General features: G+C 40.8%; 1 long non-coding RNA gene across 1 annotated transcript; it reads right to left on the bottom strand.

Annotated features, from left to right (window-relative positions):
* Nucleotides 1-30015: 30015 nt before the first annotated feature.
* Nucleotides 30016-38453, bottom strand: LOC127378701 (uncharacterized). The gene is made up of 3 exons (XR_007888136.1): nt 38327-38453; nt 33304-33423; nt 30016-30159 (listed from the first exon to the last, which is right to left on the bottom strand). It is a non-coding gene; the product is annotated as an uncharacterized LOC127378701 (long non-coding RNA).
* Between the last annotated feature and the right edge of the window lie 33636 nt (nt 38454-72089).

The raw sequence follows: 72089 nt of genomic DNA, 5'->3' as shown, positions 1-72089 counted from the left end.
TCATATTTGTTGTCATTTCACAAAATCCTGACAGTAGTACATGACCCAGATAATCTATGAAAAAATTTGGTTCCTCTGGCTTGTTCTAGTGCTCCTAATGGCATTTGCAAGAATCCACTGGGTATTAACAAAAACAACCAATCAGAGCCAAGGAAAATAGTTGATTGGTGAGTCTCATTCCCAGGGTATCAAACACAGATGCTTTGGGATCCTGGAAATGAGACTCAACAATCAACTATCTTCAAGCCACCAACCCAAACCATTTTTATATCTTTCTCCGCTCTGATTGGTTGTTTTGGTTCTGGCCTGGTGGATTCCTGCAAATTATGTTAGGAACACTAGGGGGAGCCAGAGGAACATCATTTTTCACAGATTATCTGTCTCAAGTAGGACTGGATATAGTGAAAGTTCCTGAAAAAAAGGCAAAAAATATATATTTCTTCTAAAATGACCTGATGCAGCTTTATGGTGGATGGGTTTGTAGCACATCTGACTTTAATGCAAGAGACTGAGGTTTGCATCCTGTCACAACCAAACCACAATCTTGCCCTAACCTTAACCATACTGTAGTTGTGCAGACATTGTAGAAACAAATTATTTAAGAATTGTTCATATTGGGCATAAAACTTGAGTTTTTTCCCAATTTAAAAAAAAAAAAAAATTAGGGCTAAGTGAGACTTTGAGTTAATTCAATATAGTTGATGACCACATTTCCATCAATAGACTAATCAGGGGTTTTATAGAATTGTCCAGAGTTGGAGTTTTCTCTAGCAATAGGGTCTTTGTACAGTGGTTCCCAACTTGGGGGTCGGGATTCACACTAGGGGTCGCCAAAGCTTCATTCTCGATTTTAAGGCGTTAAGAAAACTTTAGAAATACACACAGTAGGCCTAGATCTTAGCATTTTGGTTCACTTTTGTAAAGATCTTTCTAATAGAACAATACCTAAGCATCAGAGACAGGAAACACTGAAGTTGTCAGAAAAGAAGACAACAAGTATTTAAGGTTGAAAAGATTATTAAATAAAGACAAACTAATATATAATACAGACAGAAATGTTCCTATACATGAAAGAATCTGCTTAAAATTTATCCAAATCACTTGTTTTACTTAAGCTTCTTACAGTTACCGATTTCATTTAAATAACTTTAGCAGGGGTTGTCACTTTACTAAATGATAGAAAAGGGGTCCCTTGAGGAAAAAGGTTTGGTACCACTGTCCTACTACACAAGATTAGATTCACTTTATTGGTTCTGGATTATCCAGAAGTACCTGGGGGACTGTAATGTGCTTGATACTCACTACAGTGAGATTATTATTTCTCTTTGACTGTCTCTTGATATACTTGTTGTTTCCTTGTATTCTAAATTATTTGCAGCGCTGTTGCTTTGATAGGACGTGTTTACCTGGATAAGCAGCTTCACAGATTCCAAAGATTTTATCGAGTAAAGTAGTTCATTTACTTATCATTTATCCTTCAGAGATATGATAAGTTAACAGCCTTTTTGTGCTCCGAGAACAAAGACAAAATTGCCAATATTTTTTTTCTTTTTTTTTGTCAAGTTGATAAATATTCCTTATTCTCTTGTCGAGCTGACTCCATCCACAGAATTTCACCGCTGAAAAAGAGAATAAGATAATTAGAGACCTTCAGTCTCTGTAGAGGTCTTCTCTCTCTCCCTCCCCCCCCCACATAACCTCTAGTGACAGAACAATTTGGACTGAAACATTGAACACAGCCAAGACCAAATTAAAGCAACAGCACTAGGAGCCGATAACCAATTTTCAACTTGTAACGCAGCAGCTTTGTTCTCAAACTCATCAAATGGTAATTAAGCTTTTCCCGCTGGGGTTCACGGTTTGGTTTGAGCTGACTAGACAACAGAGCACACAAGTGCAAAAAAACTCCAGACTGCACAAAAACATACGTACAAGCAAAAGAGTGCCTTTTAAAAAAGATTTTTATATTCAAAGTACTTTTTCCATCCATACTAGTATCAGTTTTCCCCCAACCCATTGCTGTGGAATTAGTTAAACTTTCCCCTTGGAAAAGGCTCACTCAGCTGTAACATTAAGTTTCCCAAGTTTCTATTACTCCACCTTTAGAAGTAGTTCAAGTAAAGAGACGTGATGCGATCCAGTGACAGATACTGTCAGAGATTCACAAAGACCTTCAATCTTCAGATATCAGGCTCTGGCAGGGAGTGAGACTTGATAAATGAAAAGAAGTAGAACAAAAGTGCGAAAAGCACTTCAGTGAGTGGCTCCTCCTCGGAGTCCTTTTGACATGTCGACAGCTGATACTCAGGCAGTAATGGGGGTTTGACATCGGGCTGATGGGCACCCAGTCTAGCACAACCGAGGTGAAAGGCTGTCCCATATGCCTGCCGTGGACGTGGCAGGCGGCTGCCACCTCTCCTGTGAGGGTGGAAATCTTCACCCCAACAAACCACTGACAGGAACCAGGTTGGTGCATGAACTGCACTGGATGCTGACAAGTCTTGTGGGAATTTTGGGATTAAGTACAGTGTTTCCTCTAGGATTTTTTTAACAGTGGGGGCAGGCCCGTCCAAACAGTATGTGGAGTTAAACTGGACAGCCCCAATAACCTCTGAATAGTTCTACTTGTTGTTAAATTGCAATGTGAGCGGCAGCCAACGGGGGTGCATTATGTCGGCAGGATCATTTAAAAGACAACCGTTACTACATTAGCGCGCCCCATCTGATACTCTGCTCTAGACCCGGATGTGGATTCCACAACGAGGAAAATCGAGATTAGTGGTCTGTAGTTTTAAATTGAACCAGTAAAGAAGGGAAAAACATGCCTTATGGTTGTAAACTGAGGTTTGGGTGTCTTCGGCTCTGTCAAACTGAGATGGACATTTTCGACCATTTTCAAAAATTGTATTGATCAAGTGATTTATATAGAAAATAGAAAATAATCGACAGATTAAACGTTGATGAAAATAATCTGTAGTTGCAGCCCTAGTTTGGATATTTTATTTTCCTTTTATAAACAGGTTCTTCCACTGATTGAATAAAAACTGGACCGTAAAATGATGCTTCACCAATAACTGAAAGCCATGACATCATTTTTCTGCTGATGAGTATGGTATCTCAAGTAGAATTCTAACCCCTTTACCAGCAGACATTTTCTTTGTAAAAGAAAGGTTGTTTCCTGTTTGTAGGGCAAACCTCCGGGTGAAAGGATCAGTCACACTACGCCTCGTATTGCCATTGTCACACTGGTCCTTTAATAACATCAAAGCAGTCTGACGTTATCCCGAGAAAATCTGTCTGATCCTCTTGGATCAGATGTGTGAGCAGCTCTATGATGAAAAGACTAGAAACTGACAAAGGCAGGTTGTTGATGTGACACAGTTTTTAGTGTTTTGTAGGCTTTTGCACTGTACAGTAGTCAGTCTACCCTGCTGTTTTAGGACTTGACAAAGCAATGTATCTATGTTTTAACAGGCTGAATGTCCAACTTTGCTTTCAACTCACTACTTTGGCCCCCTGGGCAAGACATCTTCAGCCTTCAAACTTTGAACTATCTCTGGGATCATTTCTTTCATCTCCTCGCGTTTTGCCCACTATGCCGAGGCACAATTAGGCAGACAAGAACTAATTTATACTCAGTGGTGACAAATGGTCAGTGAATCGTAAAACGATATAATTACCTTTCAAAAAATATGGCGGCCCTCATTTAACTGACGTTAATTAGTCAAACTGTTTGAAAGTAGGGTTGAAATCCTTCCAACTGTGAATGGTCATACAAGTCCTACTCATAATTAGGCTCTCTACTTTAGCAGATATTATCTTTAGGGCCGATATGTTGATAGGAATATTATCTTGGGATTTGTCCCCTGTTTTTCAGTATGTGCACAGATCCCTGTGAACATTCAGAAGTATATTCTATTTCATGTTTGCTGCACCAGTGAGCAGGCTGGTCAACAGTGATGCCTTTTTACTGACTGACCCACGGGCTCCCCATTGTTAAAGTTATCAAGCGGAGGAGAGGTGTGCAAGAGAAGGAACTATACCCAATTTTCTCCTTTTTGTCTAGTGTTAAAAGGGTTAAGGCTAAACTTAACCCTTTTTAACACTATGTGCTAGGTTACCCTGATGTTTGAGTGTGCTAAAAACTGCACCCAGGATTCAGTGGGAACATGTCATTGTCTAAAATACCTGCCAAAAAGACCAAACCATATCTACAATTATATGATTGTTTTCAATGGTTAGCAGTGGCATTTCTTAGTCCATGTATAATACATTTTTTGCTAGTTAGCGTTAAGGCTAACACTGGAGTGCTGAATGACACAAGAAACAGCTGCCCTTATTATTTCCTACGTATAACCACCACACCGGTGGCGGCCGGTTCATTCACGCCAATGTCCTATTTCCAGCATCGTCCCACCCTAACTTATAAGCAAAAAGACATTGCTTGGCAAGTTTAAATAGTGGTTTTTTATGGACATTTTACATAGTACAATCAGTCTTTGTATGAAAACTTAAAAGTCGCCCTTCAGAGTTGAAAAGGTTCAGGTTACATCCCATTAAATGGGACAACTATGCCACCTGCTGTTGTAAATTTGTACCAGCATTAGGTCATAATAGCAAAGGATTATTTGTCATCAATGAAGATAATGACAACCCACCTCCAGCAGGTTGACGCACTGCAGCGCGGTGCCTCCTATCTGTGCTAGGAGTGCTGTGGCGGCACATTTGTGGTTGCCTTTAGCACCAAATTTGGTGGATTGGATTTTTACGGTTAAACTACTAAGTACATAATACAAAAAAATTACCAGAAATGTATAAATTACAACAACATTGCTGTATGTCTAAACATACAGGATACTTTTTTAGTTATTTTGCACCATAGATGTTAAAAAAATGTCATTGCACCTGTATGACCTTCTCACTGTAATTGGCCCGCTGTTAGAAGCAAGCCAGAGCGCAGAGGTAATTCATTTATGTTCTAAGTGGCAGCAGAGCTGTTTAAAATTGAAAGATTGTTTGAACATGGACAGTAAATTCCTTTTTTTCTCTTCCACAGCAAACACCATTAGCGGTTTCACATAGTGCCTGGCGTTCCCATATGATAATCTGTCATAGACCTACTACTTGATGTTGTTGTGCTTCGACTGTCAGCAAGAGGCCCCCACGTAATTGGCCATGCTGTATATCTCCTGCGTTTCACAGACCAGCTACAGCACAGTACAGTATGCATCCAGGGTACAGGCCTAAAAAGCACACAGAAGCTAGTCAGGGACTTCTTTTTTTTTGGTCTACATTTAACTTTTGAAGCATTAAGTCCTTCCCTGAGATTGTTAAAGCAGAAGAATTCTTGACTTATTATTCGGCAGTTTTCATATTTCATAGTCCCCCCAGTACTGATGGGACTAATTTCTGTGTCTGCTATGATTACCCCTCAGTTGGCATCCATTATGGGTGCATGACTCTCATCCCGAGCCAAGTCAGCCTTACACCTAGCGAGCCAGCCAGCCAGCCAGCCAGCCAGCCCCCACTGCCCCCCATTACAGGGCCACTGAAATCCATTCCCTGCTCACAGCTAAATCACACGCTGCAGGTTTCCAAATGCTTTGCACCCTCACGGAGGCAAACCCCAATCCATCAGCTACACCCGCAGCTGTGAGTTTCGTTCTTCAATTCTTTATTTATTTTTCGTTCTTGCTTGCTCGGTACACAAATGATGTGTGTAAATATAGGTGGAGGGAGTTAACAAATTGATGGTCCAGGATATTCAAATGAATGTGTCCCCTTAGTAGCTCCACTCTTAATGTAGAGGTCATTAAACTGTTCAAGCAGCCCCCCTCTTAAATCCATCAGCGTTGGATCTGGTCAAATTAAAGCACTGGGCTGGCACTAAAAAGCATTTGAAAGAGTTGGTCGAATTTAGCAAAAGAGAGGAGGAAAGATCGCAGAGGATTTGGGCTGGGACTGCCATGGAAGTGCACTTGAGCAAGGCAGCAAAACTGAATTCCTTCTTGGAAAACCTGAAAAACCTGGAAATCTAGAGATTCATTTTCCACTGATTGAATCGCCTGGAAATTGATTCAAATGACCAAGTATCCTGAAAATAATCTTTGTAGTCCTGGAAATATTGTATTGTATTTTAGCCCCTCAACTAAGATCGCTTACATAAACCTAGGTTCATATTTAGTTTGAAACTTGACTATTAGTAGGATAAGCTGGGGGTACATTCAAAAGCATACAGCTTATTAATGATTAAATTTACATTTGTGGTTGTGGTTGATAAAGCGATATTAATTGTACATGCATCGGATACTTTCATTGTCTAGAAGATGAATTTTCTGGAAGATAAAGTAAGTTCAGCTTGAACTGTGGCCAAATTCATGTTACGGTTAGAGGAAAAGTGTAGTAAACCGAGACCATGATCATGAACCTTGCGTTTTTGGAGTTACATTTATCACTGCTAGGCCTACCGGTAACTCATATTACTGTTTGTGAGCAAGTGCTGTCCTGTATTGTCCCTGAAAAACTCTTGGAAAATGTCCTGGAAAGCTCTCTGAAAATGATTTCTTAAAAAGAGTGGGAACCCTGCCATTTAATGCTCAACAAAACAAACGGAATGTGCGTGTATGTGTGTCACACCAGGCAAGTTGCTTCTTCAACTTTGTCCCTGTTTATGAGCACCGTGGCAATGAAATGGTCCAAATTTACTCCAATCAATGCCCCGTCACAGAAATGTCTCGCTGGAGCCGTCGTGCTGAGAATAATTTTGCTTTCTGCTTTACATAAATGTCGTGCCTTTTTAGCGAGAGCTGGCTGAGACCTTGAAGCAATTTAGACAATTTTAGATTACTTTGTTTGCTTCTCTCTCTTGCTTTTGTGTGTGTGCGCGCTCTTGTGTGTTTGTATGTGTGCAAAGCTCCAAATGGACACAAAAACCTGGAGAAAGTGAATGTTTCACACAATCGAAATTAGTCATCACTTGTGTTTTTTGTCATGTTTTGATTGTGTGTTAGGCATTTGAAAGCGATTGCAACACAAAAACAAGTGATCAGGAGCGAGTAGGTCGCCCTCGGGTGAATTCCTGATTGCAGTTAACATATTTATTTCTCAAGCTATTTGTCCATGTGTGCCGACGACTGCATACCTTACACTGATACTTACTCGTTATGACAAAGTGCACTTAACGAAGCGCATTCGGCGAAAACCTTGATGTTTGTCATATCAAAGGGAGGCACTCATGGCTCTCCGCCTCGCCATGCAGCACCTACCCCTCTCACGGATATGTAATGGTTTCAAATGTGTCATTTAGCTCCACACTGTCCGGGGAACAGACTGCGGGTCCTCCGAGGGCATCACTGAATCAATGAAGACGCCGGCGGCATCAAAGCAGAAATATTCCAACAGCCGAGCAGGGACAACACGGCTGAGAATCAAAAGACAATATGCTCCCCAGCTTGTTCATCACTCTGAGATAATTGTTCTTCTAAGGAGCACTGCTGTACAGGTTGCAGAGCAGATTTATGATATAATTACGCAAACAAAAGACCACCGAGTACTCTATCTTGGACACAAATACATCCTTTCAAAAGATCCCCTTGGTGGGTTGCAATATAAAAATCTTCAAGCGTGTCCATGGTAACAGTGGACCATCCTACAGCTTTTCTCTCGTTTCCCAAGGAAGTCTACTACTTCAGAAAATTGTCTAAATTGGTTTGCCATATTCTCGCCAAGAGGGAGTGCATTTTTTCGTGGAACTAAAGAAGACGTAAATGATGCACAAGAGCTGCAATGAAACATTAGTGGCAGTCCCAATTGAAGGAGACAAACGGGGACAAAGACAGCTGGGTCTGGACGCTCGGATCGGCCACATAGTGTATGTTTCTTCTTTGACTAGCTCTTCAGCTGCTCTCTGTCGCCTTGATTCAGTGTGTGCAGTGATTGTTTAGCGGCCCGTGAAGGGGATTAAAGGACTGTAGAGAGGTAAAGAGGAAGGATGGGAGAAAGATCTTCCTTGTTTGTGTTTATTTATTTCCTCGAGTTTCCCTTTCGTCTCACCTGCCTCTGATCTCTGAACTGTTAAGTCCAATACTACTTTACTGCCACACTTGTCAACAATGAGTATATATATATGTATTTCGTGAGCATATATGCATGTCTGCAGGCTCGCATCCTTATATTGTACTTCTGAGAAGTATGAAAACGGCATCATTGACCTTTGGCTTTTCATTCGATGGCACCCAAGTGGAAAGGCTCTACCGCGTCTTCAGGTCATGCATCAAGAGCTCAGCCTTAAAGGATGAATTGTCGCAAGGAATGTCATGCATCCTGCGGAGTTATATGTATTGGCTGGCTTTGATGTTTACTCTCTTTGTAGAGCCGCTGATGTTTGTGTGCACATTTTTAAGTTGGAGTGGCCCATCATGGACTGGAATACCAAACAAAATCAAAGTTCAGTTAGAAATTGATTCAAAGACAATCACATTTTTTGTGATTTAATAGCTAAGCTGTTTGGGGCCCAAATGCTTTATTTATGCCCTGGGGCTCCGTAGCAGGTTAATAAGACCAATGGCAGAAAGTAACATTACTTACAGCACTGTAGTACAACTTTGAGGACCAGTATGTAGGATTTAATGAAATCCCTTCAGGAAGTTTCAAATTCAACCAATCTCCTTGAATTCTGCATGACATTGCAATTTTGTCCCGTCACTGCAACTTTGGTCACAAATTGCCCAATCATTGTAGTTTCCTGAACAAAATATTGAGCATGGCGGTTCAACACGGTGGACTCCTTAGAGGAGGGGCCGCTCCCTCATAAATCATTTTGAGGTAACAAAAACACAACTATTCTTTCTTTTGGGTGATTATACTCTAATGAAAACATATCTTTTAATATTATATTCCATTTCTGCCAATAGATCCTCCTACACACTGGACATTTAACTGGAGTACTTCCATTTTCAGTTGCATTGTAATCCACTTCATTCCAGAGGGAAATATTGTACTTTCTTTTGCACTACATTAATCAAGTTTTACATAAAAAAAAGACATATGATTGATTGTAAAATACATTATCCATACATACAAGATGTCCCTGCCAAAAAAAGTTTTTTCTTCTTTTCTTTTCCATTAATTATCTCAAAACCCCTGAGATTTATTTTTCACTAAACTGCACTATTGAACAGTATAAACTAACTCCACCTTCAACATCTACAATACTAAAAATTCTGCTTACACATTGATGGCTCAGTAATAATAAATGGCTGATTTGACTAAAAGATCCAAGAGTCTATCAGTTGCTAAAACACTACACAGTAGTTTATAATACAGTTGTTGGATGACCCTGAGTTTTTTTTTTGCCAGAACTGTGCATTGGTGCCCACTCTGTGCCAACGCAGCTCTCTCATTGAAATGAATAAGCGGCTCTGCACAGCTTCACTCAGTGCTGTTGTCTTGTCTGAACATAACCTTAGTCGGTGCAAAGCTGCCAATGTGCAGAAGTGTCGTCTTAATACTTGGCAAGACTTGGAAGGAATAAAAAAAAATAATCTTTCCGATATTCAAAACACGCCTGGTTTGCAGATCCAAGTGTCCTACAGTAACATAAATCTTTGGTACAGTACATTCAATTTATTCTTGGCAGAAGCACCTTCCCGCTCTGCAGGAAATACAAAAAATAAAAACCTGCAGCACAGAACAGCTTAAAATAAGCACAAATGATAACAGCAGTCATAAATATGAGCTTAATAGAACTATACATGTTTACATTGCTCTGGGCTTGTTTAGCTTTAGCGTTTATTGGCTGGTCTTGTATCAACAAGTGAAATGCCATTGAGGGATTATAACACAATTAAGTTGTATTCAGCGTGACAAAGTTGACTAATATTTTCTAAGCAGTTAATTTCCTGTCTCTCCTGCTGCTGATAAGGCCTGTATGCAATGATTAAATTTCTTCTGATAAAGGGCCACTGGACAGACAATGGAGAGCTCTGCGTTTCTGGTAAATTAAATGCATTCTGAATTGATCCAGGCATTGATTCATCTCAAAGTCTGACCTCTGCAATCTCCAATTACACACATGCAGTGCAGGATTAGACGCTATCCAGCATTGTGTCCTCTGGAGTAAAGCAGCGTGCATTTGTATATTGTCGGCTGTAAGGCGCGCCCTTCCCGGAGCAAATTGAAATTGCCAGCTCCCCGGAGAGCGCGTGCATCTTTCTCAATATCGCCAGAAAGTGAATCTCGGGGAAAAAAGCCTTGATTACCCCTCCTCTGAAAAAATGGCAATGGATGAGCCACCCGCTTTCTCGGGGCCTGCCCAACATCAATCACGTTCACTGAAGGTACAAACGGATCTTTTTAAATCTTCTGAACTTTGCTGCAGCACACGCTGTTACCTTCTCCTCAGTGCCCTGTCACAATGAATTGGGTTGCACTTTGGTAAACATATTTCCTGCCCCGGTTTCTTCCTCTTGTGTAGGGGGCTTTTAAAGGTTTTTTTCTCCGTGTGTGTATGTTGAAGTGGGAGAGAAAGGTCTGACATACTGTAGGAGTAAAAAGAATTTATGATGATTATCTAACCTACTTGGGTCATGTACTATTAATCAAGATTTCCTCTTACTCATGCCTCAATTATCCTTGTACTGTAACTCAATAGGCTTATTTTCTGCTAAATATATATTACACTTATCCATTTACTGATACATGGCGTCAGTGTTATATACTGTGTGTGTGTGCTTCTAAATCTCAAAACAGGCTGCATCATCATGAATCCTCCTCTTGATTTCATTGGCTCCATTTAAGAAATGAGGCTATGGGCGAGCGAGATAGCCCTCGTTAGGGAGGCGGGGAGAGGAAGAGAGAGGAAGCGAGGGAGAGCGAAAGCGGGTTCTCGTGACATGGCAGAGGGCCAGGGTCGGTGACGGCTGACTAATGACTTTCACTGAGGGTGTCAGCCTCAGATTTATGTTCCCCCCCTTGCCCGAATCCACTCTCAGTATCTTAAAGCAAGAGTTATTCATGAACTATAGGGGCACGTACGCAGGCGAAAAAGGCACACGCACACCCTCGGAGATTTAGAGCCAGAGCCTGTTCGCCAAAGCGAATGCGCGCACACACACATACACACAAACGCACACACGACCAGTGATGTAGCAGTAAATAAAATGCTGGGCAAACTACAAGCTCCAGACGGCGATCATCATAAGGCATCAAGACCACAAATATCAACAAATGTCAGTTAGAGACACAGGAAAGCATTAATTTATGTCCTTTCCCCTGCTTAAAGGATTATAGCAAGTGTTGTAGAGATTGCCCTGTTGACATTGACCTTTAAATGATGAAATTAGAGACACAATATCATCCAGGGGGGCCAGGTTGTTTGGTGTGCTGTACACAAGCGCACTAGCAATACTCAAAGAAAGCTCTAACATGCTGGTAAGGTTTTAATATGCAACCGTTGTTGTTTTGACAGCAAAAATAGACCGTGGTTGCAGTCTGCATGAGCATGTTATTAGTTTTAATCAAGCAGCAACCTCCATGGCTGGAGACTGGCTACAGGGCCCTGTATTTATTTACCCACCTTTTACGGTAGAAGTAAACATGTTTACAGCCTTGGACCCTTTAGCTAAATTCCCCGTCCATGACTACTGTACAGGTGGTGATTTTTTATATTACTCACCCATTTATGTTATAGGCTTAAAGTTTTCCACTTTGAGTGACAGGTGGGTGCGCATGTTTAATGTGCTCACAAGCTCAGTTTATTGCGTTAGCATGCTAACATTTGCTAATTAGCACTAAATAGCACAGGGTTTTTCAGCCTGTGTCAAGGACTGCAGTTCAAAGGGCATATAGGTATTAAACCAAATAATTAGTAGTTCCCCACATTTTAGGTAAACTCAAGTAAAATGATTGATTTGATTGGATGATTGATTGACCGAGACAACCTGGTGACATAATTAGGTTTTAATTGACAAATTAACAAATAAACTGACCTTTAAATCACATTCTTTTTAAAATTGAATCTAAATGAAAGTGTTGAATTTGACAGCATTTGAAGCCAAGTTGGGGTAGCCAGGCATTTATTAGGGGGAGCAGCTACCACCCCATGGCCCCCTCTATATCTGCCCCTGATTGGCAAGTATAAAAAAAGGGGGGGAAGAGGTGTTTGTTCACTCCCTGCTACATCCCTGAACCTGTCAAGTATCCCTAGCTTCCTGCACGTGGAGAGAACCACATCATGAAACACAGAAATAACAGGTTTTTTGGAAGGTGAGATAATCACTTGATTTGCATACAGCGGCAGAGTCAAGCAACTCATGGCGCGTGCTAGCAAGACGCAGAGGTGCCTTTGAGCATAAATAGGGAGGGAGAGAGACGGAGAGAGAGAATTTCACACATCACACATGGCGGATGCTTTTAATCCAAATAGCTTTACTGTGCCCTCAGTGCATAACAGTGCAGAGGGTGTGAATGAGATTGGGGGGGAGGTGCGGGAGGGAGGGATGCAGAGAAAAGAAAGGGGGCGTCTGCTAAGACTTGATGAGTCAATTATCTCGACCATGTGTGTGTGTGTACGCATGTACCAAGTGTCTGGCCCACAGAGCCTTCTCCCCTCCCGCTGATGGCCCACGTTATCCGCGCAGGTTAAACGCCAAAACGGTAATCAAAGTGGAACGGTCTCATCGCGGGTCTAATCCAGACTGGCACCAAGAAGCAGGCAATCTAAATGTTTTCACTCAGTGATTATCAAATCGCACAGAGGGGTCGGTTTGGGCCTCCGAAGACGCTCACGCGCACATATTTGCACAGAGTCATTCATACTTGAAGATTAACTGTGATATGCACATACACACACAAACACACACACACACACACACACACGGACAGATTTGTGAACATTTCCACGGAGTGATTATCAAGCGCGTAAGGACATCTGAGAGTAGGGAGCTGGAGAGCCCAGCCGGTTAGTGAGTATTTGGCAAGCAAGGTAGGGGAGCCGTGATTACAGTCTGAGTGCTATTTTTCCATCGACCCCCAGATGGCTAATTGAGAAAGGTTTAATGCTACCATCATTTGCAAGAAAAGGGGCAAAATAACCCTCTAGGTATGAAACAAAACAGATATCGTGTTATTTTTGATTTGCGTCTGCCAGTGTATTTTAAAATGATTTTTAAAAAAAGCTCACATTTGGTTATTTTGCAATTTATCCACAAACTATAGTGGTTTTGCCAGGGGCGGAGCCAGACATTGTAAACCTTCAAGGATTAGCCCAAATCTAGTCCGGGGGAGATTTTTTTCCCCCATTTAAGGCACTATTTTTCAATCTATACATAATTTGGGGTAGTTCAGAAAAAATAAAAATCTATCCTTTAGTGACAATTTTGTATCAAATTGTTCTCCAACTGTCTTTATCAGTCTGAAACCATAACACAACAAATGTGGAGGATGACTAATTTTTGCTCCTGCCACCTAAAAAAAGAGAGTCAAACGTTGTCTGGTGTTATTATTACTAAGTTACATAACATAGGTATGGTAGAACTGCGTGGTAAGTAGTATTACTAATCTCGAAAGCTATTTTTGTTCAACTATCCTGGAGTGGAGTTCAGAGAATGAAAGTTTAGCTGACATAATACTGTAGTAGATAGTTCTCCAGTTGCAGAACCGTTGCTCCGTTGATGTTTCTGGTTTTTAAAAATCTAAAAGAAGACTAAAAGACGGGGCTTTCGAGAAAACATTCGGGGCTGGAGCCGTATAAGCCACGCCCTTGCTCAGCCCCTTGTTTTCACCATTTACCCAGGACTTTACGCTCACTATTTCAGCAACTTATCCATGACTTTTAGTTAACTACTTCAACCATTTCTCCAGAAATTGTAGTGTTTTCACACTTTATCCAGTACTTTTAGTGACCGGCTTCAACTTTTTTATCCTTTCAGCAAACAAGTTCAACAATTTAGCCAATACTTTGAACTATCTACTTCAGCTATTTATCCATTGCTTGTTGCTAACCATTTGAACCATTGATCTATTTGTATAGTACTAATGTATCACCCACTCTCAAGTGCAGCACAGATGTTACAGCTGTCGCAATATGTGGATATATTATATACATATTCCTTTTTTTTTTTTTGGTGAGCTATCACAATCTTTCCACATACCTTCTAGCACCTGCCGAAGTATACCCCTCCAGTCCAGCCCCTGGTTGGGAATCACTTCTCTGTAGTACTTTAGGTCAATGGCTAACAATTTTGTATTACCCAGTGGTAAATAACTTTTTGCTCCCTGCTGCTGTTCATGAACAAGTTGCCAACCACCTTAAGGAGTTTTCTCAGATCTTCCAAGGATTCCTTGATGAGAACTCCAACACAGGACCAAATGAAAAAGCATAGCAAGTCATCGAGGCCTCTGGGCCTGACGGTCAATGTCACACTCTTCTTTTTCGTTTTTTGACCAGAAGGTGTACAACCAACGCCACACAACAAGGACTCTCTCAAGAACACATTTACATTTGTAGGGGAATGACAAATAAGATAATTTTATGGGTTTCATACATTAATATTGGATGTATAAATTGAATGTAGATCCTCAGGTTCTTAGAAATAGTAGAATTTCTCCTTTGAGAGGAAATAACATCGATATTGGTAACATTGTCCACTTTGTAATTAAGCTGTTGATTCAACACATTCAAGAGACTTACAGGCTAATCTAATAATTATGTTTACTGGTGGGGAAATTATTGAATATGTGTTGTATTAAAAATCTGTGCCCCTCACACCTTTTGAGTTTGTTTATAACACCTCCAACACCCATTTCCATGGTGCAAATTAGGTGTGAATTGCAAGAACCGTCTTTTTGTAAAGTTAGCACAATGTTATGGATAGAGCAAATAACATCCCAATCATAACACATTGTACATTGGCATATTCACACATCCTCTGGACAGCAGGTGCATGTTCTTTTTGTATTCATCCAGCTTTTTGTCCCGTTCTCTTAGAATTTGGGGTTTTTGATGATTAATGCTAATGAGCACATCAGTCGGCATCTTGCTCAAGGATGCTTTACAGATGCTTGTTCTAACAAAGCTTTGAGCACAACTGCTCCGGTTCAAGGACAGTCTCAGTACTCACTGATCCTGTTGTCCTGGTAAAGAAAAGTCCTGTCAAAAAATAAGGCTAATTTCGAGCTTTACTTTTCCATTAAATAGGGTCTTACTGTGAATTGCATTGAAGGGTATGTAAAAGGCCTCATTCTAGGTAATGGAAACACGATTCCTATATTCAGGTGATTATACACTAATGAAAACATGCCTATAAATCGTATATTCCATATCTGCCAATAGATCCTCCATACATCCCATACAGTACATATAGGATCAGATGGGACGGCATTATTCAGTAGATTGCCAGTGCAATACTTTCAACAGCTTTCCCCCCCGGTTGCCGACAGACATTTGAACAGAATTGTGGGAATTGTGTCTGCTATTTCCACAGCCAGGCCTTACTTGCAAATGCGTTCTTTTTAAAAGGGGCTTCAACATTTGGCCATCAGCTGCGTGTTTAAAAATAGCCCCTCACATGATCAGTGTAAGTAGTGCACAGTGCTGGCTGCGAGCATGCAAACTGCCTCGTCAGTAGGTGTGATCATGTGTTCAAATAAGAAACATTGGCTTAATGTAGTTGAATGTAGTTGAGCCAAAATCTTTTTTTTTTTTTTTTTTTAACTCCTGTGAGAGCCGGATGCTGAAATGTTTTGATGCCCACCAATATGGCTGGAGAACAAGCGTTTTCTTCCAAACTCACTCAGCACAGATATATTCACATCGGAAAAGCCTGAATGTAACATGCAAAAGGGCAAAAAAGTGACTTTCATGGAGGGCCAAATATTTTACTATTCAAAGACATTACATAACTACAGGATATTAAATCATATCTATTGTCTATCACTCAAAGAAATTGTGATTTTATGCACACAGACGCTTGCCAATCAACTTTTTATTAGCAGCTATTGGTAGCATAGGAAGTTCACATGCTCCTGTGGCCAGAAGGTGCGTGGGCTGAGCCTACACCGCCATCATGGGCTTAATTTGAGAACTAGACATGGCAGATTGACTTGGGTCAAGGGCAGAACCAAAGTATCTTTGCTGCACCAGCTCTGCTGTAACTCCGGGCCCAAACAAACACTTAGTTACAGACACACACGCTCCCGCACTCGCACCGAAACGCAGGCCGCACACACGCCAGCAAGCGAAACACCCCGCTGTGAGCCTTCGTGGCTCGACTCTCTGTGAGTTCTGTCACTTCGGTGTGTTGAAGTGTTGCTGCGGGAGGCGTAAAAGGGGGAATCACCAGTCCTCTAGCAGTATGTATGTGTGACAGAGTCGCGCACACACGGCAAAGCTCACACTCAGCTGTAAGAGAGAGATGACACATTATTAAACCCCTCGCGGTGGTGTACCGAGCCCCACCGTCATCTACAGCTTGTATTGTTCCACTTCCTACTCTGTGGATCAGTGTACTGGTTAGCTGGGGGGGCTTACAGATGGAGAATTACTATCTGTTCTATATGTAAATTCAACAGAGCATGCAGTGTATTAAAATTTGCCATCAGAGGTTGAGAATAAAGGTGCAAAGACCCTATTTGCTGTTTTGCTTTGATAGTGAATGCTTTTTTAATATCTTAGAGTAGAATGATCACATACTGCAGGCTATGACGTGGGCTGGTGTAAACATTACCTACATTATTTGACATTGAGTGAATGAACTATACATTTTAAGCACAGCTGTAGCCAGGATGTTATAAATGCTGAGATAAAGATGCCTTTTTGTTGATTTCATTATATTTCTTGAAAGGCACAGTAGTATAATGCCCACCATGTGACTGTGGAATATAGTTAGCCCAGCACCTGTGTTTATCAAGACTTCTCACAGATGATCCAGAAATTCTTGGTCCTACTTCCAGCATTTTTCCAACTTTTCTTCACCTAGGTAACGACGCCTTGTCAAAGGATGGGCGTTCAGGCAGGGGCATTCAATGGGAGGGGAGATGTTTGGGAATGTTTAAGCTCAGGAGGAATTAGTTTAGACAAAAACCTTGCGCGGGATGCAAATGAGAGGACATGCTGTCGCTGCAGAAACCAAGGTCCTTGCAGCCTTGTGCTTCAGTTTTTTTTGAAGGAAAAGTTGCAACCGTAATGATTTGGGTCCTTCAACACCAACGGTCTTGGCAGTTCTGAATAAAATCTCAATCACTTTTACAGTGCAGCGTCATTCATTCCCCTCCAGTCAGTGTGGAATTATGGGGGGAAAAAACAAGCTGCATTCACAAAAATGTATATTTTAAAGTACAATTGCAAGTGGCTTGCACAGTGTTTTTTGAAGGGGAACTACAAAGATTTTACACATTAAAGTTTGTGCACAGGTATTGGGGAGTATTTATGCATGTGTGAAGCGGTATGTGGAGCTGCACAAAATCGGATAAATGGCCTCAAGTGACTTGTCAGCTTCGGTCGCGGTTGAAGACTACAAATTTGAAAATGAACAAAAAATAAATAAAAACTGAGCTTTGCCCGCTCGCTGCTTGAGTTGAGGCTACGATTAGCCGCTACTAGAATAACACACGTGAATCACCAGCTGAACTGTTGGTGGTTCAGTTTTGCATTGTGGGAAATGTAGGCTTTGACAAAGAGGAAGAATTTGTGGAATACATAAAAGACTAGCTCTAGTTCTACTGCACCAATTTTTGATCTTTAATTATAATTTTTTCCGATCCTGTCCGCCGTGGCTCTGGCAGTGTTGCTGCTAAATCAGTGAAGTACTCTTTTAACAGCCAACTATGCAAATGGGTGTGAGTATGAGATTTCAGATACTTAGGCATCATTTTGCATATTTGTACCTAGATTATTCTCATAAAGCCTCCACATATAATTGGTGCCATTTTCAACATTTCAAATGAATCCGCTGTCTAATACTACAAACCAGAACTGTCAGAAAAACTACAACAGATTACCATCACTTCGACTCTGTGGCTGATGGTGTTGTAACGTTTTCTCGGAGTGATCCCTCTTGTTGATGAAAGTATGTCGAGGAAGCTTCCTAAATAGCTCTCCAGTATTTTTAGTTCAAGGTTAACTTACAGCACAATTCCTCAGAGTGATTCTTCAGACGCTCTACGTCTTGAATAATGCACGACCTCAGTGCCCTCCGTGTTGATTTTAAGTTACATGACATCACGCGATCTATACCATGTTTACCGTAGTTCAGAAAAAGTGTCAGTTGAACATGTCATGCTGATGGAGTTCTGTTTACATGTCCTCCTCTGTCCTTCCACCCACAAAGTAGTTCCCAAGTGCCCCCGGGACGTGCGAGTCCTGACAGAGATTAATCTGTATTTGTGCCCGTATATGTGTGTGTGTGTGTGTGTGTGTGTGTGTGTCTAAGTGTGTCTGCTGAAGTTAACGCTGTCTGTCTCTGAAAGAACCTCTGGTCCCATGAGTAACCAAACTGACACACACACACACACACACACACACAAACATACACTCATCGCCCCCCTACGCGCACACATGCATATTCTTAAGGCATGAGTAAGCGGGGTTGGAAGCATCAGGGGGACGACCTTGTGTCTAAAACTGAATGCCCCCTCTTCGCAAATGATTTGTGTCCAAAAGCCACATTCGTCCTCCTTTACACCCTCGCTTCTTCTTCAGGCTCCGCTGAAGAGGCTCGACTTTGGCTTCGGACTTGCTTTACACTCCTCTTCTTGCAATCTCTCCACCGAGACATGTTGCATAACAGTTGGCTTTTAGTCACCAAAGTGTCTTAAGTCAGACATATTTTGCCGCGTAGGTTGTTTTGTTTTCTTGAGATGTGAGTGATAATGGATTGATGACGGCGACTAAGCTCTGCCGACTGGGACTGATGGGACTTTTATTCATTTAACTATTCACTACTCCATCAGTTGATGACAAAGACTGAGCTGAGTCACTGTTCACTCCTTGGCCAGAATTTGTAATTTAGTCAGTGTTTACTGACAGCAGTTTCATTGAGATGAAGTTGTTTATTTCACCAGAGAGGAGAAACACATTTACTTCAGCCATGACGCCACCTATGTACGCACGCATGTGGCCCACCCCCAGATTGTGTGAGGTTGGGTTTATTTTAAAACAGTGAAACACATTTTGTTATTATTTTCCAGATTTATTGTCATATCCTATTGGCCTTAATTATTTTGACCTCAGACGTTTAGCCTTAACTTTATCCGATTCTCATCTTCCAAGCTACTTGCTGGGCTTGTTTGCCATTTTTATTTGGGCCTATGCACACTTCATAACCTAAGAGAGGACGGTTATCTTGTTCGGTGCCTTAAATTTGTTATTCCACGCTTAAAATGTGTATTTTGTTCTGTTGAAGCTCTAAAACTGTTTCATACTAAAGATGTTTTGGACGACATTTGGCTGACCAATAATAATTCCGTTTGCCCACATTACCCACAATCCAACTCGACAGCCAACCATGCCATCGGAGATTCTAATGTGTTATGCTAGTAGTAGCTCATGTAGCCTCCAGCTGCTATCCTCACCTCTTTCTTCATCCTCAGATTTATTTCTTTTTTCTTTTTCAAACTTGTCGTCTTCATGCCCACCCGACACTGACTGTTGAGGCAATTTATCAGAGCTCCCTTTTAAAACCCGCATTTATGTCCTTAAGTGACCCAAATGTTGTCTGAGTACCTTTCTTTGAAGTTAATAGAATAGATGAAATCTGGAAGATGAACTGACTGTTCCGTGCCTTCATTGCTGCAGAAATGTACCTGTATTTTACAGGATAGCGTTGTTGTCGTGGTAATGAACACTGTAAGCACCAAACACGTAACTGGCAGTAATATTTCTATCACTTTTATAGTCTTTTCGTTCGTCTATCTTCTCTTTGTCTTCAAATTTATATTCTGTCTCCGCACTTGCAGTCAAATGGTTTACCCAGCTGGTGCTATGCCTCTGTGCTCTCAGCAGGCCAAATAAATCCTTGCTTTCGTGACATGCTCCAGCATTTGAGCAGAATGTGTGTAGACAACCCTCAGCAGATATCATTGATCAAGGGTTGGAGAGACACAGATCTAAATATCTTCACTGTTGGTGGTGGGTTGCAAACTCTCTACCATATCTGTTTTTTTTTCTCCCTTCCTACAGCTCAGCGCAAGGCATCAGAAATGCTGCCTTTTGGCTAATCTGTTGCTACTCCGTTGCACAACATGGTATTTTTACATCATGAGCTTCTCTAATGCAGCTTTAATGCCGTTTTAAAATACAGAAACACTCACTGTAATTCACATTTCAGTCATATCATTGGCTTAAATGACAAAACGGAGGAGTGCATGGTGTATGGCCTCTAGGGGGAAATCTGTTACAGGTGATGGACTACAAACTATTATTATCTTAAATAACTCTACTTGGTTAAAAGCACAACACAAAAACACATCAATTGAGCATTGCCGTTGACACCTCATTAAACTTCAAAATATCACCTCCAGGTTTGACAGATGAAAATTGTTCTCTTCATTAGCACTCAGAAAACAACCACAACATCTCCCTCTCAACTCCTTGGTGTCCTTTTAGTACAAAATGATCACATTTTGACGGATCAGCAGCTTTCATGTGTTGCCTGCATTTGCTGTCCTAAGATCCAAGTTGAGAAAATCTCCACTTAAAGAATAAACGATTCAAACGATATTTTAGTGGGTATTTTCCACCTAAAAAAACCCCCAGAAAAACAGTGTGTCAAGTTGGCACACAGCCAACGAAGCTGAAAATTAAACATGAATTAGCAGGTTCAGTCCACGGCGCTGACTGCAGGGTGATATCCAGCTGTGAGAAATCACACAGCGGCTGGCAAGTGTTTCATCTGTGTTGCCCACCATCAAAGTGGTAGCTGAAAAAAACCCCCTGATTAAGGCACTGAACTTTGCTAATAGTGTTGCACTGCGGGTAGCCACTGCAATAAAACATGAATATCCATTTTTGTACCAAATGTGTACATTTAGAAATGCACAGTGTTAATTTTGGCAGCTGATTTTTGAAAAAGTGTAGTAATTTTAGTCATTTGATGTTGGTCTCTGTCTGGGTTTAGCTGGGGATGAGCATTTGTTTACATTAACACAGTGATATGCCTTTAGGGAACGTCTAGGGGAAGATTTAGGTGGCTTACAGCCGACATTACCCCTCCACCAACAAATCCTCCACAGTAAATGACAAAATCCGTTCCTCGTCCATTCCCTCTAGAAGTCTAGTGTTTTTTAGATTCTACACCCCTATCAGCAGGACGGCATGTACAACTTGGTAAGGTTAGGAATAGCTCATAGTTTTGGTTGAAATAAGTAGTTTTTTAACACATTGTAGTTTTGGTTAAAGTGACTATTTCACTAATGATGTTGTCATGGTTTAAGTGAACAAAATGATTGTGATTCAAAGATTGCAGAATGAAAATGAATGTTACATCCATAACCCTGGCCCATGCTAATTGTTTTGTTAGTTTACCTTTCTATAAAAGTCAGCATAGTTTGTCCCAGCTGTTATGCTGCTGCTTCTTGTCTATTTTTCTGCAGGATTGTGGATGTGTTTCTTAGTCTATAAATCTAATCTAAACAGCACTGAAATGTGAAATGCTGCTTTTGACTTCAATAAGTCAAGCAGCTTATTCAACTTCTGAACAGGTGGAGCAGGATACTTCTTCATTCAGACGGGGGTATTTCCAAAGGGCTGGCCACCCCTGAAATCTGGCCACCAAATGGCCACCCCATTATCCTTACATCTTCCACTCCTCTGTCAGAGGCTGCAGCAGGCTCAGATACTGGTAAATAAAACGAAATAATGCTAAAGTTAGGCAATTTCTTTGCATTTTAAAAGGGATCTCTTGACCTCTGACCTTAAGATGTCTGAACGAAAATGGGTTCTATGGATACCCAGGAGTCCCCCCTTTGCAGACATGCCCACTTCATGCTAATACCATACAGTTTTCTGCATGTGGTATGAATCCGTTATTTTCACCTAGTGTATTTAAATATGAATTGGAAATTACTGGACTGATGCATACATGTCACCTCTTGATAAGTCAGTGCCCCTCTTGTGCCACCCCAGTTAAAAAAAAGTCTGGGCACAGCCCTGCAATCAGAAGCATAGAGTGTGTGATGTTGCAGATGCATGCAGGTCCTCAAATATCTGTCTCTCGCATTACTGGAACATATGCACAACAACAGATCCATATCTAGTCCAAACCTGTGCTCTCTCATACAGTACATGCAGGGGACTGCACAGAGTCGAGCGAGGACAGCAGGAATAATGCTCGTAATGCTTGTTTGTTGTGTTTGCTTTTTGTTGCCAGCGCCTGAAAAACGAGCAGTCTGGATTCTATTAAGCTAGATTAAATTGGCCGTAATAAAGTTTGTGTGACGTATGTTTTAATATTGATTAAAGGGGGGGGTTAAGATGGATGACCACTGCAGAAGTACTCACATTGGATTGATGCTACGCTTTGGAATGTCTCATGATTCAAAAGCAATTCCTTACATTTTCCTGGTTGCACTAGACAATGAAGCATGTGAAAACACCCTGACATCTACTCACAACCATAATTAATTTGAAATTCAACTTGAAACGGATCTCAAAACAATATTCATCATTTAAAGAAAGCACACAGTGACATACGTGGAAGTATATTTATCCTCGCTGGTTTTACACCTAGTGCTAGAATAAAGATGCTTTATTCAGAGGAGCTCTCTGTGCTCCTGTCAAGCCTAATTTGTTCTCCTGCAATGGATCTGTGCAGACCGGAGTGACACGACAACCTCTGCCAGCCAGAGATAAACTCATAATGGAGAAGTGAAACGAGTCCGTCCACAAGAGTGAACAGGTGGGAGGGATGACCCGACGTATGCTGTAATGAACGGCAGTGTTTTGCTTTGCTTCACCGTGTCTTATTATTTGAAATAATTCAAGCAGCCTAAAACACACGGGCATTTTGTTGAAAATACTCACATGACTTAATTCTTTGTGCTTTTCTTTTCTGAATGTACCATTCAAACTGAAAAGAAAAGAAGACGGAATATAGGTTTTCATCTAGACAGAATTTAAAGCTTTTATGTTTCCCGAAAGTGGGTTCGGTAATCAAAAAAGGCTGCATTTTGTGATGCTTTATTATTACTCATCAGATTATCAGAGGAGTTTTACTGCTTGATTAGTTTCATCTGATGAATTATGAACACAAAGGATGCTTTATCTTCTGGCTGATATCTTAGATCAAATGGCAATGATTACGTCTTTTATTATAAAGCTGATTTCAAAGACTGAGGACACACCAGGCCTTTCTAAGACAACTAAACTGTAGAGTTATGCCTCTGAGATCATAGCATCTCTCAGAAAGGCCTTGGTTTGCGGTGAACACAAAGCCTCAAGGATGGATGACGAGACTCGCCAAGATAAAACGTACACTTGGAGTTCCAAAGAGCGGCAGGGTAATGGGAGAAAAATAGGGTCTGATACTAAACAAAGGGTTAATAAAAAGTGCTGTCTTCATTGATTTGCAGAATATTTTCTCAAGCATGATGTCTGCTGCTCTAAAGGTCAGATGAGAAAAAGATGAAAGTGCAACCTGCAACATCTCTGCCAACTCAGACAGGCAATTATTGATTTGAGGCATAAGGAGCTGAAAACACAAGTTGAACACAAGCCTGAATCATAATCTAGTGGAGATTTTCTACATCTAGACATCCAAATGGGCAGCCGTCTCAACTTAGCGTTATCTAATTATTTTCGCAACTTAAGGTCCTCTCATGTTTCTTTCGGCGAGCGGCATCATCTCCGAAGTTTACACTTTGAACAATTCGAGGTGCCGAGAGAAGAGGAGAACCAATCTCGAAGAGAATCCACCTTGCTCTCGATAAAAGCTTGAGTCTTCAAAAAGTCAGCTCATCAAAATGTTCCTTTGATGCCTTATTCTCATACATTTTAAAGAGAGAAACATGGGAGCGTCTATGGTAAAGGCACAACTGAAAGACATCAGTAACAGCTCTGTGTTCGTAGACCCTTATAATGGAAATCTATGTGCTTATAGGCACGGTAAACATTTGTTTATATGTGTTCAGCCAGCACATTTACGTCATGAATTGATCGGAAGATTTGTGATACATATCTTTTTTTTCCCATCTGCTTTGCCAAGTGGGAAATAAAGTGCAAATCCTCTTCAGCACTTATGCTATTCCTTCTCAGACTAACAGATATTGCAAGGTGGAAGAACATTAATGATTGACTCTGCTATTCCCAGTCTAGACTGGATTTTCTTTTCACTGCCAGTCAGAGGCAGTGGAACAAGCTGTAAACACATTTGCAGTGTTTTTATGTCAAACACATTAGCAAGCAGTTGCCTATTTTCACATCCAGGTGGAGTGGAGCAACATTAGCATTCATTTGGAGTTGTGTTTCTGGTAACTTGGTGAATGTAAATCCTGTATTCTCTCTCCTTTTAGCTCTGTTTTTGGTCTCTACCAGCTCCTAAGGGAAATTCTGGCTCCTTAGTAGCGAAATGCTCCACTATGCTTACTCGCTTATTGTTAACATTATCTGTTTTCTGTTGATGCTGGGCTGGTAGCTCGCAGTTGGTTTATTACAGCTTATTTGCTAAAAAATTGCATTTGTATACAATTACTGCAGCCACAAATATATGTTTGTGGAACCATATTATATTCTTATTTACATAATAATGAAATGTTGGTAAATAAACAAACCTGTAAAGTCGCAAAAAATGTCCAAAATAGGCAATCTTGCAATACTGTACGCTGGTAGTGACTGCAGTATTCTTCAAAAGACAGCAGTGACTGAAGGATTTTTTTAATCAACATTTAACCAAAATCACAATCTTGCCCGAACCAAAATGCTTTTCTTAGCCCACCATCTACTGCAACCACGTTACATAAATGTAGAGTTTCAAAAAACGTTTCTGAACGTAATCCAGGCACCACATTCTATTTGTGAAAACATTTTAGCAGTATACAAATGTAATTTCTAGGACACAGGGTTGAAAAGATGAGAGCCATGAGGCTGAAACAAAACAATAAAGTTGCAGGTCATAAAACCAAAACAATGAGCTGAAAGTTGCCAAAATGCTCAGGGGGACAGCAGATTGGGGTCATAATTCTCTGCAAACCCGTCACTACGAGGGACCACTTTCACATTACACATAGTCATCCCATCCATCCATGCTGATTGTGCATCTTTAATGGCGTAATGGCTGCCATCCCTCATAGAGTTGAATAGGATCCTGTTTGCTAACTGCAGATTTAAATTTTGGTTCCATTACAGCTCATTAAACGGGGCAGCCTGTGCAAAAGAGAAATTTAGAAGTAAGTGACATGTCACGACTTCATTTAGCATTACTCACTGTCCACTATGCTGTCTAGAGATAAGCTAGCTAATAGGTCCAAAATGAATGTTCAGTCCACAATTACACTCCTCCACCCTCGCTTTTTTTTTTTTTTTTTCTTCTTCCGACCCTCCAGATGCATCTCTGTGGCAAGGCAAATGTCACTAAATGCCAGGCCGGCCTTACCATTCCAAAAGCTAAATGTTAGTTCATCTGTTGTGTCAATTTCCACTCAGCCTGACCAGCTGTTCTCTGTGTCGGCCCTTTTTAACCTCAGTGACAGGAATATGAGATTGACCCTTTGGCCTGTGCAGGAATTGGGGAAAACCATGCTTTTTTTTCCCATCATGGATCAATAATTCCGTTTGTTTTTAATACCCCCATATAAAAGATTAACACCAGACCACACAAACTGCGGAGACATTTTCATTTAGTCTCGTTGGAGCTGACAATCTGCTTCTCATTGTTAGTCAGTTTTTTTGTCAGACATTTTTACAAAAGGCACTGAAGGAAATGAGACATCTCGTTTGCTGCTTTTAAAGTGCACACTTTTGTTCATGAAAAGCATGATTCATCAAAAACATGGGTGACATATTTTGCACGTCCTTTTACAAATACTACGCGGCTATAAACAGTTTGGCACGGCGTCTTTTCCGCTCCAAACTTTCGGATTCAAACTTCCTGACAGTTTTTTCCGCATGTGAAGTTGTCCACTGAGTGATGGCATCCGGAGGACAATGAACCTTTGTTGTGTTAATTAAAGCTTCATGAAATGAGGCAGACGGAGAATAAGCAAAGGCCCCAAGCTTCAGTCAGGCATGTTGTTGGAATAAGAATATTGCTTCCACGTAATTAGGTTTAATATTGTACTTAGAGGAATGAATCCAGCTTTATGAGAATTCAAATCCAAACAAAGCACCGCAATCAAATGTTTAATCAAATATTTAAACAAGGAATATGTATGAAAACAAGACTGTTGCGTATTATGGGTGAAATGCCCCTTCAAAAAAAGGGGAACTAGTCGCAGAGCATACACATCTAGCCATATTGCATGCCCTGTTAGTTAGCTATGAAGTGAAAATGAGCATCCTACTCTGTGGGATTCTGCCTGACAAGTATGTGCAAATGGAGTGAATCTCTTGAAGTATACCCTAGGTAACAGTCCCCCCCCCCACTCTCTCTCACTCTCTCTCCCTCTCTCTCTCCAGTCTCTCCCTCTTCCCTTCTCCCACAGTGACACTCAACATCTGTAGCCACAGTGACACAATCTGCAAGTAATCCATAACCATAAATCCAATGACATCTCATCTGGGTGGTGGTGGGGGCTTACATCCCCGCCAACACAGGAGCAATATCACCGTCCACTAGCCAAGCATCTCCAGCACCTCCAGAACCTTGAAATTAGAACAACCGAGTAGCGGATATCATCCGCACACATTTATTTATTTTTTTTAATCCTCGCTGACACACATTCCCAGGCACACACTGTACCGGTGTGGACATACTGTATGTACCATTTCATCCGCTAATAAATCAGGCTAATTTGGCATTTTATTAAAAATCCGATACGGGCTGGTCAGTGTCGTCCACCACCAATATTACGAAGGTTCTTCCGTGACCGCAGCTTGTGAATACATCACTGTCCACTGAAAGCAATTGCAGCGTGACACGGGGATGTATTTCTCAGCTGCTTCAGAGGCAACTGTCTCTAATCCTGTAATGAAACATGCCTCATCCTGCCTTAAAGTTGGACTGTGGAACTTTTGAAAGAAGAAATTACACATGCTCCGTGCTCAACTGAAAAGTTAAATTCAGCAATAAAACGCACCCTTGCTCAATTCAACACACTCAGGGATTTTGCAGCTACATCCTTACTCGGTCTGGTATGAGCTTATGGCGACTAATGTTAGCTAAAGTTTGCAAACTTTATAGAGATAGTGCTATGTAGCTGACACCACTATCATCAATGGCTTAATGACACTTGCAGTGCAACTATAAGGGTACATTTCAAGCATTATCCTGTAATGGTTACCATAGTTGTTTGTTAAATAGGTTTGCTTTAAAGCTGTTCCAAATTGACATTGCAAAAGCATTCTTGATATGAGAAGACATCTTTTTGCTATGCTGTGATAGCGCCATTAGTCTGCTGTGTCAACTCCCAAGCATCAGTCAAAAGAACAAGAACAAAAAAGAACAAAGAACAAAATAATTGGAGGACAGAGCAGAGAATATTTACAATTTCGGGCAATAAAACTAGTCAAATTTTGAAAAATAGAAAACAAACACAACATCAAAAGGGCTATTGACTGCTTTGGCTCAATGACACCAATACTAATATTAAGCATCCCATATTTGTCAAATGCTAATGCACTCCAATAGTGAGGTGAGGCACATTAAACATATCAGGAATAATGGAAGCTTTAGTCTCATTGCTTTTTTCTTGGTTTTGGTTTCCACTTGTAATGCAGTAATGCTGTTTTTGAAGCATTTGAGACCACATCTTTAGGTTAGACTATTGATTTCTTCTGTCCAGATTCTCTCAGTCATTTTAGTTTTTCAGTGCTACACACTGCATTGTACTGTACTATAAAATCCATTTACCACGTACAAAGAATTAGTTTCTCTATAAAACTCCCAATCTTGTATTTCCTATTGTCCAGTAAGGCATTTTAAGTCTCCATGATAGCATCAAGTTCATGCTGTATCTTGCTCCAAGGCTATCTCTATGGTAAACAGCCTGCGATAACCATCCTTATTATGTCTGATGCTGCCAAGTTGTCACCATCTATGAAATAACACCACTATTAGCAGCTAATGGTGACCTCCGCAAAAGACAGATTTCGGGTAAAGACACGATCCATTTTCCGGGGGTCAAATACAAGTGTAATGTGTAATGTTGTGTAATGGTGCCCTTCAATCACAACTGAGGTCACTGGAGGACGCCTGAGCAACAGAGAGTGTGGTGCTAAAGACATCACATCAGTTTTAAAGATTAGCATAAGCACAGATGGATGGTTTGGAATGGCAGCGTAATTAGAGCTTGTTATGGCAATTTATGATGGTATAACACAATATCTCAGAGAAGCCTGTAGACTAAGTCGGTTAATATTTCATTGTCAAAACACTGATGTGGGAAAAACTGCAAAAATTAGCATAAGATAGGCAATAAGCACAACTATATATTCCCCCTATGCCAAGCTTTAAACATACCCCATACTTAAATTCCCAAGGCTTTGGAATGCTTGGGAATTCACATTTAGAGAGCTGATATAGCAAGACTTACTCAGGTGTTATCAATAAATCATCCCACTGGCGTACTAAAGTGATTTATAGTATCAGGAAAAAAACCTAACCTGTGAAATGATCTTATATGTTGTGCGAGTGTTAGGGTAGGGGATTGTACAATAGCACACATGCTGGTTTGCCAAGAGATGGCCTACCAGGTAGCTGTGCTCTTTTTAGGGCAGCTAATGTTAGGTGATGACAGCTTTTGGACTCACGCAGGGTTCTGAGAGGGTTTTATGAGAGCAAAATATCACTAACAATCTGCTCTGGAGAAGAGATGCTAATTGCCAGTTCTAGGCCTCAGTGTGGCGTGATGGAGGGATTTCTAAAGGGACTGTCTGGTAAAAGAATTTGGAGACAGATTGTTTGATTACTTGTTAATGTGAATTCTCAGCAGGTTGCACTTTTAGTTAGGGAGATATTTGACAGAGGCAAAGCTGCTCTTGGGGCAGGTTCAAATAAAAAGTCCAAACTACACATACTACAACTACAGTATTGATGTGGGCTAGCTTTTCTGAGCTTTCTTGCTTATCCAGTTGACCCACCCAAGCTTCCAAGTTCAAACTCCAAAGTTAATTAATTCCATGGTTAAAAATGATTGAATTACTGAGAAGAGAAAGGTGTTGTTTATGATCTTCTTGTATTCTTATCCCTCTGAGTTGCCTAATATCCTCCTGAAAGCTGGATTTAAAAGTGGTGCTTGTCAGATGGATTTAGAGCTGGAACAGTTGGTCGATTCGAGTAGTGGACTGACAAAACAATAATCAGAAACTATTTTGATAATTGTAATCAAGTACATTTTCGAGCAAAAATGCCAAACATCCCCTAGTGTAAGGATTTGCTGCTTTTCTTTGTCTTACGTGACAATAATTAGAAGATATTTGGGTTTAGGAGCATTAGTTGAACAAAAAAGCAATTTAATAGAATCACCACGGGCTTTAGGAAATTGTAATGTACATATTTGAGAATTTTACAACATTATGCAGGCCAAATGATTAAACCTTAAATCCTTGGATGTTCCTTCAAACAAACCTTAGTGATCTAGCTCTTATATAAAGCAGATTAAGTCACATATTATTACTAATATGTGACTTAATCATACTGCTTGTATTTCTTACTTTTCTGAACATATTATTGAAGATAACACACACACAAAAATATCTTTTTGGCTTTATGCATTTCTTTTAATTCCTAGAATTACTTTATTTCAAAATAAATAAAATTAATGAATACATTTCAGCAATATAAACATGAAATCTATCATACACATAAGCTACTATAACGTCTCATAGACAGACACCTACTGAACCCAAATTATTCAGAACAGAATCATGAAACATGAATCACATTCTCTTGTTTGTGGTCTTTGCAACAGGGTTGTGCGCACCGCTCCACTGTTTTGCAGTCCATCCTGGATCGACAGATTTGGCATCTCCAGCTTTTTTGTGGGAAATCCTCATCCGAAGTAGTTTTGTTTCTGGAAAAAATAAAAAAATAAATAGACTTCAAGAGCAGCCCTTAGCATTTGGAAGGTTTTCTTTGTAAGATCTGGCACTTGTGGCTTCCAAAGATGGAAATTTTCCCCAAAAAACTACTAAACTGTGTTTATAGCATTAAGGTCAAGGCATTAAGGTAACTATATGAAGTTCCTTCATCAGTCCTAACTCCTCTTGGGACTACTACTTTTAGAGTATTGTGACCGTCTGAGCTAGATTTGAATGCTCCACTTCTGCTGTTAAACGATCTGATTCATAAATGGCACAAAACAAACACTGCATCACCAGAACCTCAGGTACATCTTCATTTTCAGAGATGCTGACGCCGAAACCTCCAACCTCAAATAAACTGCTGCTCAGCACTAAGCCTGACACCCAGCTGCTGCACCACCATGTTACTGTGACAGTAAGATAATGTAAACATACTTTTTCATCATTGCGTCTGCATGTAGTCATAGAAACAGTGAGACAACCGTGTCATAATGAGGCCAAACAGGAAAACACAACACTCAAACATACCTCGAGTCAAAAGCAACCCTTATAAACAGGTGCTCATAGCGGCTGGAAACAAGGCTTATGAGAGCTAAACCAAAACAGTTCGCTAAAAGAGACTAAAATGCTCTGTTCGGCTGGAACTACAGAGTTGGGCGATGATTCTCAGTGGGCACGTCAGTACGAGCGATGCTGTTCACATTACACATTTGAGTTATTGTTAATATTAAAATAGTCATGAGGGCAGCTTTAATATGACTAACTTGTGTAGCCGCCTTGTGGTAAATGTCTCAAAAATGAAACCAATATTTTCCACAGTCAGGAGCTCAACTGGAATAGTAAACACTGAGTCGAGTCACCAGAACCGGAGAGTTATTTGCTCTGCATCCATGGAATGTGTAAAACTAACACTCTGATCTTCCAAGCGTGATTCCTCCGTTAGCACAGGCATCATTCTGTTCACTTTGACGATAGAGGGAACTCTCCTTTCCCTGCATGGCGAGCGGCCTGCTGTGCTTTTTAATACCGGCTCGTCTAATAGCTGAATATGGCGGATGCTCTGAATAATGTGGCTCTGAGTGCCGTGCACCAGAAGTGCAAGCAGCCAGGGAGATGAATTGGCTCTTTGTAGACTGGTTCAATGATCGCCCAAATGTTTTATTGAGTGAAATGTTTTGACCAATGATATATGAACCATAAATATGTATTGAACACATGGTTTGATGAATTGGTTAACAATGTTTGGACCTCGGCTGAGGATTTTCACTCCGCATGGCGTGCTATCACTAGGGAGGCACGATGAAGGAGGGAAAAAAAATAAATTGGAAAAGCAGAATTAGAAGTGCATCTATTACTATGCATCAATATAAAGTGATCCGCTGCTGTGGGTGTTTTCGAATGAAGAGAGGGGAAAAAAATGGCTTGCACTGAGAAAAACATGGAAGAGGTCAGAGAGGATGTTTGATTGTGTTTGGCCTGTATGCTACATTTCGATTGGCCTGAAATTGCCCAGAGGACTCAAATTAAATCAAACGTCCACAAATAAAACACGGTTTTGGTTCAAGTAAACAGAGGCGAACAAATAGAGTACTCCCAAATAAACAAAGTGCACTCCTCTGGTTTTTATCTGTTTGGCCATTTGAAATGAGACCCACTCGCCCTGACAGAATGTTCTCAATTTATGTAATTCTAAAATCCTCAGCAACAAACTTACTGAGCAAGAACACGCCATCTGTCTATCATAGTCTAGTCAAACTTACAGGAATAAAGATAAAATATGCATCAAACTTTGTTTATATAGCAAAAGAAAATACATCTTTACATTTGTAAAGATGTTTACCATATCAGGGGCCAGATGCATAAACTGTGTAGGCACAAAGACAGAAATGTGCATTCTTTCTGACAGATTTATAAAGCTGTGCGTACATTTATATAAACAGGCACGCAATCAACTGCATATGAATCCCTCCTTTTGCTTCTCATTAAAAAAAAATAGCAAAGATTTTGGGTCATTTTTTTTTCTGAATCACACAGGCGAGGCCACTTCAACGGCGTCATCCATATGCCCTCTACAAAAATGTCATCTGACACATTTTCTGCCCTCATAATTACCAGTTCATAAGTGGAAAATGGCCCCAGGATGGCGTGGAAAGACAGAACATGTGCTTTTAGATGTTTTTATGTAACATGTTAAGCTCGTTGCAGTGTTAATTCCACGATGTGTGCTCATCGTGCTTTGGGAGTGCTCCAGAGATGTATTAATACATTTCCATGAAGTTGAGACAGATTTAAGAAAGGAGAAAAAAAGTTTACTGTCCTATGCTTCCCATAATGCAACTCAATAGTGGCTCTTTTAAACCCCACACCTCCAGTTCATTACAGTAGCACTCCTTGTGATGTTACTTAATGTATACAACCTTTCATTTTTTTAATCTAGAGTCCCTTAAAGATAGCCATTAGGTGCCTAATTCCACAGTGCCGGAAGCTCGAGGCAGCGTTGCGAGCTGCAGAACAACCAGGAGAGCAAACATGATCCTAGTCCCAAATGAGTGTGAAGCACACGCCAGCATGCGGTCCTCACAGCTGTAGCATCCATTGGAAACTGGCAGCTTTTTATAGCCTGCCAATGGCACAGACCTCGCACTACAAAGAAAAGCCTCTACCGCTCTATCTTTACCTTCTAACTGACGAAAACATCAGTAAATATGTCAAAATCTGCATTCTCAGTTGAGGATAGGAGATGTTTTGTCGAGCTTTGTAATGAAAAGTAGTTCCTAGCACAGAAACGTATCACAATGACAGCGGCTGCACAGAAAGATCTATGACTCCGCCATCGGGTGAACCAGTATTTGGCTATGGGAACTCACACTTAAGGGTCAGAGGTGACGCTTTGACCAGACTGAACTTTGCAGATGGCGTCATGGCACCATTACAGAGCTGCGTATTCTGATTCATTGCAGAGCAGCTGTGCAGCGGCAGATTGAGTTTTACAATTTCTACATATATACAGGCTTATAGTGAATCATACTATAGTCATGACTCTTTCCAGTTGAGGAAATGCTCAGGCTTGCTCTCATTTTACATCAAGGCCAGCAGCGCCAAAATACGAAGCATCATACGGTACCAGCACTTACCGAAGGCCTTTATCGTCATGCCGATCTTGTTTGTACATGTTCTCTCAGATATGATCTCCATGGGGGTTCGCTCTCCGTAGGTGGTGCTGTTTTCTTTGTCTAGTCCTCTTTTCATTTTGACTAAAAGACAAATGTAGAGAGACAAAGTGAAGAGAAGTGGCCATTACTGTGCTACACTACAAGTTCACTGCCCTTTGCGACTGCTCTCCCATGTGTTTCAGTAGTCTGACATGATCTCCTAGGTGCACTGGGATTTTTCCTGTGGTTTTAAATTCGCCTTCTCTTGTTAGGGAGAATGGTACTTTCTTTAATCCTAAATTAGAATGGGGGGAAGTGATGTCTCGATTTTACACAGAGGTTATTAAAGCAAAAACTAAAAATTGAGATTAGATGTGAAAAAACATTTTAGTTATCAGAAATCAAAATAAAAACTAGGCTTTAGAAAATATGAAAAAAATAACTGAAACCATATTATGTACCCACAAAACTGAAATAAAATAAAAATATACAGTATGTGTCTAATTTTAGTCTTTTAAGCTTGAGGAAGCATTGGTTCGTTAAGACTGGGAAGTCAACATTACTGTGAGTTAATATGTTTTTATTGTAATACCTATTCTGGCAAATACCCCCGATATTATAATCATACAAAAAATAAAAACTAACACTGAAATTAATAAAAAACTAAAACTTGACATTTTGAAACAATAAAACTTGGAAACTAAACTCTGGAAACTAACTGAAACTAAAGTTTATAAAAATAAAAACTAATGAGAAATACAAAACAGATCTACACACAGATCTTTCACCATCATTTAGTAAAATTTAATTTTTAATTGATTCATCTATAAAACAAGGAAAATGTTATTCTTGCAATTGGTGCTCACCTATTTTTTCTCTCTCTCTTGTTGTACTGTGTGCTTCATTTGTACAATACTTTGGTCAACTCTTGTTTTAAACGAGCTACATAAATAAACCTGACTGCACTTTGTTTGCTTTATGCAATTTGACACATTGAACTGCGGGTAAGAAATAGAAAGGTGCTATTTTTTTTTTTTTTTTTTCTTAAAAAACTTTGAAACTATAATAATTTACTGACTTGCCCAAAATAGCTGAGGACATAACTTTGTAAGGAGTGCAGTATTTTTCACAGGGATGACCTACCACCTTACAGCACTGGTTTAAAAAGAAGCAAATCTGAATATAAATAAAAATAACTTCATATAAGAAGTCACTATTCTGTTCAAATCAAGCGGCGATAGAGAACAGCAGAGCATTTATTTATGTGAACATGTCTCGGATTATTATGACAGTACGCTGAGGGTACTGAGGAGCAACTCAGCCGAAATGTCACGGTATAAAACTGCAAAGCACGAATGTTGTGTGGGTGTGCTTTGAATTTTAATTGATACAGTCATTCATGCGGTTAAAGTTGGCGTTACCTTTTCCAAATGGTGGCTAAGCTGCATGTTATTTTGAAGTGAAACTTTTCAAAATGCTCTTGCTTTTTGGTCAACTACGCCTCATGAACGTACCACTTCAACTCACACTTCCATGGCTTAATTTAAAACACGGCTCTTGTTTTGTTGATGTTTTTCTCATAAAGACAATTCATTTCATATATGACTAATTGAACTTGTAAAACATAATTAGAAATAGATAAATCCACTCTGCAAGAGGAGGTAGGAGTCCTTCAATATTGTCACCATCTATTGTTATGCTGGATATTTTAAAGAGAGGTATGTCAATGCAAACTACTCCACTGCATACAGCAGTTTATGTGTACAAACTAAAGGAAATACATGCAAACAGAAAAGAAATCTGCAGAAAAAAACAAATCTTTGCCAAATCGACGACGCACGTGCAGCACGGCAACACCCCTTTGATCGCAATCTGTTAATTGATTTCTGTGTTTGCGTGATTGTACTACTTCAGTTGCGGAGAAACTGTAACAGCAACCAAAGACGCCTCCCTAGTTATTAATGTTTGTCGATGAAAATAAAGAATGGTACGTGAATGAATCAAACGTTCTCTCCGCGAGCCAACGTGCTTTTCTTTTCCTCTCTCTTTTCTGTTTCCAAGAGGCTCATGCAGGCAGAAATATACAGCTTAATGGTCTTGAACAGCAACACACTTGTAATAATTAGTCCAGTAGTTCTCTGCCTTTCTCAAATTAATTATAGGCTATAGATTTTTATTTATACCTCCTTTATTGCTTCCTCGCGTCTGTTCCGTTCTTTCTTTAGTAAACATACTTTAATTGTTTTATTTCTATCAGTCACAATCTTTGACCCTGTCACCGCAATCGATCTATACTCAGAATTAGAGAAGTCTTCAGCTGCTCTTAAATGTTACTTAATTATTCAGCGTGTTTCTCTAATTTGCAGAAGCTTTATTTCTTCTTTCTTCTTCTTTCAGTTTTTTTGCGGAACGTGTTGTAAGGTTGATGTTTTCTTTTTTTTCTTTTTTTGTTTAGGGGGCGGCTGTGGCACAGAGGCAGAGTGGGTCGTCCCCTAATCGGAAGGTTGCTGGTTCAATCCCTGGCTCCTCCTGTCACATGCCGAAGTATCCTTGAGCAAGATACTATACCCTGAATTGCTCCCAATGCTGAGCATCGGTGGGTGAATGTGTATGAATGAGTTAATTTCTGTTTGATGGGCTTTGCCATCACTGAGTGAATGTGTGTGAAAGGGCTTTGAGTGGTTGGAAGACTAGGAAGGCTCTATACAAGTACAGGTCCATTTACCATTTCTTTGTTTGCTTGTGCTCTATTTACCTGTGTCTTCAGGGCCTCCGTAAAACAAATAGCCAACAGAACAACAGTAGAGGACACGTTCCAAGAATACAAACACTACAGGGTCACCAGAGTTTAGAGCATGCATAGCACGATGTTAACTGTAAAAGAAGGCTCAGACTTTAAATAGGAGTTTAATGTCCATTAAACATCTCAGGTCCCTCTGAAAGAGTGAAGAAAATGAGGAGGAGGAGGAGGGTGGGCGGTGGTGTTATGTGGGGGGAAAATAATGCGACAGACACTCCACTCAATCTAGAATCCTCGGTAATATGCGTCATCGACATGGATTAAAAAGTAAACTACTCGGTGGGGGACCTGGGCCATTACTGTAATGATGAAAGGTGGACGAGCTCTTGGTTGTCAGCGAGGGAGAGCGTGCACTTCTTACCTCCAGACTTCATTAAAAGGAGATTCATCGGGCTTAAGCCTGGAAGACCACTGCTGCGCGGAGGGAACAGGGGGAAAGGTCGATGAGAGTGCAGGGCCTCTGCAGTGCATGCATCGACATCTGTATGCGTGGGCTTGAATGCCCCATGCATACATGTTTGGGTTGGTGTTGTTTATCTGTTATCACGTGCTTCTTGCCTGTGCTTCGGTTGCAGATCTGATCGTCGTGCCTCACGCTCCTCTCACCTTGCTGGTCATGGTCAAGATGAAAGACATCTGTTTCCCTGATGAGGGCCTCGGGGCGCAGGCTATTCCTTATCGGTTGCGCCACATGGCCTGGGGGATTAGCATTGATAACTGTCAAGTGAAACATCACTCTTTTGAGTTTTAATTAGCGGCGTCAATTCAGCAAAAGCTTTGCCCCGTCAAGGTCACCTACAGACCGGAAAACTTCAGTTCCCCACATGCAGATAGCAAAGACAGAGGCCCGCGTAACATCACAACCTCATCTTCTATTCAACATATTTGACAAGAAACCTAAAAAAAACCTCCTTTTACTAAAATTGGAGCCTCCAAGGGAACAATTCTGTCACATTTTATACTCGCCTTCATACTAAATGGCGAGGACCAGACCTACGGAGACGAGGCTGACTGATTTGTCAGCTGCTGTGATGTTAATGACATTATTTTTTAAAAACCAAGGAGCTGTATTTACATGTAATCAACTGGCAGACGCTTTTGTTCAAAGCAAGTACAGTCTTAGCCCCAGTAAATGAAGGAAAAACCTTAATCTACTGTGTATATTGGGGGAAACAGCATTACTGTCAATGATAGGAACAGGATTAACAAGTAAAATAAATAAATAAATGAATAAATACAATTTAAAAAAAGGCTGCTTCTATAATTGGTTTGACTCTTGAATAGTTAGAAAAGGTTTTGATGAAGAGAAGCGGGAGGACATTTCACTTCAAAAGTCAGTGGCTCTTTGGTGACTTATAGCGCCGCCATGAAGTTGAGCTTCCCCTCAGCACGAATTGTAATTACTTTGACGGATCCCTTACCTTTTTTTTTATATCTCGCGCCATCATCGCATCTCATTTTGATCTTAATCTGCCCAAAACTGTGCTTCATTAATAAATACCTGCAGAGCAAATGGCGATCCCATCAGCCTCAGCTGTACGTTTTTGTGTTTTACATTTAGCTCAAAGCACCAGAGTGCCTAAGTGCTGCCTCGCATAGCCGCTAGCATGGCTGTAGCCTCTTGAATATTCATTGCCTCGTTGTTTTATTAGTCCAATTTGTAGGTGCGTCACTCGTGGTCAACCTTTTATTTATTAATCGATTGATAATATCATACCTTGTTATTTTTAATGTAGAGGCGAGGCACGCTCCCGAGCTTGACATAATGTCCTCTTGGAATATGTATTAGTGTTGGCAGTGTGTCATATGTTATGTCTGTCTCGTGTCCTTTTTGTTATTTGTCGCTGTGCATGGGCGGCCAAACCAATTACCCCTTTGGGGATTAATGCGCCATCCGAAGATCCACAGATAAGAACGCAAATACATAAAATCACTGTCAAATAACACAGAAGGTAATGGGAACGTGGACAGTGCTTTAAAAGTCCCTGCAAACCCACCATTAGTAGGGAAGTCAAAGCTGTAAGGAAGGGATGACAAGGAGGAAATACAAAGGAAAGAAAGATTATTAAAGTACCCCCCAGACATGTGTTATGACGTATAAATACAGTCTGCTTGGAGCAATAATGTAGGTCTGATTTGTCCATTCTTAGTGTATGTGCACCGGTGGCTTCAGGTTTCTACACCAAGCTTGTATAAGTTGCATACCAGACCAGGATTAGCTTCCAAACGATTTATGATGTCACAAATCATGCTTGTAGGCCCCGCCTCTTCAAAATCAGATTTTCAGTGACATCCTTCTAATGTCTGCACATACACCATCCTGCACAGCGGAGCTCGAACATCCAACTGTAGGAACAAGAAGAGAAACAGATTTTTTTTGAATGTCGGGGGACTTTTAAGAGCACTGCCTTAAATTAACTTGACTGCATTTAATTCAATCACAGGCAATTAATCGTTCCACGGTTACTGGCAAAGTCTCAAATTGGCAAGGTTACCGATAGTTGCCAGTTTATCAAGATGTGGAGTTTTCACAGCTGCTGATTCCACACGAGCATGTGATAAGTTAATCTTCCAGCACTCCCAGTGGTCCTCAGGTAGCACTGTGAACGCTGTGGGAGCAGATTAGGCACTCAGTGTTCCTCCCGCTCCAGTAGCTAATTCTAATTAGCATTACGTGCTGACCCAGTGACCTAGCACCAGCAATACCTGACACACAAACCATCATTCGGGATCAGGGCTAAAAGTGAGCTGGGTTTCGCAGTTTGCACGTATGGCACGCTGGTGGAACCAAATTAACTGAGTGAATATCCAACAGTTTACAGACAGCTCTTGTCTCTCCCCGGCTCTTATCTGGTGTCCTCAGATGTAATCTCAATGGAGAGCTGACAGGCTGGATGGCTAATTTCCTGACTGGGAAGCCTGAGTATGTCCACGTGGAAAGCACAATGTCAGAGTCGTTCCGTCAGCGGCCACCCCGCGGGGCAGTGTACTAGCATCTTAATTCCGGTTTGGGAATACAAGGTTTGGCTAAATGTACTACATGTAAACAACTCAGTGGTCTGTCTTGGGACTTGGCCCTCTTAAAAAGGGGTTGTTATTCACATGTGCTAGGCTCTGTCTGCCCCTATTTATGCCTGCAATGGACAGTGCAGTGTTTCAGCTGTCTGCTTTTACCGTTGCCTTTAGTGACATTGATACAGATGCCTGATATTTTGGACAGTTTTTTTTCAGTGGGTTAGGGGCAGTGACTCCCTTGTCTATGAGCACATTCGTGATGTTCTGATCTACAGAGAGCAGTGAAGCTTGAAAGGATAGCATGACCTCAGACTGTCCATGTATGCTTCAACTAAAGGTATTGGGAGTAACTTCTGTTTCCACAATCATTAATATTCATCACTGAAAAATTTTGCATTTCCTTCAGAGTTTCAGTTATTTGACTCTGGAGCTGAAGTGGTACTGAACTGTCAAAACTGCCATCCTGACAATTCTTCAACAGGATGGAGACAGGAAGTAGATGAGAGAGGCGTTTTCATATTGAACTGTCACTTCTCTGGGACAATATTTCCATTTGTAAAAAGCACTATAAGCCGCACTGTGGACTGCCTAACCACCCACAACTGAAATCAACACAAACTTCTGGTACAGTTGTTTTTAAAAAGGAAAAAAGCATTTGAAAAAACTGGTATATAAACAGTGATTATAACAAATCAAATGAGTGCAGCCAGTGTTTATCTTCACTGTGTACAGCAGGGGTCTCAAACTCAAACTGCTGGTATTGTCATCTCTTTGGAGGGCCACTTCCATTTATATGTGGATAGAATGGAATTTTATATCATCATTTCATACCATTTTTTTATTCAAAGCCAAACAACAAATGAAGTCCTGAAACCTGCTCTCGCCTTATCAACCATTTGCACCCACTTGCAGACACCTTTGACCTTTACCGTTATTTTTCATTAAACAAAATTTGTTGTTTTTTATTCTAGTTGTATATAAAAGGCATAGTTTAAATTGATATGAAATAACGAGAAAAAATAACTCAGGCTGTATTGTTTTATATTTTTGACATCTTTGACATCTGTTGCAGGCCGGAAGGAGGGGGTGGAGGGCCAGAAATGGCCCCCAGGCCTGCATTCTGAGTTCCCTGCTGTACAGTGTTGCCGTCTATTGGTTTCATAAGATTTAGGCTACAATATCAACCTTGTCTTGAGCTTCAATTACCTTCAAATGTTTCAGTTTTTTTATCCGTCCAAGAGAATGATGCCATCCATGATCGATTAACTGACAATTTCCTCTCGCTCCACCCCTCTCTTACAGTCTACTGGCTATTGCACATGCTCTGCAGAGAAACAAAGAGAGAGAGTGGGACATGTGTAGGATTTAGTAGCATCTAGTGGTGTGGTTCTAGATTGCAAGTCCCTCGTTTTACCTTCCCCTTCCAAGCGCAAAAGAGGATCGCGCAAGAAACGCCCCCTATCTAGAGCCAGTGTTTGTTTTTTTCCTTTTTGGGCTACTGTAGAAACATAGCGGACTCCATGGAAGGCATCCTGCGGCATCTGTAGATATAAAAACATGAAGTAAATAGGCAAGAAAATGCACATTGGTTGTTAAAAAAGGAGCTTATACAGTTATTATATGTCTTGTTGCCTCACTTAGGGAGATGCACTTGACTTGATAAAAAGTAGCACACAAAACAAAAAATGTGTGAACTACTGTAGCTTATAACTCCACCCTATCATAGCATGTGCTGTAGGCTGAATTTGTTCCAAGATTGGCATCAGGCATTATTTACGGGTTGGAGAAAAACAGCAGGACAATAAATTATTTCAGAAGCTTGTTAGCCAGTTGAACTCTGTGCAGATCCTTTCTGTAGGCCAAAACATTCTGTTAGTTCCTTATTTTCTGGTCCAATACATGTCAGCGTGGGGGGGGAGAAAAACACACACGATGGGATTGCCTTGATTTATGTGAGTGGTTAAATCATTTTCTTCATTCTGGAATGTAAAATCATGACATGCTGTATGTAATTTACTTGGTTTAGATGTATATTTGTACTGCAGATTGTGTAGAATCATTTACAGTAAATCAAATTTCCAACCCCTTTAGTGTTTGTCACACTGGAGGAAGTAATAGACACCTGAGCTGCATTGTAAGTGCAGCTTAATTTGTTGTTATACTTTACAATCCTAACACAACAGGCCCAATTAGGGTGATTAGCTTTGACAATCACATTTATTAGACATCTAGTCTTCCGCCAACTGTGTCATACCCATCAGACATTCACATCCCTTCACAGCGCTAAAGCTGCTCCTCATTTCAAGTAGAAATAGATGCCAAGCTGAGTGTTGCCTCCTGTCTGCTCAGCGCTCCCATACATCCATATTGTAATACCTGTGTGCACGAACATCTGCTCGCAAACTATGATTGGGCTGAATGGAGGACAAACACAGAAGGATAGAAAAGTGGAACAACTGCCAGTAGATGGCTTCTCATTTGTGTGTTTTTTATTGCTTAGCTGGAGTACAAATGCCTTTTTTTTTCACCACCAGTGAAAGCTGCACACAGTAATCAGCACTCCCTGTCCAGTCCTCTGCAGTGCACAGTATCGCCTGTTCACCCTGAATCCATTCTTAGATGTCAAACTGTAATGCCTCGGGGCAATATCCCACAGATGAGATCATATGATCAAAGAGGTCATCCAGCATGCCTGTGGAATATGAGCAAAGTCAGCCAGCTCAAAAGGTACCAGGTCAGCTAACAGGCACACAGTCTCTATATGTGCGATACTGCGTCTACTAGGTGTCCTTGATTTTATAATGAGACCGTTTGGGCTCTTAAAATTATTCATAGCTGGTGGGTGGACCTCATTATTGACATTGCGAGCGATGCAAACGACTGTAGCTCAAGCATCATGAATATCAGGGACAAATGTGGAATATTAACACGTAACATGTGGCTCTATCAGTAACAGGACGGAAGCTGCTTGACCGGTTAAAGCAAGAAACGTGCCTGTTCCTCTCCTAGTTCCGCTTTCACAATTAATACAGTCTATTAAGCTCTGTTAAGGCTAGAACTTGTCCTTTGTGTATTCCTGTAAGAGATGTGTTTTTTATCCTTAAAGGCCCAGTGTGTAACATTTATGAGGATCTATCGGCAGAAATTGAATAAAATATTCATAGGTATGTTTTCATTAGTGTACAATCACCTGAAAATAAGACTTGTGTTTTTGTTATCTTAGAATGAGTTTTTCTTATCTTAGAATGAGTTTTTCTTATCTAAGGAGTGGGTCATCTTTGGCGAGGTCCACCATGTTGAACTGCCATGTTTCTACAGTAGCCATCATAGTTTCTCCTGTACGTCTTGAAGGGGATCGGTTTTTAGTTGGTTGCAGTCTGCAACTTCACCACTAGATGCCACTAGTTATTACTATTTTCTTTTACAATAATACAGTATTGCATGAATGTCCAAAACAATTGCAGTGCTCTTTTGCAACAACACAAGCCCACTGTAGCTGCAGTTAAAAAGACATGACAAAATGTAACGATTGATTGATTGATTGATTGACTGATTGACTGATTAGTTACAACATAACAGGCTTGGGGATAAACCAGCTGAACCGCATTGCCTTTTTTACTTTCCTAAAAGCCCCAAGCCTTCTTAAAAGATGTGTGGCCATGATGCAAGAGCTCTTTCTTTCTTTGCATCATTTTTTTTTTTTATTTGAAGTCTGGTTTGAATGGAGAAGCTTCCAGTATTAAAATTTTTATTTTATGATTTATTTAAAGTGAGAGTTCTGAATAGCAAACGTATGTGGACACAAGTGACAATTAGGAGGTGAGATAACTGGTATACCAGACCAATAAAGGCTGTATCAGTAAAGGCCCTGGGTGTATTTACTCGATAGTCAATTGCTCATTGTTTCTGTTTCTCATTTGTAAGAGTAGAGGTGTGTTATTTTTTCTCTCAGAAGTTACATAACCTCACTTTAAAGAGATAAGAATGATCTTGTACAAGCTCAATTCGAACACCCCTATTGGGCTATTGGGAATAGATATATATCCTAAATCATAAATCCCCTCTTATTTCACATTCAGTAACAGTTTTAATGATGTCTCAGTATGTGTCACCTTTTGCACAAAACTAAAACTGAATGAAACATGAAAATGGTTTGAAGCGGCTGTGTGTGAATGAGCCGGAAGGAAAGAAAAGCTGAAAAGGTGTTCCTTGAGTTCTCACCTCCTTTATTTATGTTGCCGCTCTATGTGTTCCTGAAAGGCAGTGAGGTGTTCTGGTATATTCCTCCAGTCATGAGAATAACTTTGTACTGAAAAAAAGCAAGCTGCTAGTTCATCACTGAGGTGTACCCTGAAGCCCACAGCGGGGCCACTAATGGCCTAAAAGAAAAACTCTGATCTGAATCTCCCTCTTTCTGCCTTTCTGTCTCTATCTCTTCCAAGAATGCCGTCTATGAATCACACCCACGTGCTTTTTTCTTTTTTTTTTTTCTCTTCACCAGCTTTTTGTTTCCTCTCACACATCATCTTTTACACAAACCTCCGCCGCAGCTACATCGTCTTGCTTTTCTCCCGGAGAATGTCGTTCATCATCCTCCTCTGTTTCCTCAAGCTGAGTTTTAAACTTATCCGCCAGCCCGAGCTGATGCTGAGCAGCTCGTTCCTCAGCTGGAGTGATAACTATCTTTTGCAGGCCTGGCACAGGCCGACCTGAAAACTCTCCCCGGGGGCCAGAGGAGAATTATTGATTGGAAAGTTTTCTTGATTAATTCAGGTAGCGCTCCAAACAAGAGGAGCGGCGCCTTTGTTTGTCGTCACCGAAGTTGTACCCACATTAGCACACTCATACACACACTGACGGAGAGGACTCTGTCCAGAAGCCTAAGCTCCATGACAACTAATTGTTATGTAGGATTTGGATTCACCCGAGCTTATGCAACTGGAGAACTGGCTTAGACCAAAACACTGTGGTCGGTGTGATTTGTTTTGCTCCAAAAAGAAGGTCTTTGAAATTGCTTTTTGTTTTTTTGTTTTTGCTTTTTTTTAATAGTACTGCAAATAGATTTCTAATTTTTCATGAGATTTCAGTGTTTGTGACAGCTTTGGATTTTCCTTTCTACAAATGCATCATTTTGCTTTAGCGAACCACTTTCACATTTGGCATCGTTTCAAGTGTGTCAAGAATGCATGGAGACCCAGTTCTCGAATAAGAAATTAGAAACTAATTCCGTATTGAGCGCCACAGATGCATATTTAAGTGAAGCAATGATTACACAAACAGCATTTCGACAAAATATCCAATAGTGCAGACCTTGGGATGTGTGATGTTCCAGCAGACATGCCTCCAACTTCCCCCCTGTGAATTATTTATGGTTGCACTTTTCTGGACATGGGCTTGGGTGAATATTTCATGCAACTTATTTGCCCCTTGTAATAGGTTTGACTTAAAGTCGGACTCTGGCGTGCTCCAAGGGAGCCCATGCCAACTGGACGGCTAACCTTTCTCTTCCCGAAGTGTAAAACTCGGGCCAAGGAAGGAATGAGAGGTCTTATTTCATGCTGATGCAAAACAGCCGTCCACACCGCTGTGGAACGCTGCTGTGTATGGTTATTTATGTTCCTGCAATTGTGTAGCTTCAATAAGGATTTCCAGCTGCAATCAAAGATACAGTGCATGGCTTCCCATATCCGTTGGGTGTATTGCTGACTATTTTCTGTAAATTGTTTGATACGTTTTTTGGCGGCCGCTGGTTTCCATTCATTTCACTATAGCACGAAAAGCCAAGTAGCAAAAACTAAAGTTCTTTGAGATACTTGATAGAATTTAGGTAATCCATCAAAGTCAGGAAAACCGAAAGCACAGAATGCAGAGAGAAAGTCTTTCTTTGACTTAACGCTGCTCACCTAAGTGGAAAAACCCCACAAATATAGTGAACTGATCTTATACAGTGTCATATATCAAATGTACAGTGTATTTTGACAGTGAGGCAGTGACCGCCTAGGAGCTGAACTTCACACAAGCTCACGGCATTGAATGGAAACAAGTGTGAAACGTTAATATTATACTGTACTTCAGCTGATGAATATTTAAAATGTTTTAAAGTGCTGCGTATATTGTACAAATATAAATGTTTAAAGCGTGTGAAATGTAAATGGTTTAATTCCCTGAAAGTAGACTTGCATGTGTGTCATGACTTTACATACAGTCCAGAAGTGGAGGATTGAGAAATACAAAAGCTTTTCTTAATTAATCTTTTTCTTTCAGAGAAGAAAAAGTACATGTATATAGGCCTCACTAATGCATGTATCCATAGTATCGCCACTAAGACTAGCTGAGACAAGTGACAAGTGACAGTATAAAGTATACCCACACAGAACTTTACAGAGCAGCTCGGATGGGAAGAAACCTCATTCATCCATCTTTCACACTGTGGGGGCTAACATAATCCACCTGTGGGTACAACTGCGGGAGCATTGTGTTCCAGCGCTCACAACAAGTGCCTCCAGTCACCGGAGAAAAATGAAGAGAGGGGAAATGGCGCGTCTCATGTAGAATGTCAAGCCGCTAGAGTGCACACTTAGGGTTATTGAAACCTTTCGGGCAACGGGGTCATCGTCAAGAAACAGGAGCAGTCTTTGTCATCCACGTACAAAACATGCGTTCTGTATGAGAGTCAGCTGAAATGTGAAAATTAGCGTGCTAAAGGGGAAAAGAAAACTGGCTGTCCACTATTTCTGAAGCCTCTGTGCAATTTTGCATTTGAGAGCAAAAAATAGCAAAACAGGCTTAGTCTTTGCTCACAAATCCAAATACTACTTTTACACACAGTGAACAGTGAGGCAGATGAGAGGGAAAGTAATCCCTGGTAACCTATTTGAAATCCAGGCCAAAACAACAGCCTTTTGCAGATAAAAGTCTGCTTGATCCCCTCGCAAACATGACCGCAACCTTGAATATTTGAACTCATTCTCCATGCGATGGATGGATTCCAGTGAAACCGCTGCGTCATTTCACGGATAGGAGGCTCTTTGCATTCCACCCGCCCCCCGGAGGAAGTCATGACTGAGGTCTTAACATTCTCCTGAACTCACCTGACCAAGCTTATTATCAGCTGATGCTGGCTCAGGAGTTTGTGCACATACATGGCCGACACACACTCGCCGCGTTATCAGTGCAGCACCGGTCCAGCCCACTTCGCTTTCATTAACGCGCTAATTAACTTTTCATGAAGTCCATTTCCTGCTTGTTTAATTAACTGACCATCCCTCCGTTGGCCAATTCCAGTCAAACCTGAGGGGAATGAGAAGGAGGAGACGACCAAAAACTAAACTTTGGGAGTTCATACAGGCTGTTGAAGCCCAGTTTCTGGCTCCTAACTTGACCTTACCTGATTTTATAATGAAGTTTGTTTGTGTGTCATTCATAATTTAGCCCCTTGAGTTGTGCAGCTTCTCTCCGACACTGAAAAGTAATGAAGTTTTTATTATTTATAGCACTATAACGACATGTCGAAGTTGTACATGCACACTTTGGTTGCAAAGCTGTGCTAAAAAGTAAAATTCATACCTTCGCCTCGAAGGTGTCTAGGGGAATGTGTGTGTGTCTCTGTGTTCGTTTGCCTATCACATTCTATCTCCTTCACCCATTCAATCATGCAGACACTTCCTGTCACATACCCACTCGTAATGGACTTAAATCAAACAAGTGGAGACCTATTAGATTAACCCATATGATCTATCATCACCCTTCTCTGTCTTATCGAGAATGCAAGTACAATTTACCCCCGCGGCAGCCATTAGAGCCACGAGCGGCGACCCTGTATCTTTCTCCAGGATGAGAGAGACCTTCAAGAGCCAGCAGTGTGTGGAAATTAAAAAGCCCCCCCCCCCACATACACCCCCCCTTTGTTAGCTATGCCGGGGTTTTTAATCAGATATGGCCGATGGGAAATACAGATCCCCTTCACGCCAATCCTCCCGCCTCGTCGTGATGGCAGGCGTTTCCATGGTAACACAGGGAGAGACGTCAGTAAGCGGCAGGAGTCGCTGTAATTATGACTGATCTCGTGGAGATCTATGGGTAGAGGAGAGGCGCTGCCTAAACCTCTGGCTGCAGTCTGACTAACCTCCCCCGATGAGAGCAACACAGACGGAGAGACAAGGGAGACAGAGCTATTGTGTGACATTAATGACCTCATTGTGTGCCTATTATTAGCTCTATTTCTGCTTGTATTCTGCAGTGTGTTGCTTGTGTGGCTCTAATTCAGCATTGTGGTACAATCTCTTTTTTCTTTTTTTAACTTAAACATTTTTGCAATGAGTCCTAAAAGTCTTCCTACCAAATATTTATGCGCTCACAATTCTGTGTCTTCTTACAGCTTCATCCTGCACTTTACTTTTTCAGTTACTTTTTCAGTCAGTCAGTTTTCATTTCAGATAAATATTTGACACAAGCACTGTCAACTGAAAAAAAGGAAATCCAGTAAAAATATGAGTGTGAGTGTGACCTTAAAATAATGATGGCTTTCTGTGAATGGCGTTAAAAACACTTGACTGCCCCTGACTATACTATTATTTTCTGGGCCAACATTACAAACAAATCAGATTGTTCATGAGATAAAAATGCTTGTTACACACCCATTCAGCTCAGTAGAGAAGCACAAAGACAATTTGTCTCTGACTAATGATTTTTCATCATTATTATAATTTGATAGTTTTGTTTTGATAGAGAACTGTTGGATGACAGAAAACAAGACTAAAGAGTCACTCATACCAGCAGCTTTGTGAGTCTGTGCACAGCAGTGCTTTGAGCTAAATGCTAGTGTGACAGTGGTAACATGCTGACGTTCAGCAGGCATAATGTATACTATGATCACAATTTCAGTTTAGTGTAATTGCAAGGGTTAGGTACTGCTAACATTTGAACCGATACCTGGAATTTGGTACCAGTACCCAACGTTTTTTATCTGTGGTTCATGTGTTCCGAAGTGCTGGGAATCCATTCTATACGGATCAGCTACATTACACTACTACAAATATTGCAGTGAGAGTTGTCTGCGTCAAGTGTTGAAAAGCGGAACCGCACTTGACCGCTTTTGACCTGCTATTGTCCTGACTCACTGTGTATTGAACAAGCTGCAGGGCTGACATAGTCTCACTCTCTCTTTAGTTAGTTACTGTCTCACCCAGATGCGCTCTCAGGTACTCAGATTTGGCACCAATTATTTAATGTGAATCAGTACTCGTTAGGGGCGGCATAATTCGGTCAGTACCCTTAAAAGTACCAGGTTCGGTACCAAAATCTAGTGTCAGCATGCCAATAAGCACAAGACATAAAGTACAGCTGAGACTGATGGAAATGTGATGCAAGTTTTTAGTCATTGATTCATCCTGAAGGGATCGTGAATTCCAGTCCTGAATTTTGTGCCAGTTCATCAAGTAGTTGCACATGCAACACACATGGCCTGTTGGTGGCGCTAGAGAGAAATCCATGGTACCAACCACCAACCAGTGGGTAAGATTCATCCTCCGAGGTCCATGTAATGCCAATCCGTCCAGTGGTTGTTGAGATATTTCAGCCTGGACCACAGTGGTGGATGGACTGACTAACATTGCCATCCCCCAGAGCCATGCTGCTTGAATGGCTAAAAATTAATGATTAGGAAAGTGTGAGAGTAATTTAGTCACTGAACAGAAGTATGAGAGAATAACCTTGTGTTTGTGTCCTTGCCATGTCGCCTTCTAAAACCCAGACCAGAGTGTTCTAAATAATCTTAATTGGACCCACAGCCACAACAAAGAGCCTTTTGGGCACAAAATATTAACTTGTAGCAACTAATGACTCCATGTATTACCAAAGTGGCAGCACCATGTGTTCACCCACACTTAAGTATTGAATATCATTGAGTTACTGTCTGATCAAAGACTCATGCATTTCGCATGCTGTTTTAAGGCATACGTTCAACGTGAATTTTACATGGACAGAGACGAATGCAGTGGTGGTCCGACTCATTAGTCGGACCCCCCACTGACTTGACATCACAGTGAAACATAGACCTCATTACCACCTAAATCAGGATGGATCGGGGCCAAGCCTTACCTCACCTCTGTGTGAAGGAGAAGGTGCATTCTTCATGAAAGTAAATGATCAGAACCTGCTGCAATGTTAAATAAGTGCTGACATGGTTCTGGTGTGGCAGATGGCCATCAGAACCCCCCCCCCCCCAAAAAAAAATAGTATATCATCAAAATTGATTTACAAAATTGGCAATCAAAATGGAGAGTGAGGCTTTGATCCCATGAGTCTTAGTTGTTATAAACTTAACTTGGGGGAACAGATGGTTGAGCACACTAGAGTTGTGGTAGCTACTTTCAAAATGTAATATGTGTGTAACTGCACTCTTTTCCAATCATTGTCCAAGCCAAAACAATCAAAGCACATTTCATATTTCAGAATACAATGCAAGACCAAAAATAACATGGGCACCACATTTCAGTGATTTTAGCAAGGATGATAATATTCTGCATGGGCTACACGTAGCACTGTAACTTCAATAAATTATCACATTAATTGAGCAAATACTATAACAATAAATGAATGAGATCAATAATGAGGATTTGGCAGGCTCCATCAGTCTCCGCAATGCATTTGACACTGTCTACCACAAGGTCGCTGTTCTACAAGAAATCTGACAGATAGCTGAAGGCTGATTTCAGCAAAGTGGGAGCCGGAATATGCAACATTATTCAAGGTTTAAACTCGAGCTGGAGCTAGTGAAGATGAAACTATGGAGGTTTTAACTTCTACTTTTACTACCAATCAATATTTTTGTATTAACAATGGCTACTGACTGACTGACTACTTGTATGTGAAAAGTGTTGCTCATCCCTGGGCTCAGCATTTCCCCTCAGCTCTATTGAGCTTTATAGTGTCTATAAAATACTTTACTGTTTAGGTTCACCCTAAGCGCTCTCATCAGCATCATTTCCAGCTGTAACAGGAAGCCTTTTTCAGTGAGAAAGCTCTAATAAATCCACTGTACGCTACGTGCCCATCACTAAATGGCAAGATCATTCTCTCAGAAGTTAAAGAGAGTAAATATTGGACTTTCAGATTCACCAGGTGTCCAGAAACACGACTTTATATGAATGCTAATGTTTCTCCATATCTGCTGAATGAGTAAATAGGCAACTGTTTGTGAACAACATGACCAATGTCACTGTTGTATTTTCAGTTTGTTTCTAGTGCCTGTAAAAAAAACAGTCAATGTCATATTTTCTGAAACTTTCACTATATCCTGACAGTATCACATGAGAACGGATAATCTATGAAAAGATCAGGTTCCTCTGGCTCCTCCTAGTGCTCCTAATGGCATTTAGGAGAATCTACCGGGCCTGAATGAAACCAACCAATCAGAGCCAAGAAAGACTGTTGATTGTTGAGTCTCATTTCCAGGTCATCAAGTACCGATGATGGAAATGAGACTCAACAATCAATTATCTTCAAGCCACCAACATGAAGCAATTTTCTGTCTTACTTTCTTGACTCTGATTGGTTGTCTTTGTTCAGGCATGGTGGATTCCTGCAAATGCCATTAGAAACACTAAGAGGAAACGCCAGAGGAACTTGATTTTTTAACAGATTACATGTCTCATGTTCTATTGTCAGGATATAGTAAAAATTGCAACAAATATAACAAAAAGTTATTTTTGTAGAAGTTACCTAGTGCAGCTTTAAAGATGGTGGCACCCCGACTGCTGTAGCAATCTTCTATGCACAGCACACATTGTGTATTTACTTGAGTAATCTGTTGTTCTGTTTGCTTTGGTGCACCAGCAGCGTGACATTTTTATACTACCTTGTCGATATCTCAACAAAAAGTACCGTACAATGGTGAAACTGAGAAAGCATTGGGAGGGGAGTGAGCGAAACAAAAGAGAGAGACGGCCAGTCTCAAGCTAAGTCTCTGAACGCGTCCCTAAATAGAGACTGAGGACTTTCTGTAAGCTTTTGTTGCTAAAACTGGGTGGAAACAGCTGGAGAGTTTAAGAAAACCTGCATTGCAGTACAGTCTTTCTGGCTGTGACGTGGTGGTGACATGCAGAGGTGGTGTACACAACAAGTGAAGTAGCTTTATTCAGAGGTGGTATTAGCACTCCCACCACTAAATATGTACATTTTTGTGGGCATATTTTTTTTTTTGTGTATGTCCGGATGTCAGCTGTGTAGTTTTTCTATTATGCTTGCCAGAAATTCTTCAGTCAGTTTTTCCACATGGTCTGTTTTCTATCTCCGCATTTGCCTTCTGTCTGCACTTGGGTATTATATCCACCAGTCCTATTGGATTGATGTTTATTATAATTATAATTAACTTGATAATTACATTTGAATCAACAGAAGTGCTTGTAGTCGGCACATGACACTTGAAATTGACTTTTAAATGTCCATGCCTAGTCTTGTTCATTTATGCATTTACAGCCCATACAAAATTCCATAGCCCCACCAATAAATAATTAACTCCCTAAGTACACCCAAGTCTAGGTGTGTGTGTGTGTGTGTGTGTGTGTGTGTGTGTGTGTGTGTGTGTGTGTGTGTGTGTGTGTGTGTGTGTGTGTGTGTGTGTGTGTGTGTGTGTGTGTGTGTGTGTTATTGATATCGTGTTCTGACTGTCAGGCCAAAGGAGCAGATCTGACATGTGATGAATTGTTAGCATCTGCACTCAATTTTATCCAGCCTATGGGCATCATTTTCAGTCAATATTAACACTCTGTCTGCGTGTGAGTCTGTGTGTGTGTATATCTGTGTGTGTGTGTCTATGGACCTAATTTAAGTTCTGAGACCAAGTGAGTCCCTTGATCCTTAGCTTCATCGTTGATCCTGATTATAAGTAAAGGAATGTGTGTTTGTGTGCGGCTGGGTTTGGCCGCACGCATGCATTATGTAGACTAACTGCAGGCGCTGAAGTTAAGCAAGTCAATTTCATGATCATCATGTTTTGTATTCACTCCATAGAATGTGATTTTTTTTCTCCTAAGAATTGATCTTTTCTTTTTCATATTACAACACATACTGTATATAACCAGATCCATACTTCCTGTATCTTTCATTTTCCAATTAACTGCTTATTGAGGGTAATTTAGTTTTGTCTCTGTAAAAATAAGTTAAACTGTAATTAGAGGAATTTTACAATGACACAGTCCAACTTGTAAGCTTTACACTGTGGTTAAAGGCAGGTTGAGACAGTAATCTACAGTCGCTCTTCAGGGTTTCGACCTGAATAAATTTCACTTCAAAAGATGCCCATGAGGGACCAGGACGCCCGTTCAAGCTCTGACTGCGGGTCTTTTCAGTGCACGTGCCACTGCTTTAGTAGCGCATATATTCCGTGATAACATTTCCTGCACAGTGGGATCATTTTTTTGGGAGGAAGAGTTTTGCCCCTGTGAACTTAACATACCCGACTGATGAGAACAGTGAGGGAGAGGTGCCCTTGGTCTGTCTCCGACATTATCAGAGCGCTGAGCCAGCCGGAGAGCCGTGGGGGTGGATATCTGCGCACGTGTATGCGCGCACACACATATGCACCCGGGTTACATGGTGCACTGGGGTGTGAGGCAAAAACCTGCGAGTGCACACAAGCGATACCAAAAGCTAGCCGAGCCTGCGTGTGCGTTTCCGTTGTATCTGTCTGTCACTGCAGCTTTTTGCCGTTGTCTGTCTGTCTGTATCTTGTGTTTATGCAGCAGGACGGAGGCTAGAATCTAGGCTAAAATGATCAGACACAAGCCAGGGATGTGCAGTGTGAAGAAGAGCACGCCTGCATAATCACTGACTCGGGGATGAAGCAAAGGCTCTGCTGCTTTCCTGCACTGGAAGCAGGTGCTCTGCCCATCACTCCATATCAAAAAGACTTGGCCCAGTAGTTGAGACATGTGTAATGAATGGCCTGGCAGGTCAGGAGAGGTCCTTCTTTTTAAAATCAGCTTAAAAAGCTTCCAGTCTAGCAGAGAAATTGCTTTAAGCTTAGTTTATTTGTCCATTCTAAGTAGAGTATAAAGTGAATCTTAATTTATACCCTGCCTTTTTAAGTCACTATATATCCAAAATATGCCAAAAGGAGTTCAGCTAGACAAATGATTAGAGCCTGAGCTCCTCTGGAAGCAGAAATTATCTCATTGGTTGAGTCAATCCTCAGAAAGTTAAAGAGCCACTGTTTTCATCAGAACATCAGACCATTTCGGCATCCTAAATTATGTAAATTTACTAATTAGCAGACCCAAATTCCAGCTAGCCATACCAGGCTTTAGCATTCCAGGCCTTAGTGCCATCTGCATATTATTGTAGCTGTGTTTTAAGTGAGTAGTGCAGTCAGACAAAACAAGAAATAAAAAGAAAGTAAACAGAAAAATAATGGCATTAATAAAATAGTTGGATTATTGATTGTGGTGTTGATGTATGCTGCTGTCCCATAATGCAGTGCACAATGGTAAATGGTGAGGTGAATGGCAGCTGGTACAGTGAGACTATACTCTACCTATTTCTTTTGGATTCAGCCATGGCAAGATGTGAAAACATGCACCACCGCGCTGTTTAGTTACTGCATAAGCCATTGGTTTAATTTTGTGAAATAAATTGGAGTGGAAACCATGCACATGGACTGTCTTTCCACTGCTAGGGTTTTATACAGAAATTCATGGTCCCCAGAGAATAGAACCTGCTGACCTTGGTGACCCCTGACATTTCCTCTAGCACCATAGTAAGGTTGGCATTTGCTCTTTTGAGGGAAATAACATGGCAACTATTGAGTGGAATGCCATAACATTCATGTTCCCCTCAGGATGAATGCTAATAAGTTTGGTGATATCTTAACTATTCTTCTAGCGCCATCATCAGGTCACAGTTTATTTGGTGAAACACTCTGGCGAAAAACCTTCCATTTCTGCAAAATGCAAAGCAAAAAAATGCTAACCCACAAAAGTAAGTAAATATTATGCCTGTGAAACAACACTTTTTGTATTCTGACGTTAGCGTTTAGCTCAAAGCACAGCCGCACAGAGCTGCTAGCATGGCTGTAGAATCAGTGTAGTTGGTTGATTGCACCGCCCTCGCCTCACCCTCCCGTTCCCGTGTGTGTGGGAGAAACTACGATGGCCGTGAAACTTGCGTAAAAAGGCACTATCTAGTGCCAGTGTTTGGTTTGGTTTTTCTAGGCGGACCCCGTAGGAGACATAAAAACAGCTCACTCTAAGGTAACGGCAATACAACGATTCTTATTTTCAGTTGATTATACTCTAATTGATTATACTTTTGTCTCGCGTTAGCACATCAGCAAATGTTGACGATTTGTTAAATATGAGCTGTGCGATTGCCCTATTGACATCATTAGTATTAGAATGATCTATAGCTAGCCTGCTGAACCTCCATCACAATTACCATGGTGATGACTGATTAAAATACCAGTAAATACACTTCATATGTTTATGTGTAGGTGGGTAAATCTGATGTGCTCGTGCAATAAGCTGCTTATAGACACTTTGTTATTGCTTAATCAAAAGTACCCTCAGGATGAAGCCTACCACGCATTGAAAAACTGACAGTTTTATAAGCTTTTGTTTGTTACACAGGTGTTGCAATAACATTAAATGTTTTTTTTCTTTCCATTTTCTTTTTTACTACGTAGCTTACAGGCCTGTTAAAATGCCAACAGCTTGGTGTATTTCGACAGGACACGCACTGAAATCCCAGGTGTCACAATTGCCTTACACAGCCGTCTGACTGATAGACATTTACACACACACACACACACACACACACACACATACAGTAGCCTGGAGACTACAACTATAGCTGAGGAAACAGGACAGGTTTTTACCATTTTTTTTTTTCTTTTCTTGAACTGTCCAAAATATCTCCCTGCTGCTCACCCTGTACTGACTGCCAGTCTCTCACTTGTGATGAGAAAGCAGACATTCGGAGGTGTATATACAGATATTTACCCAGCGGTTTGACTGGTCAGTGGCTGAATGGTGTGCACACAAATAGCAAAAGATCAGCCCATCAGTAGGATGGACAGGAAACTGTTGAGCAGATCCACCTTCCCAAGCAGGGGGAAATGTTTTCTTTAAAAATACTTTTTTTTTTTTTTTTTACTGTTATCACTGGCCTGTCCGCTCTTTGGTAAAGTCCAGACTCAACTGAAATGGTTCACTTGCTGCTTACACCGTGTGACTGATATGTCTGTCTTCCCTCGCTGGCAATAGCTGTTCAATTTGTTCGCGGGAATGTTGACACAACAGGTGTTTTGGTAGCAACTAAGAGGTTGCAGTTGCCATTTTATCTGCCTGATTAATCTGCTATGTTGAGTACCAGCTGTTAAATAGGCTTTCTTCCCCACCCTACTATAATGCTTTTAGTAAAACATAAGGGAACCTCCAATAACCATGAGTATAAAATGCTCTAAAACTGGTTGAAGGTTTATTGAGTACTTCTCGGTAAAATACTTCCTGTAACTACTGTGTGTAAGAAGAAGCACTCGTGCTAAATGAGAAAATGTCCTATAAAATGAACTAATCATTAAGGTTAACAACCAGCAGCATGTCCAGACTAATGTAATTGGATCTTGTGCTTGTTGGATAAGGAAATCCTTTGGATTCTTCGGGCTGCCCATTATATTCATCTGTCTGCACGACACAAACATACAGCTAGCTAGTATACACATGGAATAGCACAAAAATAATGACCCTTCTTTAAGGGAATAGTTTGATATGTTGGATAAAAACAAAAGTTAATATCACTCATTTCCATAGTGGCCTTGGCTTACAACAAAGACTGCTGAGTCTTTTAACTGAAATATTATGTAGTTTCCATTTCCTTTAATAAGACTTTACACCAAGCTGTCACCAATCATGGCCCCCACAGGACTGAAATGAAAAACAATCATAAGGATGAAAATTGTACTACAGAGCAGTAGTACCAGTGTTGGAAAGAGCACTGAAAATCTGTACTGATGTAGAAGTAATGTTGGATCAAAATATTACTTAACTGCAAGTAAAACTACTAGTGTTGATACTTAAGTAAAAATAGTATACTTCTCAAAAACAACTCAGAGTATTAGTTAACCTTTCAATAGCAAGCGTCAAAAGGGGAGATCCATGTTGAAAATATCCACTTTCAACAATGAACAAATGATAAAAGGTTTGAATAAGCTCCATGTTAACCAAGTTGGTATGGGCATCGAAAGGAAGCGGGCAGTCACTCAATCTCATGAATTAAACCTAATTTAAAAATGAAATCAGTTGTTTTAATGAACTTAAATTTGTGTAGTATTGGTGATGTGATTCCAGTTAGTTCCACTGACTTATTTTCTTTAACTTGACTTCATAAAAATGTGTAACAGGTACCGCCACTGTGCTATAATGCATCAAATTATTCCATGTTTGTTTTTATTTCAACATGCATCCAAATAGTTCGTAATAATCCCCCAAAGTGCAAAGACTTGATGTTAGTCACATAAAGTAGCCTTTAGCTCACAACTTAGTTAATTAGATTAGTTGATCTACAGAAAATGAATTGGTTTTGACATTTGTTTTGACATCGACTCATTGTAAGTTGTATCTTGTGTGACAGGTAATAATTGGCTTTAATGGAACTAAAGGAAATGAGTTAATTTAAGTTAAGTGGGAATATTTGTATAAAGAAGCATTCTTAATATATCTTAATAAGTGAGTCTTATTAAGATACATTTAAAATGTGTTTGGAGAAATGCTGCATATGACTGTGATATTTAACTTATTTGAACTTACTCATTTGGTTTTCCAGTGTACTTAATTGTATTTGCAGGGGTTAACCAGTTCTAATATGTAGTGAAGATGAATTGTTGTCAGTATCAACAATGGAAAACACAGATATTATTAGTTTTTCTCCAGTTGGGTCTCCTTAGCCCCAACACATGCAGTTATGTGTTTGAGTAAATTTGGGTTCCAGCTATAGTTGCTTTTTGAAAATGTAATTAAATTAGATGAAATTTCATTTGTTTATTTTGTCGGTAGCTTTGCTGATTCCTGCACACCCATAGTTCACCCACGGGCACCCACATTTCATGTATTCTTTTTCCTTCAACCAAACACCTGTGAGGGGCAGTGCAGAGCCTTTAATAACATCTAATAATCTACTAAATCTGGTGCTCGGACATGGCTCTGACCTCAACAGTGTTTTTGTAGACATACAAGATGAATTTAATACTTTTCTTTAAGTGCGTGTTTCAGTTTATGGTTAGTACAAACATATTTATTCTCGAGTGGTGTTAGAATCCAACAACAATCAGAAAAAATAATCTTGTCAAATGATTCTTTACCTCCTCTCTTCCGAAGAGTAAACCCTATTAAGTTAGACCAAATACCAATCGTTTTCTATATTTTGGATGCCCTGGTGCTTTTTCCTTCTCCTGTTATCATCTCACCGCCACGCTTCTAAATAATATTATGCTCAGCCTGTCGAAAATGGACTTAATGGAACCATTCATATTGAAATTTATTCCAGCGTTCACCTACTCTAACTAGGTCTCAAGGCTTTCCTGCATCTTGTGGATTTAGTCGGTTAGTGGAGCAGAGAGTGAGGAAATGAGGCTATTTGCATCAAGAACATCGCAAACTTTTCTCGCTCAATGACAGGGCCGGGGTAAAAAAGACTCCTCCGGGCTAAATATAGCCACACGGTCTTGTGTGTTCTCTTCGACCTACACTGCTCCTTCATCCCCTAACAAGCTTGAGAGAAACAAGCTGTATAATAAAATCATAACGCCATTAAACTTGGGGAAGTTGGAGCCATTACGCATGGCCAAATTACTCTTATTAACCCCCAACAGCAAGGATTAATCGCCGTACAAGTGCAACTTTTTGCCCGCGCGCTCGCCCACACACATACACAAGCGTGCTCGCACGCAGATAAGGGCGCGAGCGGTGTAATAGTTGCGAGGTGCAGTGATTAGTCTTGTCATTTAGATGGAAAAGATTGTAATGATTTCATAATTTTGACCTTGGCCGGAGGCTTGATTATACACATGGTCCTAATGTGCTGAGGCAAATGATGATTGATATCAGTAATGACTCCTGCCAATCACTGCTCATAATACCTTCAGGATCCAGGTGGCGGAAATCTTATTAAACCAACCGAGCCGGGGCGAGGAAAAAACACGCCAAACGTGCATCATACGGAAAACTTTTAGAGGCATTAGAGCACAGATAGACAGCTATTTATTCTGTATTGTTCAATAAGTAACAAGGGTGTGCTACATTTTCCACCACTAGCTGTAGTTTATGTCCTCTTCCTGGCAAAATTGTTTCTGTTGTGCTGATTTCTTCCCTTCATTTGTTGTTGATTTCAGAGGCCATGTCAATAATTGCAGTCTTTTCTTTTGCAATGTGATAGAAATTGAAAAAAAAACAAAAAAAAAACTCCATTCTACTTCATCTCTATTCACGGGCTGAATTTCTATCTGAGTAACAATGTGTTGCATCGAATGCAAGCAACAGCACCATTGTCCCATTGCCTCTTCCTTTTTTGTCTTTTGTGTTTGATGTTTCTGAAATAAAAGCAACATGCAGGAAGGAAAACACACAAACACAGATGAAAGACACAGTACAGTAGTCACGGTCGAACACAATTGCATATGGGTTTGAAGTGATTGCTTGATCTGCGGCTCTTACCGGATCCATCCACAATCAGACACAGATATCCGTCATATATTGTGTTGTTTTTCCAATGACACCTGCTTTTAGAGTTATTTCCCCCCACATATATTTCCCTAAATATCTCCCACACAAGCACGCGCAGTCTGCTACAAACATGTGTTGTCGGTGCTCGTGCTCACCCCTTGTCCTCTTTTATCCCCCGACACGCACCCCCACCACGCCTCTCCTTATTTCTCAGGAGCACTCAGGTGGAAAAGCATTTCATTTGCTAAACAAAGTGGAAGGCTGCCACAACACAGGGGCGTAATGGAGAGTGATGGGTGGCCCCCATACCGGGAACCATGGGACAAAGCATAATTACTCCTCCTGTCAACATCGCAGCATCCATCACTTACTGCTGTCGCTCGCTAAAGGCTCCGTGCCACGGCGGCTTCAAACAAGACAGGAAGTGGGTGCTCATGTTTTGTGTGTCTGCTAACCGTTGTGCGCGCTTGATCGATCATTTGTCGGGCATATGTGTGTTTTATAGTTAGGCGCGCAGTGTTTGTTTGCGTGCGACTACCCGGGCGAAACCTCGGAGGTTGATGGAAGTCGTGCAACACATGGAGCCGCGTGACTTTGTAAACTTCCTAAGTAGGAAGGAATTTTTGGAAGGAGAGCAGCATAGATTTTTTTTTTTTTTTAAAGATGCTGATTACTTTATTCAAAGCGTGACTGTGAAGCGTGCAACAACATAAACAACAACAAGGAGAATCCATTTTGTAGTGTGTACCGACTGAGATGCCCCAGTCATCGGAATAAATTTCGCATGAAGATGTGTGTTTGTCTTCTCAACCCGGAGCTTAAAAAGCTCTCTTTTGTAAAAGGCATACAGACACCATCAGAGGAAGCTCTTGTGGGCTTCATTTTCAGGATGGGGATACATTATTGATGATTAAGAGAGATAGCTTGCACAAAAAAAAAAAAAGTTTTGTGCTTGCGTTACTGGAATATTTAAAGAGAGTAAAGCAGGAGTAGCTCTAGCATGTAGCATATATGATAAACAAACAAAAACAGAAGTGTGATTTTAAAGTAAAAGCACATTTTGATTCTTAAAGGTTAAAACATTGCAAGATTTTCTAGATTGTATTTCAGACACCCCATAACAAATCAAAGTAAAAAAAAAAATACTTATGTGTAGTAAGTTAATATATGTAGATACATTCATTATGATTTTATTTCATAAAAAAGTTGGTTAAAGGTTTTTTTTCCTGTATTTTTTTCAACAAATCCAATGCAAAGACCAACAACAATGTGTTAGTCTACCTCTCAATATTCAGTTTTTTAACTTACCTATCCTATCTGTGGCTCCAAGCCCATTGGTTCATACTGAAGGTGTAAATCTTCAAAATAAGGCTCATGAATATCTAGTTACATTTTTTCAAAAGGCTTCCTTAAACAGCTGAGCATTGTCGTTTTTGGTAACATTACTAAAACAGGAGATACATAGTGCTTTTGGACTATTTCTCCCATCCTAAATGCTAACCAATCTAATCTAAAACCATTACTGGCTAATGTTATATTATGTTATAATAATGCATTTAAATGACTGTACCATGCTCTTCTACATTCTGAAATCTACAGCATAACCCAAATGTGTTTCTCTGTTTAATTAATAAATAAAAAAATCCATCTAAATCAACATGTCACTGGCTAAGATGGCCGTGTATATAAGATTGTAATGTGCATGGAATCATGGAATTATACAAGACTGTTTTTGGTCAACCATGGAGCTCTCAGGCACAGAGGAATAAGATATGTCAGGCTTTAACACAAACAATACATGTTAGTAGGAGCTTTTTATAGGATTTGTTGGCAATACAAAAAAAACCCCTTATCTTTCAGGTTCACATAAGAACCAAAATGTAGCTGAATTAACACTGGCTGATGTAACGCCATTGCAACAGCTAAATCGTAACCTTTTTTAGGGCCTCGCTCCGTTGCCAGTCACTTATCTCTTCAGCGTGGTCACAACCTGCCATCCCATCTCAGCCAGCCCTCCACCGCATCTGACCCCACACACACACCTCTCTCTCCTCAGCTCCCCGCCATACATATAGAGGTTATTTACAAGTGCCGTCTTAGCACTCCGATCCTGTTTTCATCCCTGTCTTTTTTTTTATTTTCCACTTCTGCTATGCCGTTTTTAGACTTGTTTTGCCTTTTTGCCAGCCGCTGCCTCGTATTCAGACTAAACCTTGCTTGTACATTTCCTTGTCCTGGCTGGGATTAAAAAAGATGCATTGAGCACTTAAAGCATCTAAGAGTGCGAGGGATCAGACTTCATTTTCAAGCGTTCATTTTAAATATTTGTCAGAATATGTATCAGATGGCATGAATGAGTTGTCTGGCACCGGCGGTGGCGGTGATTACCCATCGACTCTGGCATGAAGATGTAATGTATTTTACAGTCTGCTGGATCACCCATCTGTTTTTTAACTGCATCATTTATGTCAGTTAGCAATAATTGAATACATGTTTCCTTCCATAACATATCATGGATCTCAACAGCTCCGAACAAGAGGTTATTTAGAGTCCCAAACCCAAAATAGACTGCTCATGTATATTTTATTTCTGTCCGGCGGTGAGGTGTCCCAGGCAAAAGAAAAAAACCTGCTCTCCAATTCTGTAATTAGTTTCAAAGTTGTCATTTCTTTTACTTAATGTCACCCCTGTTTAGTGTTACCCAGCGTGTTCTGAAACCAGATCTGTCACCCTCTCAGGTTGGCTATTCTTTGCGTTTTTCTATTTAAAGATTCTGACATTGTTACAAACATACTAATGAGGCTCCCCTTGTCTTTTTTTTTTGTGACCTTTACTTTTTTGCTGAGCTTGTGTGCTCCTCTTCCCCGCCATCCTTCTTCACACCGAACCAGCTTACAGACACCACACCGAGCAACAGCAACTAGCTTCCCTTTGCTCAGGGGTATGTTAGTGGCAGCAGCTGAAGGATAGTGAGCATTGTGTGTGTGTGTGTGTGTGTGTGTGTGTGTGTGTGTGTGTGTGTGTGTGTGTGTGTGAGATTTCCCAACACACCCAGGCATGACAGCGGTAATGCATGCGCGGTAACATTTGCTCGCAATATTAGGTTATTTTTGCTCGTTGGGTTCAGCATACTGCAAGCAGATGTGGTTGCATATTCCTCTTCATTATGATATGCAGATGCCTTTATATTGTTGTTTCCTTGTTTCCATCACATTCACAGATTGAGGGAAATCTGTTAAGACCTGCACAGCTGGTGTACCGCAGTACAGAACCCCCTTGCTTTTCCAGTGTGCATTTACTTACCGATGAGAGTTCATTTTTTCTTCCTCTCTTCTCCGGCACTTATCAGGTCAAACAGCGAATAGTAAAAGGTATGTTAGATAACATTATGAGCTGGTTGTATAAAAAAAGCAACGTGGCTCGACTCAGCTGTTTTCCGCTGCATTCTTTGTGAAGTCCCACTGAGCCAAAAAGTGACGCGTTCAAACACCGGAAACAGCCACAGAACACAACCTTCACACGAAAATGAAAAGCCACAATTGTGGATGCAATTGTGAGGTGTGAAGTGACCAATTGATACGACACTCATCAAGTGTTTTCGCCAAAGGAGTTTAGCTCTAATCCAGGATATGAAAATAACCTTCAAATGCTTGCTGAGAAGAACTTGTAAATTCCACCTTTTATATGTTGAAAAACACCTCAGCTCAGTAAGGGATACTGTATGTACTGCAAACATAGCACATAGTGGAGTCAGTCAGAGGTAAGTACAGAATAAACGAGAAAAACAACATGTTCTGAGTCTTACTCCAGGCTTTTGTCAGCCAAGGTGGTTAGTTACTCCTGGCTTTATGACTGTCCTCCATCTCTCAAAGCAATTTGAAGCAGCCATGAGAATAGAGCAATTATCCTCTCCTTTCTCCTGGCTGTAGAAATGAAGGATAGACTCATCTAGACTGTCTCAAGGGGTCCATAGCTGTCCGGGCTGGAGACACCTTCTCACCAATTGTCACCTTTCCCCCAGTGTCATTAAATCTTGCTGAGCCACCCACAACTTGCTGCTGTTCGCTGTTTCTTCTGCTGGGACACACTCATAAGCGCAAATGATCAGTAAAGGTCAGTACCCGGTTTATCTCGAACCCGCAGGTGCCGGCACTTAAATAGGCCGCGCAATGGGGGTGTAAATGAAAACAAAAACTTTCTTATAATTTCCGGTTCTTGGCTCATAATAGTCAGATGCCGGCTGTTTCTTTAGCGTCAACATTAATTTGTGTTTTCAGTGTGAACAGCAACTGCTAATGACCAGAGCAGCATGAGCTTCCACAATGCATATTTGCAAAAACAAAAGTGAACAAATAGGTTGTAGGCAAGATGGTTTTCACATTAAATAGTCAGACATTCAGCCAGCAAGGTTTAGGTCACTTTAATTAGATTAGATATCGAAACCTGGCACATTGTGCAACTCTACAATAAACAGGAGCTGATGGGTTGAAGTTAGGGACCGTCTCAAACGTCTGTGTAAAATGGCAGAAGGCCTTTCATTTTTTTCACTTTTAATCTGCTTTATTTTCATCTGGACCCCTTCCCGCAGCCTCTCTTTGTTTTGTTTTTATGCAATATGGCCCAGTAAGCTATTATGGCACATATTCACCAGCAGATTATTCCATGGAGATGAGCGGAACTCGATCAATATTTCTCCACCATTATTTACACAAAAATCATGCAGTATGCCCCAACTGTGATTTGTTTTTTCCCATCTGGACTCAAGTATTTCTTTTTGATGATGGAGTTTAAACACATTATTATGCTTAATTATTTGATAAATTGAGGTACATGGTTCAAATACTGTCTTGTATGTTTTGTGAAAAGCTAAACTAGATGACACACTATACATGCAGTATACTATAAATACAAATACAGATTTCTTTTTATATGCAAACAATTTCCATAAAATGATTGATTCAATTCACCCTTCACCTCTTTATCCCTTCACCCTCTGGCCATAAGAGTTCACAGCTCCATGTATTTGTATTATAAAGGCTGGATGGACACACTCTTATCCGTCCTCAGCATTCCACACACACACGTCCTGTCCCCTTTCCTGACATTGACGCCACGCTGACATTCTTGCAGCGACGTTTTGCGGATTGTGGCTAGATTGTGTTAGCTAACGTGTCAGAGTCAGCTTTAATACTCCTTTAAAAACAAATATGCCATCACCTTTCCAAAACCACTACACTCAACACCTCAACACCTCAACCATCTGTCAGAAGTCATAAAAAAAGACATATGACTAATAAACCCAGGGCATCAGTTTAGATACTGTCAAGTTCCTCAGCAGCGCATGTTTGAATGCGAGCACTTCCTTTATTCAGCAGTTTTGCATATTATGGGATTTGCATGCAAATGAGCGGCTAAGTTCACGAGCCGCCGAGCACGGCCGTCCTTAGCAGCAGTAATACTGAAGCGGGACATCCTAAAACAGCAAGAGAAGCAGCAACACTATTATCTTAAGTATTAAAAATCATGACATTGCACAGCGTAAATCCCATGCCCAATTGTTCCTTCCTTAAGATGGTGCTGGGCATGAAAATAAAGCCACATGGATCCCTGCAGGGGCTTAACAACTGGTTCAATAGTAACAGTACGGACCAAAGATAATGCCCTTGTAAGGCTGAGAAAGTCTTCACCCCATTGCCTTTCTTTAAACTGTGGATGACTCAAAACATGTCAAGCCAAAGATTATCTGATCACTGGCTCTTAGAACATTTTGCAGCTGCGTCTGGTGGAGTATAGGGGACAGGCAGAAAATCCTTAACCTCATTAGACACAGATGATTCAACTGTGCTGTGGAAAATTGCTCAATCAGACCCAAAAAAAAAGGCTTTCTTATTTTCCCTGCGAGTGTTATGAATTCAGGAAGTGGCACTTTGTAGTATTTTGTTTGCTGTTTGAGAACGCGGTGACAATACCCAACCCAGATGTTCAATCAAACTTGCCATTGTCTAAAATTCAAGAGGCCTGTGATGGATGTCTGCAAAATGCCCAATATGCTAAATGCTGCTCCTCAATCAGTGCCAATCCACAGAACTCAGCACAGTGAGCAATTGTGCAAAGTGGTGAAGGCAGCAACGGGCGGAGGCCCCGTTCTGTTTTTGCTTCCTCCTCGACAAGTGTTTCATAGTCCCTCAGATCTTGTCCCAGCCAAACGGAGGAGTGCATCAATTGCTCTGCTGAATTTCCATCCGTCTTCGTGGATGATTTCCCCCGTGGTCTCTCGTGTCGAGCAGGGAGGTGGGGGGGTAGGTGTTTTTTTTTTTTTTTTTTTTTCCCGACATCGCTCTATCTGCTCTGTCGCCTCATCTGAAAGGAGTCTTCCCAAAGTGTGATTGAGCGTTGAGTTAAGTGGTCGACGGCAGAGAGGTTTCTTGGCTCCTTTGCCTGATGAGGTGAGTTAGGGCACAGATGCCCATTTCTGCACAGGCAAGCAGATGCACTCCGCACCAGGGATGCTTTCCTTTCAATTAGTCCCAGCAATCAATGCAATCTGTGTTTGGTAATCTGCTGCTCTGTCGTTCTGGCGGGGGAAAAACACTCTGGAAAAAGAAACACAACAGAAAAAGAAAAAAAAAAGGCCAGGGAGTGGGAGAAAAGTAGCTGTGAGAATCAGGAAGCATACAGAACTATGGAAATAACTGTTTTGAAATGGATTATAATGTTTTTTTGCTTCAATTGATCTCTGCTGGCTCAATTATTGTTCCCAAAGTTAGTCTGCTAGCACATGACCATATGGTGCTGCTAGCAGGCCAAAACAAACACTGAAAGAGAATTAATTCACTTCAGTGTCATTAAAAGTAAGAAAAAGCATCAAGAACGCAGCACATTGGTAGACTTGGAACTGGCAAGGTTAAGAAGGTTAAATCCCCCCTCAAAAAATCCACTCCGAGCGATACGTTTGATGTATGCCATGGCGAATCTTTTTTGTCTGGACTGACCTTCGTCTGCGAGAATGAAAATAGAGTATCAATAGTTTCTGTTGCCATTGGAAAAAAAAAAAAAACACCCCATTGAATTTACTATGAAAGAAAATTGACACAATGTTTCAGCAGAGCTAACCTTGCACACAGTTGAACTCCCACATACTTAATATAACATCAACTTTGATGGAACGTTTACTTTAAAAATGGAGCACATTCGTTAGTATTGTGCACACAGGTTTGGTACTCTCAGATGCATCCTTTTGCAAATTAGCAGTCTTTTTATTTTTTCAGTTAACACGTTAAAAAGTGAATATGTTCTAAACAGGTAGAGAGTTTATTATTTGGAGGAATAAAGGCTTATTGCGTTCTTTTTTAGCCCTGCTAGTGTGGTTGTAGGGATGTTTGTTGGTCGGGCAGTTGGTGGGTCGGTCGGTTCACCACTTTGGCTCAGGCAGGATGATGAATCTTTGGCGTCACCAGCAGGTTTGAAACCAGTGAAATGTCTCAACATCTACTGGATGGATTGGCACCGAAGTTGCTGCAGACATTCATGACACCGGTGATCTCGCGACCTTTCCTTGAGCACCACTACAAGGTTGACATTTGTGGTTTGGGTGAAATGTCAACTATTACATGGATTGCACTGACATTTTTTTTTTTTTTTTTTACAGACATTCATGTTCCTCTAAGGATGAAATGTAACAACTTTAGTGATCCATTGACCTTTCATTTAGCGCCATTGTTAGGTCAAAATGCGCTGTTTATAACCAAATACCCGCAAAACTAATGACATTCCCATCAGCCTCGGCTGTACCCTCTGTTTAGGGTTAATTAGCAAATGTTAGCGTGATGGCATTCTGCTACATCAAACATCACCATGTTTGCCTTGTAGTTGTATGTTTGTTAGCATGCTGGAGTTAGCATTTAGCTCAAAGCACTACTACGCCTAAGAAGCCCACAGCCTCACAGAGCCCGCTGTAAACTCTTAAGTCTGGAATGTTCATTATGCAAAACCCCAGATTACATTCAAAGACAAACACTTTAAACATTTAATGGCATGCTTTTTGAATTATTTAGTTCTACAGTAGCTGAACATGACAGCTAAAATAAGGTTATAGTATGGTTTAAGTACGGCAAATCAAACAGAAATACGTTTTAGTTGCCGTTATGTAAATGTATTATAAAAAGTCATAGTTACTGGACCATACTGGGACACAAACTCTTGGGTACACACAGATCCACCACACTGTCTGTCCGGCTTGCTAAATAATGCACACACTACTTCCTGATTTTATACTGAAATCTGGCACTGGGCATGAATTTTGCCCTACAGGATTGTGTGTGTGAACATAACTTCTAGGCACATACGCTTGTTAAAGACAAGTACATAACACTTACAATATGCAGTATAAGTAAAGCAAATCTGAGCTTTAAATAGAAGCAAATTTGATTCAACCAGAGTTAATTGTATCACCACAAAAATGTGCGCAGAGGTTTAAAATGCAGCCGGAACATCCTAATGGGAACAAAAAAGGAAAATGATTCTAAAGGGTGTGATAAGAACCTGGTAATACCCAAAGGGACAAGCAGTTCTTGGTTTATGCTTCAGCTGACTTTTTTAGTAAATAGCTGTATTTTGAATTTTGAACACCTTTTCAGGACAGATACGGCACATGCTGGTCTCATTTCAGCATGAAAGGACGATAAACATGCACAGAGGATGTTCCAGAAACCTGTTCATTTCATGGGAGATGATGAAGGCGTGACCACTTTATATTGAAGAAAAGTACGCTATGAGCTAACTCTGTACACAATGAGTTATGGGGTTTGGACCGAGTTTATGTTGACTTCATTTAAGACTTTGAGGACGCATGGAGAATACGGTATTAAAGGTTCATCTAGGGAACAACATGCCACAAAGATCAGCATTCTGTTGAACACCCTGCAGCATTCCAGCTCATCGATCATTCTGCAAACACACATCCAAAAAGACTGAAACACTGATTATCATAAATCCTAACCAACACTGCGCGGCGTGTTTTGAACTCCACTTTTAGTGCTGCAAAATGTCAGCTTACGTAAGAGATGGCGAGCTCTTTATTTTTTTATTTTTTCATCTCATAATTTAGGCGAGATGACCGATGCAGACCGGGGGGGGCTGTGTTGCAGCCTCGAGCAGCAGTATCAAAGGGGAAACAGAAAAATAAGCCATTCTAGCCACGGATTACCACAACAGTGTCATCACGCACACGCTGGATCATCAGAATGACGTACATCCATCACGATCACCGACACCGTCACCTCTCCTGCGAGTCGAGACGTTAGAAAGCCTCCGTACTGGTTTCACACTTATTCCCTTGTTTTCTATTCAGTCACGCTGCGACGCTGAAGCGAAGTGATGAATTAAATGAGGTGTTTGTCGACGCTATCGATCTAAAACAATGCAGATAATGTCACACTCGAGGTGTCAGCTCGCTCATTTATTGTGTTTGTGTAGTCGGTTTTAATTGCTTCTTTCACAAAACAAAAACATTCCCAAACTCTTCCTCTCCTTAGCTTCACCCCGTGTCACCCTCTCAGGTAAAATATTTGTGCAACACAGTGGTATATCTTTTTATTTGATTACATCGAGTATTTCCCAGGCTTATAGCAGCCAGGAACTCCACTTTAATACAGACTTGGTAATTGCTCCCCTGGGATTATTGTTCATTTTTAGGTTCCACGTGCAGCAGTGAGATCCTATGATTCTATTTCGCACTAATACGCAACACAATGCACGCTATTTAATGCATCGCAGCAAGTCCGGTAATGAGGAAAATGTTACTATTTTTCCTTTTGGGAATCCTCTCAGTGAAGCAACCTTCATTATGTGAAACTTAATATTAAAATAGTTTTGAGAGGCCTCTGCACATTATGCATGCATTTATTATTGAAAGGCCCTGACTAACACACCATTTTAATGAATAGAGGGCATGCACTGTTGTTGATACCATATATGCAACATTAAATATATCCTCGGCCCTTGCAAAGTTTTGCTTTGGTATACTTTGATGCTAGATAGTTTTCATGAAGATTAATGTAGTTTAGCACATGACTCATTCTCATTGCTCACTGCAGGAGGACCATCTCCCTGTTTTGCCTGACGGGTAGCCAGCTTGCTAGAATGTGATGGAAAATCCATGTTGCTTACTCTCCAGGTATAGACCAACAAACAAATCAATTAAAGTGTGAGAGCACGCTTAATGCGCACTTAGCACCTTTGTCACACTCGGCAAAAGTTGCATTACATGTCATTTCCATACTCGCAGCATGGCGGTGCGTCACTTGATGGCAACATCTGCTAAATGATAAGTAGTCCAAGTTAGTCATCCTTGGATATCTAACTTTTTTTTTTTTTCTCTGTGTTTGCCATGTCATATCAAATTGCATTCTAGCTCAGTTCATGATCAGTTCCTTTGAAAGAAAAACATGGACAGGAGTTGTAAGGAGGACAAACACTATCGACAGTGGCCACATCAACCTCTTATGGGGCTCTGGGCATGAAAAAAAAACATGTTTGGCCAACACCTGCTCTGTGTTCTATGTGTTATCTGTTCACTTCAAGTACAGTGCACAAAGCAGACTTTACCAAAGCTCTATTTACACTTGTGTTTTCAAGTGTCTCACATACAGATTAAGCCTATGTGAGATTTAGGACACTTTTGTTCACACATATATGCGTCTCCTTTGGCGGGATCACAAATCTAATTGAAATCTGTCTTTTATTTTCCTGGGCTAGATGCAAGGTTGGCCTCACTTCGATCCAGAGGGTAATGGTAATGCACCTTAAAAGAAGAAGAAGAATTTAGTGGTTTGGGTACTATAATGATAGCTTTTGCAATCATCCAGCTAATAACTATCCATGAAATATCCATATTGCTGAAGTAAATGCTACAGCAGCCTGTACTTGATCATATGTGTAGAAGTTGCTGGGTTTTTTGTTTTTAACCCTCTGTGTTGCTTTAATGAGACACAGCAAATTTCTGTGCAATTTTCTTGTATCTTTAGCAGCCGTTATCACAGAGACAGCAGGGACAGACTGTGTGTTTATCAAGAAAATCAGACAGCGAGGGGTTATTTCCACAGACTGCTCACTGAAATATGGGAGGGCTGTGGTCGACTGACTCTTCAACCAATTGACTGGTCGATGGGGGGGAAAAATCTTCCGGTTATTATCATTAGAGTTCATTATTATAGTTATTTCTAGATGGACTAAATTGGCCGCAGTGCAGTGATGATGAAAACAGAGCCGCATTTGTTGAGTAAAATATATCCGAATGGCATTTTTTGTACAATAATACAGCCTGTGACTCCAAAATAACATACATCAGGTGTATATGTCCCTCCCGCCCCTGAAAATAATTGCACTTTTCTCATTAACACCAGCGATTGTCCGAACAATGAGAGAGCAACCAACCGACCCTGATGGTGTCGGCCCTAGAGTAAAGGTTGTGTACGTGTCGCATTTACACCTTGAGTCTTAAACCATCTGTCCTGAGTGCGCCTCGGATCTCTTTACGCTTATCTATTTGGAGATCGGACAGCTCAAGTATAATGGGGGCCCTGACACAGGGCCCTTCTGGAGTTCAGGGCCACGAGATTAGCCAGAAGCACGGACGCCAACTTAGTTGATGTTGCACAACATATCTGCAATTAATTGCCAACTACCAACTGACATGCTGTGAACATGGGTCATGTGGTCGATAATTTAGCATCCTGTTACTAAATGGAAACAATTAATCACGCTGTATTCCTTTGTTGCAGTCAGATTGAATATCACCAACACCGTACATACTGTTTCCAGCATATTAAAGACACTGATCTAACCTTTGTTATAAAGGTCATCCCAGACACATTCATGTGCCACTGTGGGACTATGAAATGTCAATCAAAATGTGCAGGCTTAGTGCATGTTGAGTCATCTGCTCCCCAGTGAGGAGGAGTGAAGAAAGACTTCAGATTAATTTGTCAGACCTAGAAAAGCTTCGACTGTGATGTCTTCTTCCAAACGTCACGTTGGAATATACACAATCAAAAGCAAACACTCAGATATACACACATTTATTATTTATATTGCTGCCATTGTCTCTTTGTTCTCATTACGCAAACAGCCATCTCAAGTCCCCGGTGCTGAGAACTGAACCTCTCAAAGCTTAATTCCCCATGTCAAACTTTAGCTAGTAAAAGATGCACCGCAGTACATTAACAGCCGCGCGACCGAATCATACTAGGATGACTGCGCTTTTGGGCGGATGTTTCCCAGCCCGCATTTAGCATGCTCCTCAAGGGCAACCTCTGCTGGCGCCGTCTTCCACTTAATCTCACACTCAGGTTGGGGACAGCAAGAGAAACAGCAGACTGAAACAGAAGGGCACGCTGAGGCTGTAAGCAACAGTAGGCAATATTTATGGTTGGCAGTGCCGTGGGCAGCAAGTGGAGAGCAGCGAGGAAGGACTCAGATTAAAGCTGCAGTAGGGAGGTTGTATGAAAATAACTTTTTATCGTATTTGGTGAAACTTTCACTATATCCTGACAGCAGCACATGAGACAAATGAAGTGTGAAAAAAATCAGCTTCCTCTGGCTCCTCGTTGTGCTCCTAATCGCATTTGCAGGAACCGATCAGGCCTGAACAAAAACAGCCAATCAGATCCAAGAAAGATAAAAATACGCTTTGGTTCGGTGGCTTCAAAATAGTTGATTGTGGAGTCTCATTTCCAGCATCAGTATATGACAATCTGGGAATTAGACTCAACAATCAGTTGAGTCTTTCTCGGCTCTGATTGGTTGTTTCCGTTCAGGCCCGGTGGATTCTTGCAAACGCCGTTAGAAGCACTAGGAGGAGCCAGAGTAACCAGATTTTTCCACACATCATCTGTCTCATGATCTACAGTCAGGATATAGTGAGAGTTTCAGCAAATATGACAAAAAGCTATTTTCATAAAGGTTACCCACTGCAGCTTTAAGGCATCTCTCAGTACCATGCTATTAACATTACCTGCATATTTCACTTCTGCTTTGCTAGCTGTATTGCCCACCTTTTATCAAGTTGCCATGTTTGCAATAAGCCGTAAAATGGGTCTATGCTTCTTATTCATAGCTGTTTGGTGAGTTTCCATTTCCATCTGTCAACCGAAAGGATGTATAGAGAGAAGTGTTCGAGGAGCATATGTAATTTTCAGACTCTAAAATAAAACAGGTGCATCATTTTGGGCATAAGGGACCTG

This window comes from Dicentrarchus labrax, unplaced genomic scaffold (assembly GCF_905237075.1).
Source record: "Dicentrarchus labrax unplaced genomic scaffold, dlabrax2021, whole genome shotgun sequence".
In the NCBI taxonomy this organism is placed as follows: domain Eukaryota; kingdom Metazoa; phylum Chordata; class Actinopteri; family Moronidae; genus Dicentrarchus; species Dicentrarchus labrax.
The sequence above is the reverse complement of the archived record's forward strand: the minus strand, read 5'-3'. Positions and strand labels throughout refer to the sequence as shown.